Source organism: Pogoniulus pusillus, chromosome 5, assembly GCF_015220805.1.
Source record: "Pogoniulus pusillus isolate bPogPus1 chromosome 5, bPogPus1.pri, whole genome shotgun sequence".
In the NCBI taxonomy this organism is placed as follows: domain Eukaryota; kingdom Metazoa; phylum Chordata; class Aves; order Piciformes; family Lybiidae; genus Pogoniulus; species Pogoniulus pusillus.
In genome coordinates, this window is record NC_087268.1 from 19496870 (window position 1) to 19568786 (window position 71917).

Here is a 71917-nt window from a genome sequence, read left to right on the forward strand (position 1 = left end):
AAGCTGCGTGCATTGGTGTAGATGCACTTCAGCTGGGCTCTCAATTCCTCAATTGTCCCTAGTTTCCGTCCCACTCTCTCCTTCTCAGAGAGAGTAATTGCCTCACCCTCCCCCTTCAGATCTAGTTTAAAGCCTGGCTAATGAGCCCTGCCAACTCCAGTGCCAGGACTCTCCTGCCCCTCCTAGACAACTGCACCCCATCAGGATCAAGCAGGTCTAGCTCAGTAAAAGTTTCCCCATGGTCAAAGAACCCAAAGTGCCGCTGCTGGCACCATCCCTTGAGCCAGTTGTTGATGTCATAGGTTCTGTTGTTCCTCTCTGTGAACTCCTTTGCCACAGAGGGAACTGAGCAGAACACCACCTGTGCTCCCGCCCCATCTATCAATTTCACCAGGGCCTTAAATTCCTTTTTAATTGCCCTGGTGCCCTTCTTCTCGATCTCATCACTGCCAGCCTGTATTACCAGCAAAGGGTAATAATCAGAGGGCTGGGTTAGGTTTGGGAGTCTCCTGGTGATGTCCCTAACCTGGGCACCAGGAAGGGAGCAGACGTCCCTGTGGGATGGGTTGGGATGACAAATGGGTCCCTCAGTCCCTCTCAAGACAGAGTCCCCAGCAAGTATAACCCTTCTCTTTTTCTTTGTTTTTGGGGAGCTAGTAACTACAGTTGGTGGGGACTGCTCCACCTTAGGCATCATCCCAGATGGCTGCTCCTCAGCCCTCTCATCTTCCCTGCCCTCTGCATGCAGGGCCTCATACTTGTTGTGCAAGGGCAATGGAAGAGGAGGAGAGGGCTGGGATGGGTTTCCCTTGCTGCTTCTGACAGGGACCTGTACCCATCCCTCCCTGTTTCCAGGAACAGTTCCCTTAGCAGGGGCGATCTGCAGGGCCTGCTCCCACAGATCCAGCTCCCTTTCATTTTCCCTTATTGACCTCAGCCTGGATACTTCATCCTTCAGCTCAGCTACTTCATCTTTCAGTTCTGCCACCAAGGTGAGGAGAAAGTTCACTTGCTCACGCCTGACACAATTGTTCACCCCTTCTCCCTCTATGGCAAGTGACAGGCTCCAGCACTCCCTGCAGCCAGTAGCCTGGACTCCTGTGTGTTGTTGGGCCAAATCTGTCTGGGTGCACATGCTTTTTCTGCCCTTCATCGTGCGAGTGACAGACATGGTGCACAGTGTTACTGACAGTTATAAACAGACCAAAAAAAAAAAAAAAAATCCTAGCTGCGGGCAGGCTCTGCAGCCAAAATGGCATCGCACGCGCCGCCCCAGTGGGTTTTTAAACCTCCCGCGGCAGACGTCACAAGCCTGCGCTACAGCCCCGCTCAATCCCGCGAGATCACAACCCTGCTGACCCCCCCTGCCTACCTGTAGGTCCTCCCGGTCCGTGAAATAGCAAAGCCAGAGCAGAAAGTCAGAGTTTAAGCAAAGCAATGTCTGCTGCGCTCTCTATCGGCTCTGCAGCTTCCATCTGTTCCCTCTCTTCTTTTTGCTGTGCACCTCTCAGCAGGCTGTCTTCATCTCCCCTATAATACTGCTGCAGACTGTTGAAGAAAATGGCAAGGAGAAACATTTAATTCATACAGAGTCTGAGTTGTATTGCAAAATAAGGAATTTTAACTATTATAATTAATCAGCTTCATTTGGGAAGCTGCATTTTTAAAAACGCAAAACAGGATGGAAATCAGTAGTCCGATTAAAGGATCTACGGTCTGAAGCAGGATATTCTGTGCACATATAGCATGCACCACCTTCTCAACCTGAGACCACTTTCAATATCTCTGCCTCAGAGTTTGGTAGCTTTGGGTTTCACTGGTTTGCTCTTAGCTGTATCTTTGCTTTTTGGTCTGTCAGCTTTCATACCCTCTAAGCTCTTCATTGCTTTATTGGCCTTGGCAGCTGCCATGTAATGGCTTTCTGTAGAATTTCCTTCACAGCCACGGCTAATCTGGGCTTCTCATCGGTGCCAGTCAAGGCTCAAGTGGGTCTTGGCCCTTGCTGTCGTCTTGGCTTGTTACCGAATTTAAAGGAGCTGGAAGTACTGCTGAGCCCCCGTCTGATGCAGCTGTTGTCTTTCTGCACTGCATAGTCTTCAGTTTCGTCCCATAGTTGTGACAGAAAGATTTTCTGTGCTTCTTGGAGATAATAATTTTTCTTATAATCAGATCCCCTGGAGGCTAGAGACTTGGAGGATTTGGATCTTCTTGCCACCTTCTCTGGATTCTTAGCCAATGCTTTAGGGGTTAGAGCAGCACTGGCACATGCAGCAGCAGTTACACAGAGTCACAGAGTGGTAAGGGTTGAAAGGGATCTCTGAAGATCATCTACTCCAACCCACTTGTTTCAAACACAATAGCCAACACAACCTACCAACATGATGTCTTGATCAAAGTTTTGGGCTCACACATTAGCATCCTACCTCTTGCATTTGTTGCCTTGTACCTACAAAGCCTTTCCATGCTGAAGGCATGTAGGGCTTACTGCTCTGACGGTTCTCTTGTAGCACCAAATTCAGACAGTATTAGAAGACACACCCAACAGAAAATGCTTACACTTCACTGCTTCTTGTCTGGTACCCAAATAGCACAGACCAGCTGGAGCAAGCCGAGTTGGCCACTGTTATGGATTAACAAATGAAACCTGCTTTCTTCCATAGCCTTTGTCTTGGTCTTTCCTGTAGAGCAAGGGTTCAAAAACATTTCTGCCTGGTGTGGTGTGGTCAGAAGTAATTTTCTAATCACCTCTTGTTGAGCTCAGCACCATCATGTCTCTTGGCTTCCCTGTCCACCAGCTAGTACTTTTGTAGTTTCCCTTTGATCTACCTTTGGAAAAGCATCTGAACTCTTCATAGTTCTTGCAAGTTCTTTTGCCTTTTCTGTTCCCTGAGAGTCCCCAGGGGTACCACTTCAAGGTAAATTTTTGCCAATCCAACTCATGAGCAGTCACCAGTTGTCCAATTCAGGATGGGACCAAGTGAGCCACCTGAGAGTAAATGTGCCTGTTCGGCTCTAGGGTTCCTGTAACTGCACAGAACTTTTATAGAAGAGATGAGTGACCACAGTGTCCCCTTGTTGAGTACAGATTTGACAAAGGGAAATTAACTGGTTGCATGTGTAGATGCAAGAATTGAAATAGAATTGTTTTGGAACCACATCTGAGTGTAAAACAAAAGTAATGCTATAAGTATTGTCTAAAACCAGTGTGCATCAGTGAATTAAAATTTCTCAGAATAATAATTCATGCTCAATGTTTTCACAGGTTCTTTTTTCCTCCTTTCTTTTCTTCCTCTTCTTTCTCTCCTCTGCTTTCTATCAGCTTCTACCAGCCTTTTCATCCAAGCAGAATATACTTTTTGCTGGAACATTAAAAGACATTTTTAAATTCAATTAAATTAGCTGAGAAGTTCACAGCTGTCTCAAACATGTCACCACTTGCACCTCACTGCTTACAGCAGAAACTGGGGAGCAAACAAGGAAGGCAGCAGAAATATCATAGCAAAGAAAGAGGTTCAAATCATACAATTAGAAAACACTTTTCTCTCTCTTCTTTCTCCCTTCATCGGCCTCAGGATGGCTCTCCCACTAATACCCACATTGCCAAGAGCGCTGGGCCCCCTGAAAGACAATCAAGGTGTTGGGACAGACCTTAATTCTGCCAGCTTCTGCAGCAAAGGACTTTGCCAAAGACAGGGAAATTAAAATCAGAATTTCCCACCGAGGCCCCAGGTGCAAGCTTTTTGCAGGGAGTAGCATGAGTTGCAGCAACTGCACAAACAAGAGCTAATAACAGGCAACTTTGGTCTGTGAAACCGTAACCACAGCTGGAGGGTGAGTCTCATTGTGAAAAACTGTGGTGTAAAACTGAGTTTCTCCCCGTGATAGTTGTAGAGATATGGAGACATTGACTTCCATTATAAGAAGGGGGGAAGAGCTGATTTTGAGGTATCCAGATCAAGGGGCCGAGGTATAGGAGGACAGAGCAGCATTGCAACAGCCTGCAGCTCCCTGTGCAAAAAGAGGTTGTTCTCCAGTTTTGTGCAATGTGGAGTCAGAAGCCAAGTCAAATGAGCTGGGCATGCTGGAGTGTGGAGCTGCCTGTACTGTCATGGGAGCAGCAAGGTGAAAGCAGGTCTGGTGGATTCTTCCCCACTCTCAGCTCTCAGCATGAGGAAGATGTCTTCTGGTTTGATCATAGACTTTGTTTTTATTGGTGTCAGTGAGATAATCTGCCATACATGCTACAGCCTCAAGCTAGAGAAGACACTTGTAGACATTCAGTGCAAGTTGGTGACATTTTTTACATATGTTCATGATGAGGAACTCATTCACTAGGGCTCAAACTCCTCAAACAACTCATCCCCCTTCTCACTTCCTGCTGCTGATCCCAACAGCTATCAGTCACCAGTACACTGAGATGGAACTGCTGCTTGCCTAGAGACAAAGTGGGGGGAATTAATATAGGGAGAGAGAGGAGAATTGTAGGGTCACAGAGGCAGGATTAAGGTTCATTAGTTCTTCAAAGAAGTCTCAGTCTGGGCAAGCAGAGAGCTGTGGGGCAATACTGAGAGGCATTCACAAGATTGTGCTTGAAAAATATGTTCTCGATTCAATAGTTTCACCCCAATTTGTCTTATCATCCAGAACCAAAATAAGAAAAACAGCAGAACAAAAATAAACTGTTGAGTCAAATCTCTGAGTAAGTGCTTTGCACTGCAAGCATGGAAAGCCAAATTACTAGTAAAATGCACATCTTACAACCAGATACCTGCAATTCTCCATCAGTGGCACTATCTACAGTCCTGCAGCAGTACACAGCACAGTGGTCCAAGGTTTCATAACCCCCACACCCACATATCCTAAACTCCTATCTTCTCCCCTTCCCACTTCCCTTTCATAGCCTGAGACTCTGCTTTAATCTAACTTTGCTTCAATGACACTCACCACATAGAGCTTTAAATTGGCATTTGCAAGCTCCTATCACAGCCTCCCCTAGAGATGACTGCATCAGAAGTGTCCTCACAGCTTTCATTTATCTCTACGGTGCTGCATATTCCAAACCGTGAAAGACAGTGCTACATCCTGCATAGAATATTGCCCCTACATTTAGAGAAAACTTGTTTTCATACTATGAACTGGAGCAATGGGAGCAGTCTGCCTGGCAAAGGTGCATTACCTCTGTTTTGAGGCTATCATTCAAAATAGGATGATGAATCTACATGGAATGAGTATAGTGTAACATGGCTATAAGAAACAAATGCTTTAATATGCTTGTATTAAATAAGCATATTAGTCTATCTGTACTTAGAATCATAGAATAATTTCAGTTGGAAAAGATGTTTAAGATCTTTGAGTCCAACCATTACCTAATTCTACCAAGACTGGTGCTAAACCATGTCCTTCAGCACCACATCTCTGCATCTTTTAAATACTTCCAGGGATGGAGATTCAACCATCTCCCTGGGAAGCCTATTCCAGACTTTGAGAACCCTTTCAAGGAAGAAGTTTCTTCTAATATTGTGACGGTTTGGGTGTTCCCCACCCCCTCCCACTTTATAAATCACCCAGACTAGACTCTTCCGGCTCTGGAAATATGAATGAAGCTTATATTTACATCTGGCACAATATACGAGCAGATATTTACAGTATATACAGTTATATACAGAAATATACAAAGTAAAAGGTAATACAGAAACACAACTCCCCTCCCAGAAACCTGAGTCCCCAGGAGGGGCTCTCAACCACCCCTTCACCTTCCCCCTACCCCTCTCAACCTTACCGCAGTCCCAAGGAAGAATGGAGGTTCGGCCAAGAGGTTAAGAAGCAAAGTGGATTAGCCAAAATGGAGGGTGAGGTTAGAGATGCAGCCCAGCCAGTAGCCCCAGTGAGAGTGAAAATGGTGCCGAGTGTGTGTTATCAAATGTTTTTGTTTCTTGTTCCCATACTTCTCAGCAAGACTGTGAGCGAAGTAGACATCACCATTGTTTTCTTTTTACAGCCTGTAATCTAGTTCTTCTCACCAAAACATTCTAACTAGCTTCAAATTAGCACAAATATCCAACTCAAACTTCCACTGATGCAACTTGAGGCTGTTTACTCTTGTCCTGTCACTTGTTACTACAGAGAAGAGACCAGTACTCCACCACACTCCAACCTCCTTGAAGGTAATTGCAGGGACCAAGAAACTCTCCAGTCAGCCTTCTTTTCTCCAGACTAAGCAACCCCAGAGCTCTCAACTACTCCTCACAAGACCCTTCACCAGCTTTGCTGTCCTTCAGTGGACCCTCTCCAGCATCTGAATCTTTCTTGTTGTGAGGGGCCCAAAAGTGAATCCAGTATTCAAGGTGTGGCCTCACCAATGCTGAATACAGGAGGACAATGACTTCCCTGGTCCTGATAAGCACATCAGCTTATTTATTTGCTTGTGTCTAGCTGCAAGGAACTTGGCTTCAAGTTCCCCTGCTTGACATCTCTGCAAATCAGTGTCTTTGGTGTAGCAGCACTTGTTTAACATAGAAAGTTTTTCTGCTTGAGGTTTTCTCTTGAACTGAGGGGAAACAGGTGTCAGCGTTTCTGGTGTTGGCTATAAGAACCAACCAACTGGTGATGCTGCTGCTTTTTTTCAAAATGCAATTTCTGAGCAAAGTGTGAATGGAAAAAAAAAAATTATATATATATATATATATAAGCACACACCAACATACAGCTTCCTGTTGACTAAACAAGGAACATTTCCTCTGCTTTGGGACCCCATAATTACTCTGAATTATTCACCACAAGTTTGCTCTCTGATTTCTTGGCAGTTTGCTTTCTGAATCTTTAGTAACAACGGTAATGGTGATAGTCCTCTGCCCCCATATACTGCTCTTCAGCCTGGTGTTATTTGTGGTTCCCACTTCAAGACAGGGAACAGAGCCCCAAGCATAAGACTCCTGAAGGGATGCTAGAACATTCTTCTGTGATCCTCATAAGCTGGAGTGGTGTCCAAACACATCAGCACAGGACCCTTCCTAGCCTTTCCTACTAGCCTTTAACTGTAACTGACCCAGGCGTTAACCCGAAACAGAGATTGAGTGATTTTCAGCACTGTTTTTTTCCTCTCCCATGACCAGTTCATTCTCCAAAGAAGTGCACTGAGCAGAAAGGAAGAAAGTGGTCAGTATCTCTCCTCATAGCCAAAAGGATCCCACTGTACCTCAAGTATTTGGCAATTTACAGCCAGGGAGGAAGCAGGACTGGCAATTTTATCAGGCATCAGCAACCTTTCAATGGTTTTCCAAACTATTTTTTCTTTTTAACTAGAGCAGAGGTGAGATCTGCTAATGAGCAAGATCTTGGTTTGCCAGGTGACTGCAGCTCTTACTATTGGCAGAACTACATATGAGCTGAATGTCTCCCTAGACTTGCTATGAGGAATAAGAACACATCCATGCCAGTGCATTTCTGCTCTGGTGATTGGAGATAGAGGCAGGGAATTGCTGCCACTGACTTTGTGCATTCACATCTCTGGCGTGAGGAAAGTTACTGGTCAGAATGAAGGACATAAGAAAGCTTACATCAGTGTTTAGGCCTGAGAGCCCCACCAAAGAGTGATGTAAATAGGTTTCATCTGATCATTTGCTTGTTCTTTCCTTTTTATCTCTGTGGAGAGCAAAGAGGCTGTCATCATTTATGGAAGAGATCTGATGGAGGAATTAAGTCCACTTACGGGCAGAACCAGAGGAAGGAAGTAGTTAAACATTTTATGAGACCTGACATGTTAAACCTTTGAGAAAATCATTGTATTACACACAAATGTAATTTATGGAGAAGACCTGGCCATGAAAATAGTTCTTGATTCCTTTCAGAGCAGAAAATGTTATGTAAAAAAATCAGCAAGCTTTTAACTATGGAAATCAGGAGCCAGAACAAGAATGAAGCTGAAACTACCTTAATTTATCTGATGATTCATAAACAGTTGTGATCTCTAAGAAGCAGATCTCCTGGGGTGCATTGCTTTTATTTTTGCCTTCATTTATAAAAGGATGCTGTGCAACAAGCATCCTCCTAACTTGAGTAAAAGAAAAAAAATAGTATGAAAGAGTAACAAAATGACTCTTGGTCTGTCCTAGGAGTTTGGTCCCAAGGTGCTGCTAGGGCAAAAGAGGACAGGTGTTTCATTAGCAGGGGTGTCCCCTTTGACACTGATAGATAGGACAGGGATTTTCAATTATTGCGAGCTTTGGTCAAACACTAGGAGTCAGATTCTCAGAGGACAGTTGCCACAGCTCCTGAGATCAATACAGTTGCAAAAATGTGAATTTGTTGAGTGCATGCCCGAGCCAGATATTTCCCTAAGGAGCAGGACAGCCCAGCCCTGGACTTCCCTTTTTTCTGAAGGAAAAGCCACTCTCAAAGCCAAGCACTCTCAGTGTGCTGGGCTAGCAAGTCATCTGCTCTGCTCTGGTGACTCATATCTCCTTTTCATGTTTTTGCATATACCGGTTTCACACACAGCCCTAGCACACTGGAAGCCAGTAAAATTAATGATGAAAATAAATCAAGCAGAGAAAAAATTAAGAACTACCCAAGCATGAGGTAAACAACTGAGTTATTCTTCACTAGTCTTCCACATGCGGCTTTGCAGTTCAGGTTTACCACCACTACCTAGTGTATTGACACGCTTCAGGTACCCATGGTCATGTTCAGGTGTCAAAGCAGGACCAGAGGCTCCATATCAAGCCCCGGATCACTCTCACTCTTCACACACTTTCAGTGTTGTGCCGTGCTGCAAAGCAACTGCTGGGCCTTTTAGGGAGTACACAGAGGAAGAGAAGAGGGAAGTTGGGTATTCCCTGAGCTCCTTCCAGCTGAGTGGCTGCAGAGTGCTGCACAGAGGTTCCTGCACCGTGGGGCAGGGCAGAGTCACTGTCTTCACTGCACAGCTGTGTGACCTGAGGCCCGGAGGGATAGTGTGGTTTTGCCCACATTGACAGCGGTGAATGTGCTCCCAGGCCCCCTCTAACCACTAGACAATGCTTCCTGCCTTGTTGTGTTACTGCTATTAATTCAGAATAATTTTGCCTGATGGGGAGGACTTAACAGGGAGTGCTGCGGGCGAGGTGACCAATGGGTGCTGAGCATCTTTCAGAACTGATGCTCCTTTGCATTTCAGCTCTGCTCTTCACCTCCTGCAGATCCAGAGACCTGGCTAACTCCTCCCTCAGCCACACCCTGATGAAAGCCAGCAGGGGATAGGTAGGAGTAAATGGGGAGGGAACACAGGGCACAGTCACATCATTCTACATCAAGTCAGAGGGCTGCGCAGACAGAACCTGCAAGAAAACTTTGTAATCCCATCACCTGAGAGACACCCTGACAGTCATGGACAGGTAAAACGAGTCTCTTCAGTTTCTTGCTTATATAAGAAATTAAGATCTTTCCCTTAGAATTAACCATCTCTCTGTTTAGTGCCCCTTTCCCCATCTGACTCAGTGATCTAATGTTCTGCCCCATCCTGCTCTTGGACCTTACATCTCTGCCTCTGTCATTCTTTCACTTTGACTGGCCACCACTTTGTACTCTACTCTCTTTCTGTCATTTCTTTCTCATGACTGTTTTCCTTTGCATTCTTTCTTCTCTAGAAAAAAAAATTAACAAGTCACAGAAAGATAAACTTCTAGATGCTATCTGCTGCTTAAGCACCTGCCCACTTTCCTTATTAACCTCTTCATTCTCTTGCACCAGATTTGTCTTACTCTCTGTTCTGCTGCTCACACACTTGTGCTTGTAAACAGACTCTTCCAGCACTGTATTACTATACTTGCACTGCAATTACCCTGCCAGCTAATTATCACTAATATCTCTCCACAACCACATGTTATTCACATACTCAGGGGCTTTTGAGCCCCTGAGGGTTGGCTTCATTAATCTTTATTTGAGGAGAAGGTCTCTGCTGAGCCGCCTTCAGTGGTTAGGTATAACCACAGCTCCTGTGTCTTCTTTGCTGCTTTCCCTTGAGCTATGATCTAGCTCTTGGAGCTGCACATGTATCAAGCAGCTCATAACTAACCATTTGCTCAGTTGCTCCCCACATCTGAATGGTCATTCTTCTTCTCATACCAGACACATTCTGAAATCTTCCCTAGCAAAGAAAGCCCAGAGACAGTGAACGCCAGAGAGAAGGGAAAACAGGAGCTGATGTTAATGAACATTTCTATCTGAACGTATGGCTTCCATGCTTCAAAATTGTCTTCACTTTGTTCTGATACTGAAAAATACCCCAGGTGATTATCATTTTGTTCTTCTGGGTTTGCAGTCTTGTGCAGCTTTACAGGGACAAAACCGTTAAACAGAGCAAAATGGGAAGAAGTGAGAAAAATCAGAAGCATTTTGAAAGCGAATAGGTTTGCCCAAAACCTCACAAAAAAAAACTAAGAGAAAAAAGAAATAGGGAAAGTCTGTTTTCCCTGAAGCTTCTAATGTGTGGAAATGATCTTTCCTTGTCATTGTTTTTCACCTGGCTTATATGGTTAACCCCTGGTTAACAGTTTTGTGAGGGGGACAATATATATGTGTGTGTATGTTTGTGGATATTAGGGAATATACATAGGTGCTTGTAATGTTGGGACAAACACAGGGAAATCAGGTCAAGTCTAAGGTGGTAGGAAGTGGAACAGTTCTAAGTGTGAGAAATAAAGTGAAATTGATGTTGGGGAACACACAGTGGATATATGGAAAACACAGGCACACATGCCAGGGTGATGAAATGCAGTGGTAGCAGTTTGTCCTCTTCTCCTGACACAATCTGCAAGCCCAGCAGAGCATGGCTTTTGCTGTGTTTACAGGACAGACCTCAAAGAACCATCTGAGAGAAAAGGTTTAGTATCTTTATCCTCTGAGTGTTTGCAGGACTCTCTAAAGCCTTGCCTTATCTGTGGATTTCTTCTAGGAGACATGCCAAAAATCCATATGATCTGCTTCTGTAGGAGCATGTCCATATAATCACAGACTAGTAGGAGTTGGAAGGGACCTCCAGAGATCATCCAGTCCAACTCCCCTGCTAAAGCAGTCACCTAGATCAGATTGCACAGAAAGATGTGCAGGTGGGTTTTCAAAGCCTCCAGAGAAGGAGACTCCACAATGTCTCTGGGCAGCCTGCTCAGTGCTCCAGCACCCTCACAGGAAAGAAGCTTTTCCTTATGTTCAAGTGAAATATCCTGTGTTCTAGTTTGTGCCATTGACCCTTGTCCTGTCACAGGGCACCACGGAGAAGAGCCTGGCCCCATAAAGACTGACATAACTATGTGTGTGTGCTTGTTCTTTGTATATGAGCAGGACAGGCGTTTTTGCACTGCAGGCTGAGGGTGACATTGAAGGAAGAAGGTGGCTTGCCTATCTGTGGAACGAATGTGCCTCTCTTTGGAGAGATGCAGGGTGCAATGTGGTATGCTACAGGAGAATAAAGCCCATGTAGTCAATAACAAAATTCTGTCATACTGTGGCTGTGTGTGAGGGTGCACAATGGACAGGAGTTCCGATCATGCCACTGACAGCTAGAGATTAAGTGCTCAACAGTGCTCAGGCTTTTGGGTAACACTGGCCAATCAATAATGGCTGTTTGTATTGCTTAGACTCAGATTTATATCAGATTTAAAATCCTACCAAACCGAAATTACCTTTTCCTACACTCACTGGAGAATTCCCAGAAAACCCAGCTCAATATCACTTCAGCTTACCCACATCTCCCCGCTGAACATCAGGGCATCAAAGGGAAAAGGTGACAAAGGACATGGCTATTTTTAATGCGGTCGTTTCTGGTTTGCATCGCTGGGGGCGTGATTAGTATCTCACCTCAGTGAACACAGCTGTTCTCAGCTGCCTGTGTGGCAGCGAGGCTGTTAGATATGGCTTGTGCTACTTTATCCTCCCTGTGCTCCTCCTCCCTGGGCATGGGCGCAGCACCTCCCTCCCCCAAGTCTCAATATTTGTTTAATGTGGGAGTGGTGCTTATGTTTGGCAAGGTGTCAGTGTTCCTACCCCACTGCATATCCTGCCAGCACCTTACCCAAGCCATTAGCCTTGCTCACTTTCAACTGTGCTTTTCTTTTGGGCAATGTTGGAAAGGATCTCTTTCCAGCATTCTCTGAAGAGACTCTAATTTGATCCATTCCTTGCCCCAGTGGCTTTTCAGGCTTTCATGGAGGAAAAATAATGTTTTCCTATGACTGTACTCCAGATCCTCTCACTTCCCCGGGTCTTCTCAGCCACCTTCGTCCTTTTCCCTCGTTGGTGTCTATCTTTTGGATATTTGCAGTTGTTTTCACACTCTACCCAGCTAGCTGCTGTTTGACTGATAATTACTAATTCACTTGCTGTTCCCACTCACAAAGTCACCTGCTTTATCCCCACAGTCACATCTTTCCCCTTTATTGCGTGCAAATTACTGCTGGTCTTCTCGTAGTGAGATGCCTGGACATAAGGAGGATATTGTTGGTGCTGAGCTCTCAACAGAGACATGGCCAGCTGCTGGCTCCAGGGTGGAGCTGATGTCAGTTCTCTCTTACCTTCTCCTGCAGCCTCCTGATGAAAAGGAAACTCTTCCTCTACAACTTCAAGAACTTGCGCTGGGCCAAAGGCCGTCGTGAAACCTATCTCTGCTATGTTGTAAAGCGCCGTGACAGTGCCACCTCCTGCTCCCTGGACTTTGGATATCTGCGCAATAAGGTACAGGAAACACTTTGGCATCCTCTTCTTTTATCCATGCTGAGGCAGATGAAGCAGCAGGGAAAGGAGAGACACAGCAACAATGCAGGCAACTAACAGATACATCCACAAGCATGGACACTGCAGTAGAATGTATTATTTGAGAGATGCAGTCTCCAGGTAAACCTGTACTTTATGCTACCCCTAAGTATGTTACCAAGAAGATATCCATACTCTCTGCTGCGTTATGTTTGCCTCCTTTTCCGCTTGGCTCCCATCTATTCCTCTTGGATGCTCCCATGCATCAATGCATTCCATCCAGTCTTCCACATACCTCTGTGCCTCTTACCCTGGGACATACCTTCCACCTCATTTCTCCTCTTTCATGTGCCATCCAGTTCATATCTCCCTCCTCACCTCTCTTAACTCTCTGCCCCTCATTGCTTCTTTCCTTCTTTCATGAAGATGGGTTGTCATGTGGAGGTGCTCTTCCTGCGCTACATCTCGGCCTGGAACTTGGACCCGGGTCGTTGCTACCGTATCACCTGGTTTACCTCCTGGAGCCCTTGCTACGACTGTGCCCGGCATGTGGCTGACTTCCTGCGCACCTATCCCAACCTGACCCTGCGCATCTTCACTGCTCGCCTCTACTTCTGTGAGGACCGCAAGGCAGAGCCGGAGGGGCTGAGGCGCCTGCACAGGGCAGGGGCTCAGATTGCCATCATGACCTTCAAAGGTGAGATGTGCATGGAAGAAAGAGGTGGCAGAAATCTATCAGGGGTTAGGAAGACCCTGGAGGGTGGGAGGAGCAGGAACAAGGAACAGAAAAGATGATAGCAGGATGTGATGGTTTCATGATCCTAGAAGAGGCAGTCTTGAGCACTCTTAACTCCCTTGTGCCTTGTACAGACTACTTCTACTGCTGGAACACGTTTGTGGAGAACAGGGAAAAAACATTCAAAGCCTGGGAAGGACTGCATGAAAACTCTGTCCATCTGTCTAGGAAACTTAGACGGATCCTCCTGGTGAGACCCTTCTCCTTTCAGTGCCTCTTCCCCTCAGCTTCTTCCTTACTTTAGTTCCTTTCTGCTCTTGCTAACCCTTCTCTGCCAACTGCCATTTCATTCATTTTTGTGTCTTCACCTTCCATGTCCCTCATTAATATTTCACCCAGCTTTCTTTGTATCTCCTAATTTTCTCCCCCTTCTTCCACCTCTCATCCCATCTCCCTCCATTCTTTCCTCCTTTCCCATCTTCATAGGTCCCTGCTCACTTGACAACTTACCTCTCATTCATATTTTGTCCTGCAGCCACTGTATGAAGTAGATGATTTGCGAGATGCCTTTAAAACTCTGGGACTTTGAAGTGAAAGTTATGAGTGAAGACCTCGCAGACACATGTTCTCTCTCTCTTACAACAGATCTTTCTCTTCTTTCCTCTTTACATCTTATGTCCTTCTAGCATCTTACTTCTAGTCTAGAAATAAGTCTATCTTGACTTTTCAATTTACAAGAAGAACTAGGGTGATCTCCTGAAGAACATTCTCCAGCCTAACATCTCATCTATTGCTAGCTGGGAATCACCAGGACTGCAGTGACATCATCAGAGAGCAATTTGCCCTCCCTCAGTCCCTGCAGAGCTAATTCAGGTGGTCCATAAAATGGAGTTCTGATTTTAGCCTTGCTCGGGTGGGACTACACAGCTTGCAAAGCTTTTTGTGTGACCATGTTCTCATTGGCACCATATTGATCTGCACATTTCATGAGGGCTTCAGAGAGCATATCTCTTGGCTCTTAGAGCTGCGCTACACTGAGCTGCTCTGTGTCCTCCCTTGGAAGCAATTTATTTGTCCTTCTGGATATAGGTGGCAAGTTGAAAACCATCACCACTCAAGTGGTGTAGGCCTATGTCCTAACAGCAGAACTGACCAGTTACTGGAAAGCTTCACTGAGAGTGCTGAAGTCAATTCTGGACAGCCCAGGTAGCTTAGCTTGAAAAACCTCACTGGAAGCCTGCAGGCCTTGTAAGTGGGTTGTTTGCAGGCCCATGCACTGTGGTACCTCTTACCAAAAAAGGAGGGAATTTTAGTAGCTATATGTCCAAGTTTTATGTCCTAGCAGAGGTTGAAACTAGACTACAAAAGCCTAAAATGAAAGCAGAAGACTCATAGCTGCTCTAGGGTGTCCCTGCCCATGGCAGAGGGGTTGGAACTAGATGATCCTTGTGGTCCCTTCCAACCCTGACTGATTTTATGATTCCATGATTTCCAAGCATGAGCTGCAATTCTCGGTGTCAAACAAGACATATCCTATGCAGAAATAGGAAGTACACTCAACTCTTGTGATATAATATGTTTAAAGCCATGGCAGCTCAGGGTCAGTACTAAACAGTGTGTGTGTACCTCTCACCCAGCCAAGAAAGGAGCCTCACTTCACCTCTGCAATGATTTTTCCAGCATAGTTCTACTAGAAAACACATTTCATGACAACATTGTGTTGTCCCTCAGACTTATTTTCTCATTCATGTAGGTTAAGGCTGTGTGGATACATTTCTATTTGCGTCACCATGTTTCATCACATACCTCAGGAAGGAGAACCACAGACCTCACTACTGACATAGCAGCATGAACTGAAGTAGTTCAGACCTGCAATATGCTTTCTCCCCAGCCTTGTCCTCTGACAGAGGCGTCTTACCAGTCCCACAGTCTTCTGGTTTTATCTCAGGCCTTTTACTGCCCATAATATGACCAAATACGGCTAGGTGGTGACTGGATAAAGAGCTGGCCAGGAAAAAAACATCTGATGTGAGCAAAGCTATACTACCTATAGGGCACAAAATCAAAGCACCCCCCTGCCTGGCACTCACTGTGAACACCTGATCTCTGGGCACAGCCTTTACCAGGCTAAAGACATGGGTTTGCTAACTATGGTCTTCCCACTACCTAAATTACAGATGGATTGTCCTTTGCAGTCAAACTTCCTGAGGCTTTGCCAAGGCTACACATGTCCCACATTCTGAGTTTTCTTATTTTCTTCATGTTGTCTATGAGTTCTCTGCTCTATCCTCTTCCTTTTTGTGGGTAAGGCCAGAGGCTCCTGCGTTACTCCTCAAAATATCTCCTCTGGTGATTGGGCAGCCACAGGAGAACAGCAGAGTGTCCTGCTCCGGCATGCCTCCACCTGCTGGGAGACATCACAACTGCGTGCACGACAAGCTTCCTACAGCTTCAGATTCCTAATGGACACTCATATTGAGGAATTTTGACCAGCAATAGTAGAGAGAGCTCTTTGCAAAACATTAATTTGCGAGCATAGTGCTGTATATTTGTTTAATATGGTGGATATTAGTCATGTAAATAAAGGTTTCTCAAATGAGGCATTGTTCTGTTATTATTTTGATACCATGTGGGTGAGGGAAGTGAAAGCTGAGGCAAAGGATTGACATGTCATCTATCCTTCCTGATTTCTTGAGAAACAACCTGGCATTATTATATTCAACCACCTTTTAATTTTGCAGTTGTAGCTTTGAAGTTGTTGGCAGTAGATGTGGTGGTGAGGGACATGGTTTAGTGGTAGTAGCTTAGTGGTAGTGGTGAGCTCTAGGTGAATGATTGGACTTTATCATCTCAAAGGTCTCTACCAACCTCAACATCTGTAAAGCAGAATAAAAACAGAGCAGACTGTTTGATTTAGCTACAGGAATGTATCTCTTCTACTGTAGGCACAGCAAATCTGGTACAAATGTGAGCTTTTGTCATGCATGTCCCAGTGACTGAGGTTTGGATGCTTCTTGCATGCTCAATCTTTATAAATCCTTACTGGACACACATCTTCATGATGCTAAGGGGGCTGCTGAAAACCACTGTGCCCATGGGCACATGGATTTGCTCTTTCATCCTCATTGAACATCATCTTGGGTGTCTCTGCTACTTTTTATCAGTCATAACCTCTCAATGCTCAGGTGGCCAAGAAGGCCAACAGCATCCTGGTCTGTATCAGGAACAGAGTGACCACCAGGTCCAGCGAGGTGACTGTTGCCCTGCACTCAGCACTGGTGGGGACACACCTTGAGTACTGGCTTCAGTTTTGGAGCCCTCACTACAAGGAAAACACTGAGGTGCTGGAGAAGAACCAGAAAGGGGCGGTGAAACTGGTGAAGGGTCTGGAGAACAGGTCTTGTGAGGAACAGCTGAAAAGAACTGGGGTTGTTTAGCCTGGAGAAAAGGAGGCTGAAGTAAGAGCTTCTCTGTCTTGGGTTCAAATGCAGGTTCCCAGAGACTCTTATAAATTTATTAGACCCAATGACAATTTATAGAATATATTTATAGAGTGCCCTCCCCTCTTCCCCCTCCTTTCCCCAAAAGACAGGGAGAGAGATAAAGGTAGGGACACCCAAATAAATCAATCTCACTCGATTTGGAAGTTAAAAGGAAAAGTTTAACAATAACTTAGAAAAAAAGGTATTGGAGGTAGGGGAGTTTACAAAGGATAAGGAAGGGAAAACAGCAAAATACAAACAGGGATGGATACAACCCGAGTAGTGTGATGGTGTCTCTGCCTCGTGGCTGCCACGTGTTGTGCTGGTATGCAGTATGGGTGTGTGGTCATGAGTGAACGCAGGAAAAAGAGGATGAGGAGCAGGAAGTGCTCCTCTTTTATACCACAGGAAGTGGGGGGAGTGGGCTAACCATCACCTGGAGTGTGGCCCATCCCTGGGGAGGGGCCAAGACCCCTAGGGTCAGGTTCAGGGTCACTCCCCCAGGAGTGTTAACCCTATACATTCCACCCCTTGGTTAGACCACTTTGTGATGGTTTGGGGGTTACCCCGCCCCCTCACACTTTTGAATTTGCCCCAGCTAACTCAGACGGACCCTGGGAATATAGATGAAGCAATTTATTTACAGCTAGCAGAATTTACAAGCAGCTATTTACAATATATACAGTTATATACAATTATATACAGAAATATACAAAGGATAAACAATACAAAAGCACAATTCCCCTCCCAGAAACCTGAGTCCCCAGGAGGGGCTCTCAAACCACCCCAACACCTCCCCCGGCCCTCTCAACCTTACCCCAGTTCTCAGGAAGAAGAGAGGTGCAGCCAAGAGGTTAGGGAGCAGGGTTAGTAGGAGCAGGGTTAATGAGATGTGACCAGGTCTAAGGCAAAAAGCAAGAGAAGAAAAACAAAATGGAGAAAAAGTCTTTCTTCTTCCCAGAGTTCTCAGCGAGACTGTGAGAGAAGTTGACATCAATTGTTTTCATTTCACTGCCCGTTATCTAGTTCTTTTACCAAAACATTCTAGCTTGCTTCAAACTAGCACACACTTCCACCTTCCTACGAACAGTCTTCTTCTCCAAAGATGGGAAAAAAAAAGTGTCCATGGGTTAAGAGTTCTTGAAGTCCTTCTCTGACCCCGGCTGTATCCCAAGGTGATGTGCTCCTCTGGTCCGGTGCAGGTTGGTGAGGTGTGAGCAGGACAGGAACGGAAGAAAAGTCAGTGAAACAGGAACAGTTCTTGTTGGAACTCAGGAAAAAGTCTTTTCCCTCTGTGAAGAAAACATCAGGAACAGTCTCTTGGTGTCTAGCATCAGGGGAACAGGTGTGGATGAGATGGCTGTAGACATCCTCTGGAGGGAAATCAGGAACAGTCTCTCACTGCAGGGCATCAGTGACGAATCAGATGCAGGGTTCTGGTTGGACGCCGTGGTGTGATGTTCTGCTGTAGGACTCTGGATAGCTGCTGCTGTGATGTAGGTTCTGTTGGACGCCGTGTAGTGGTGAGGGTATAACTACAAAAACAACTTGTAACCCCTTATGAACTATAATACAAGTATTGCACAACTATGATACAACTATTATACAACTATAATACACGATAACCTGAAATATCTGGAACACATGGAATCAACTCTGAGATTTCAAAACCTTTTCAGCTAAAGAGAGATTTCTCTGAGGGACACACTCGATAGTACCAGTTTCCATCATTACCCAGTATGTATGACCAGGACCCTCTGCAGATACCACCCCTTTGATAGGTTTTCCCCCACCAGAGGCAGGAGCAACCCACACAGTCTTTCCCAGTAGATTCCTTTCACAGACTACAGGAACTCCATCTCCCTCAGCTATGGGCATTAGGGCAGACTGAGCAGGACCAGCTCTGTTAACTGATCCCCTGCTGTTCACCAGCCAAGTGGCTTCTGCAAGGTGCTTCTCCCAGTTTCTGAGAGTTCCACCTCCCATAGCCTTCAGGGTGGTTTTCAGCAGGCCATTGTGTCGCTCAATCTTTCCTGCAGCTTGTGGGTAGTATGGGATGTGATAAACCCATTCTATCGCATGCTCTTTTGCCCAGTTGCTTACAAGGTGGTTCTTGAAATGGGTCCCATTGTCTGACTCTATTCTCTCTGGGGTACCGTGTTTCCACAGGATGTGGCTCTGCAGGCCCAGAATGGTGTTATGGGCAGTAGCATGAGGTACTGGGTAGGTTTCCAGCCACCCCGTGCTTCCCTCCACCATGGTTAACACATACTGCTTGCCACTGCGAGACCGAGGCAGAGTGATGTAATCAATCTGCCAGGCCTCCCCATACCTGTACTTTGACCACCGTCCCCCATACCACAAAGGCTTCATGCGCTTGGCTTGCTTTATGGTGGCACAGATGTCACATTCATGGATAACCTGAGTTATGGCCTCCATGGATATGTCCACGGACCTGTCTCGGGCCCATTGGTATGTGGCATCTCTTCCTTGGTGGCCAGAAGAGTCATGTGCCCACCGAGCTAAGAACAGTTCACCTTTGTGCTTCCAGTCCAGGTCAATCTGGCAGATGTGGGCAGCCAGGTCAGCTTGGTGGTTATGCTGCTGTTCTTCAGTGGCTCTGCTCTTTGGGATGTGAGCACTGATGTGTCGGATTTTAACTGGTCGTTTGTCCAGGCATGCAGAAATGTCTTGCCAGAGGTCAGCAGCCCAAATAGGCTTCCCTTTTCTCTGCCAATCATTTCTCTTCCACTCCTTCAGCCACCCCCATAAGGCATTTGCTACCATCCATGAGTCGGTGTAGATGTATAGCATTGGCCACTGCTCTCGTTCTGCAATGTCCAGGGCCAGCTGGATGGCTTTCACCTCAGCATACTCGCTGGATTCACCTTCTCCATCTCTTGCCTCTGCAACCCTGCGTGTGGGGTTCCAGACGGCAGCCTTCCATCTCCGCTTGCTGCCTACCAGGCGGCAGGATCCATCTGTGAAAAGAGCATATGCCTTTTCCTCCTCAGGAAGGTCACTGTATGGGGGGGCTTCCTCGGCACGGGTCACTGCCTTCTCTTCTGCTGGCTTTCCGAAGTCAGTGCCCTCTGGCCAGTTGGTGATGACCTCTACAATGCCTGGACGCTCGAGTGTCCCCATCCTAGCCCTCTGAGTTATCAGAGCCATCCACTTACTCCAAGTGGCATCTGTGGCATGGTGCGGAGTTGAACCCTTCCCTTTAAACATCCAAGTCAGGACTGGAAGCCTTGGAGCTAAAAGGAGTGGTGACTCCGTCCCAATCACCTCAGAGGCAGCTCTGACTCCCTCATAGGCAGCTAGGATTTCTTTCTCTGTGGGGGTATACTTGGTCTCTGAGCCTTTGTACGCCTTGCTCCAGAACCCGAGTGGGCGGCCTCTTGTTTCATCAGGAGCTTTCTGCCATAGGCTCCAGCTAGGACCATTCTCACCAGCTGCTGTGTAGAGAATGTTCTTAATCTCTGGGCCGGTTCGAACTTGTCCCAAGGCCATGGCATGGACCACCTCTCGCTTGATCTGGTCAAATGCCACCTGCTGCTCAGGTCCCCACCCAAAGTTATTCCTCTTTCTTGTAACGTCAAAAAGGGGTTTCACAATTTGACTGTACCCGGGAATGTGCATCTTCCAAAAGCCCACAAACCCCAGAAAGGATTGTGTCTCCTTCCGATTAGTGGGTTCCACCATAGTGGCCACTTTATTCACCACATCCATAGGGATGTGGCGTCGGCCATCCTGCCATCGAACTCCCAGGAACTGGATCTCTCTGGCAGGCCCTTTCACTTTGCTTCTCTTAATGGCAAAACCTGCATCCAACAGGATATTAATGATCTTCTCACCCTTCTCGAAGACCTCCTCTGCTGTCTCACCCCATACAATGATGTCATCGATGTACTGCAGGTGTTCCGGAGCTCCACCCTTCTCCAGTGCGTTCTGGGTGATGCTATGGCAGATTGTAGGGCTGTGCTTCCACCCTTGAGGCAGTCTGTTCCAGTGGTACTGGACTCCTCTCCAGGTGAAGGCAAACTGTGGCCTACATTCTTCTGCAATGGGGATGGAGAAGAAAGCATTAGCAATGTCGATTGTGGCATACCATTTGGCCTCCTTCGTTTCCAGTTCATACTGCAGCTCCAACATATCAGGCACGGCTGCGCTGATTGGAGGAGTCACTTCGTTCAGGCCTCAGAAATCCACCATAAGTCTCCACTCCCCCGTCTCCTTTCGCACTGGCCATATCGGGCTGTTGAAGGGCGAGTGGCTCTTGCTGATGACAAGCTGCTGCTCCAGGTGGCAAATCAGCTGCTGTATGGGTAGCAGGGAGTCTCTGTTGGTGCGGTATTGCCTGCAATGAACTACATGAGAAGCAATGGGTAACTTAACATCTTCCACCTTGTGGGTACCAACCACGGAAGGGTCATCTGACAGGCCAGGCATGATAGACAGCTGCTCTTTGTCTGCAGTCTCTACAGCTGCTATGCCAAAAGCCCACTTGTTCCCCTTCGGATCTTTAAAGTACCCTTCCCGGAGAAAGTCGATCCCCAGGATGCAAGGTGCATCAGGGCCAGTTACTATGGAGTGCTTCTCCCACACATTCCCGGTGAGACTTATCTCAGCCTGCAGCACAGTCAACTCCTGAGACCCCCCTGTGACTCCTGCAATTGTAACAGTTTCTGTCCCCCTGTGGCTGGAGGGGATCAGAGTGCATTGGGCACCGGTGTCTACCAACGCTCTGTACTTCTCGGCTTCAGAAGTGCCAGGCCATTTCACAAACACATCCCAATATACTCTGTTATCCCTGGCCTCCGCCTGGCTGGAGACAGGGCACCTCTAATTCTGAGCAGTGTGACCGCATGAGGCACATGGACCTGAGTTACTGGCTTCACCACCCCTTGAGCGAGAGGGCTGCCTGCGGGACACTGGGGCAACCCCTCTTCTGGAGGAGTTATCCCCTGTGTTTGTCCCCTGCAGTTCCCTTACCCTGGCCGATAGAGCTGAGGTGGGCTGGCCATGCCATCTGTCCATGTTTTCCCCATGCTCACACAGTATTCTCCAGAGTGAACCCCTGTGTGTACCCTGTCTGCTCTGGGCTGGTCTCCTGCGTGTAGGAGGAGGAGCACGGCGTGTGTTCCTTACAGCTGAGACTTGCACCCATTCTGAAGGTGAAGAGCAGTCATCCTCTGCCTTCTGCATTTCAGAGAAAGAGGCTTTTAGCTCGTTCATTTCTTGGGTGAGGGTCTCTACAGTGGCAATTAAGGTTTTCCTCGACAAACTGTCTTCAAACTGTCTTAGGTCATTCACAAACTCCCTGAGTGTGGGAAGGTTGTTGGGGTCTCTGCCCAGCAGCAGTGCTCCCAGTGTAGGGGCATATGTGGAAGGAGCACACTGGGTCAGTTTCTTTAAGAGGGCTGGCTTCATGCGGACATCATCAGGGTCCGAGGGCATCTGGTCGGCCCCATAAATTATCTCTTGAACTGTCATTTGCCTCAGGTATGAAATGCCCTGTTCCATATCTGTCCATTTAAGGGGATGGAAAATCATGTCATCCTTAGTCGGGTACCTGTACCGCACAGCTATCAGAAGCCTGGCCCAAAGTGAGTGGGTACCATCGAGCCTCCCCAGCTCTTTATCCACCACGGTTTCTGCTCCTGCATCCCAACATTTCAAAAGCCAGGCTAAAAGGGACTGTCCGTTTGCCCTTGCATACTCCTGCCTTGTGTGCCTGATTTCCTTTCTGGGTGTGGAGCTGATAAGGATAACTCCATTATCAGGTCCATTTCCAGCTGGTTGCTGTTGCTGGGGGGTGCTGGTTCCCGAAGAGGTCCCTTGCCCTGGATCTGTGTCTGTGGGAGTGTTCGGGTTTGATCGGGCTGGCCGCGAAGAGGTCCCTTGCCCTGGATCTGTGTCTGTGGGAGGGTTCGGGTTTGATCTGGCTGGCCGCGTGGTAATTGGAGCCAGATGGAGGGGGCTGGGCTGTGGGGGCAGGGTCCGGGGGGCTACCCTGGGCGGGACCGGGGACGGAGTTCGGGGCGGAGCCACGCTAGGGGCGGTGCCTGCGCTCGGGGCTGCTGGACCGGCCTGACCTGTCGCCCACCCCCCGCAGCTGCAGCTCGGGCAGTGAGGGCCACCCCTCCCCCTAAGCATCCTAATGGCGGCGCCCACCCGATACTTCCACGTGTCCAAGTTCAGAGCTACCTTGTCAATTCCCAAACCCACATTTACACACAGTGAAATAACAGCTATCCAGTACCATTTCTCCCCCAAAATATCTGGAGCTTCTGTGTTCCAATGCATATACTCAGATTGATTCCATGTTCCAGAAACATTTCTAAACACCATGATATTACTAACAGAATTCAGGAAATAGGCATAGACTCGGACAGGCAAATGCTTAGAATATTCCCAGACCATATCAATGACAATCCAGAAGACATGGTAACTTATAAACTTTAACAGGCAGCCCCAAAACAGCCATGCAAAAGCGTGAATGATTAAGACTCTCAGAATATCCATTTTTTAACTTCCAAATATTCTCTGAAAGAATTCTTTCTACCTAGCCCCACGTTGAGATGCCAAATAAATTGTCTTGGGTTCAAATGCAGGTTCCCAGAGACTCTTATAAATTTAATAGACCCAATGACAATTTATAGAATTTATAGAGTGCCCTCCCCTCTTCCCCCTCCTTTCCCCAAAAGACAGGGAGAGAGGTAAAGGTAGGGACACCCAAATAAATCAATCTCACTCGATTTGGAAGTTAAAAGGAAAAGTTTAACAATAACTTAGAAAAAAAAGGTATTGGAGGTAGGGGAGTTTACAAAGGATAAGGAAGGGAAAACAGCAAAATACAAACAGGGATGGATACAACCCGAGTAGTGTGATGGTGTCTCTGCCTCGTGGCTGCCACGTGTTGTGCTGGTATGCAGTATGGGTGTGTGGTCATGAGTGAACGCAGGAAAAAGAGGATGAGGAGCAGGAAGTGCTCCTCTTTTACACCACAGGAAGTGGGGGAGTGGGCTAACCATCACCTGGAGTGTGGCCCATCCCTGGGGAGGGGCCAAGACCCCTAGGGTCAGGTTCAGGGTCACTCCCCCAGGAGTGTTAACCCTATACATTCTCGCTCTCTACAACTCACCAAAAGTGGAGTGAGGTGAGAATTGGTCCTGTCTCTGCAGTAACAAGTGGTAGGAGGAGAGGAAATGGCCTTGAGTTGCACCAGGGAAAGTTTAGGTTGGATATTAGAAGAAATTTATTGATTCAAAGGGTTCTCAAAGACTGGAACAGGCTGCCCAGGGAGGTGGCTGAATCCCCATCCCTGAAGGTGTTTAAAAGCTGCAGAAATGTGATGCTGAGGGACATGGAGTTTGGCAGCATGCTTGGTCTAATTAGGTAATGTTTGGACTTGATTGTTTTAAAGGTCTTTTCTAACCAAAATAACTCTGTGATTCTAAGTCTTATGAAAACTAACATATGCTTTCCCACCTTGGTGCTGACGTACAGAAACCACCTGCTCTCTGAAAGCTCAAACGCTGCAGCAGAGCAAGGTATAACATAGGTCTTTGATAAGAGGAAACAGGATAAACGGGATGGGACAGCTATGGGTGGTGAGGAAAACTGGGCATGGCTGCCATCTCCTGGTGCAGGAAGATATCTGGCACCCTTTCCAAGGGTGTTGGCTGAATGGATGTTTTTCCTCACTGCAATCCACTCCAAGAGTCTGGCTCTTGACAGCCCCCAGAACATGCCCCGTTGAAGAGCAGGACACTGACATCATTCCCACAGCTGCACAGAGCTTTACTCCAGGTCAGTACATAGTGTCCTTGGACATCACGTTGCAGTAATAAGAAACAGATTACCATTAAACAATGCAAAGACACCCTCCAAGCCCTCACAAATAAAAGTGGGATTTGCAGAACATGTCACTCCTCCCTCTGCCCAACTTGGTCTCTCTTCTTCTCCTGCATACTGGGACTTGAAAGCCAGGACAGAAAGGGGCTTCAAGGTGACAGAGTCCAGTCTCCTGCTACTTACCCCTTTAGAGGTTTTTAGCCTAGGTGTGCTCATGTCTGGCTCTGTTCTCTACTGTGGAAGAATTTCTCACCAGTCGAGGACATAAAGTCATAAACATGGGTAACTGGTGCTGAGAACGTCCTTGGTTCCCAGCGAGGCTAGGAAATCGAGCTGTAAACAACTGAGCACCCCACACACAGCTGCAGTGGGCAGAGACTAGATAACCAAGGGGGCTGGAGTGGGTGGTCTGGAAGGCTGACCCTTAGAATGTTGTGATAAGTTAACCTATGCACACCTTACATGTAACTCTGGACCCTCTGACTGTAACCAATCTTCAGCTGAGCACGCCTCTTGCTAGAATGCATATAAGTCACTGTATCACGGAAATAAAGGGGATTTGACCATCTAACCATATTGGTGAACAAAGAGTCATCTTCCCATAGCGCTCCACCGAACGTGATTCCCAACACTCTACCACAACTAGCTTTTTCTGCCTTCCCTGGTGCTGACCCTTTTGTGTTTCTATGAACAGAAACTTCATTATTAAATCACAGATATATTAAATACTTGGTTTGTTGAGGAAATGTGAAGGGGTTTGGCATGGCTGGAGTTGGGGAGTGTGCCAAGTGAGAAGACTTGGACTGCCAGGAACAAAGCTGGAGGATTCACAGTAGGGTCTGTACCTGCCCTCAGATGATCCTGCAGGTAGAAAAACACTTTCATTTGGAGCAGATCACCGTATGGCTGTTATACAATGAAGATTAACTTTGGGCTGGTATACTCCTTACTGGACTGCCTGTCCTTTTTCATGTCAAACAATGTGCTTGACACAGCCCCACCTTTTGGACTGTCTAATCCCCTTCACCTATTGCTACTTACAGGAGGCTCCTGTTCTCTTTCACGGGGCTCCTCAAAGGAATTCTCTCCCTCTTCTAATTCAAATTCGCATCTTGTTTAATCTCAAAGCAATATCAACACCCTACTCCAAAGACCTGGACCATCCAACCTGCTGTCTTCTTTCAGAGAGATGGGAGATTTTGGTATACTGAGCTCCAGCTTTTACAAGGTCTAACTTGATGAAATTACAAGGGATGGAATGACAAGGGAAGGATGTGCACCCAAGAACTGAGCAACAAAAGCAAAGTTTCCACGGAGATGACATTGTTTCCACAGTCATAACAATAGGGAGGGTAAAACCCTAAAATGAAACAATACAATCCTTACTAATATAATTGTACTATATTGTAATAAAAACAGTAATGGAGTAATAACATTACATGGATATTGTAACAGCATGAAGTATTTTCTGAAACTGCACACATCACTGCGAAAGTAATCTTCATAAGGAATGCTCAGAAACAGAATGTGTTGCTTTGATTACTTCTTTGGAAGAGATCAGAGCATAAAATGTTGCTCGCTGTCTTTTCCAGAGCATATCCACAGAATTGGATTGCAGAATCAGCAGACATGAAAGGCCTGAGCCTGAGGCATGGACTCTCAGGAAGCTTTATAAATCCTAGAATGGCTTGAATGGAAAAGTACCTTAAAGATTATCTAGTTCCAACCCCTCCTGCCATTAGAAGGGATGCTCCCACTAGACCAGGCTGCTCAAAGGCTCATCCAGCCTGGCATTAAACTCTTCCAGGGATCTGGTGTCCACAACTTCCCATGGCAACACATTTCAAGGGTTTTCTGGGGTGAAACCCTTTTTGTTTGCTCATCTAACTCCTGAACCCACAAAAGGAGGAGGAAGAGAGCCAGGGTTGAACCTGTCTGGCAGGATTTATACCCTACCAGGACAGTCCTATCACCACATGCCCTTATAAACAATTCCACTCCAGCTTTCCTGTATGCTCCCTTCAGGTACTGGTAGGATGCTGTAAGGTCTCCCCAGAGCCTTCTCTTCTCCAGGCTGAACAGATCCAGCTTCCTCAGTCTGTCCACACAGGAGAGGTGCTCCAGCCCTCTGATCATATTTGGTCCCTCTGGATGCTCTCCAACAGAACATTGTCTTTCTTGTGCTGGGTGGTCCAGAGCTAGATGCAGTACTCCAAATGGGGTCTCACCAGAGCAGAGTAGAATGGCAGAAACACCTTCCTTGACCTGATGGCCATTCATCTTTTGATGCAGCCCAGCATACAGTTGGCTTTTGGGGGCTGACAGTGCATATTGCTGGCTCACGTCAAGCAGCTCATCAACCAACACCCCCAAGTCCTTCTCTGTAAGGGCTGCTCTCAATCTACGTGTCACCCAGCCTGTATTTGAACTGGGGATTGCATTGACCAAGGTGCAGGACCTTGCACTTTGTCTTGTTTAACTTCATGAGTTTGGCATAGTCCCACCTCTCAAGACTATCAAGGCCATTCTGGATGGCATCCCTTCCCTCCAGCATATCAACCTCACCACACACCTTGGTGTCATTGGCCAACTTGCTGAAGGTGCACTCAATTCCACTATCCATGTCACCAACAAAGATGTTAAACAACACTGGTCCCCATATCAATCCCGGAGGAAGTCCACTTGTCACACACCTCAGTTTGGACATCAATTGCAACTCTTTTGAGAGTGGCCATCTAGCCTATTCCTTATCTGCCTGGCAGTCCATCCATATAATCCATGTCCTTTCTATTTAGAGACCAGGATGTTGTGCAGTACAGCACTGAACAATTTGTGTAAGCGCAGGAAGATGACATCAGTTGTTCTTCCCTTATCCAGCAACGCTGTGTCCCCATCATAAAAAAACACCAAATTTGTCAGGAATGATTTGCCCTTGAGGAAGCCATGTTGGTTGCCACCAACCACCTCCTCGTTTTCATGTGCTCTAACAGAACCATCAGGAGGATCTGCTCCATTATCTTGCTGTGCACTGAGTCGAGACTCATTGGCCTGTAGTTCACCTTTCTTCCTTATGTCCCTATTATAGAATCACAGAATCAACTAGTTTGGAACAGACCTCCAAGATCATCCAGTCCAACCTAGCACCCAGTCCTGTCCGATCAACCAGACCATGGCACTAGGTGCCCCATGCAGGCTTTGCTTGAACACCTCCAGGGATGGCAACTCCACCACCTCCCTGGGCAGCCCATTCCAATGCCAATCACTCTCTCTGTCAACAACTTCCTCCTAACACCCAGCCTAGATCTCCCCTGGCACAACTTGAGACTGTGTCCCCTTGCTCTGTTGCTGATTGCCTGGTAGGAGAGACCAACCCTACTTGGCTACAGCCTCCCTTCAGGTAGTTGTAGACAGTAATGAGGTCTGCTATGAGCCTCCTCTTCTCCAGGCTGCACACCTCCAGCTCCCTCAGCCTCTCCTCAGAGGGCTGTGCTCCAGGCCCCTCATCAGCCTTGCTGCCCTTCTCTGGATGTGTTTCAGTACCTCAACATCCCTCTTGAATTGAGGAGCCCAGAACTGGACACAGGACTCAAGGTGTGGCCTGACCAGTGCTGAGTACAGGGGAAGAATAACCTCCCTTGTCCTACTGGCCACACTGTTCCTGATAGAGGCCAGGATGCCATTGGCTCTCTTGGCCACCTGGGCACACTGCTGGCTTATGTTCAGCTACCCTCTACCAGCACCCCCAGGTACCTCTCTGCCTGGCTTCTCTCCAGCCACTCTGTCCCCAGCCTGGCTTCTCTCCAGCCACTCTTGATGAAAGGCACACCCAGTTATTTCTTCATGTATCTGTCAGTAAACCCTTTCTGAGTAGGACAATGGTAAAGGGCAGGAGAAAGAGATCAGTCTGACAGTACTCCTGCAAGGGGCTAACAATGCCTTGCAGTTACACAAATAAGTTGGTAGAATGTGGAACCAAACCTCTACAAAGAGCATATGTCTAAAAAGGGGAATTGCCAGAGAGAGCTCACTACAGTGGCTTAGGCAATGCCCGTCACACACAGCACATCAGCCAGGCTATGCTGACCAAGGAAGAGGAAATCAGTGATTGGCAGACTGCTTCTCTGTGAGGAACTGCAGAGGGAAAGGGAGTCTCCATTTCTGGAGGCATTTCAAACCTGCCTGGATGAGTTCCTGTGTTATTTACTTTAGGTGACCCTGCTCTAGCAGGGGGGTTGGACTAGATATTCAGAGGTCCCTTTCAACCAGTACCATTCTGTGGTTCTGTACCATGCAATTACAACTCAGGCATACCTTTTGGCAGCCTTGCGTTTGATCACAGCATCTTTGAGTAAGACAAAAACTTGCTTCAGTCTGGATGATCAGAGTATGCCTGGGGTGAACATTGTAACATTTAGCAGTTTCATATTGATCTCAGTGTTGATAGGATGTTCTGGTGGTAAAACCCCAGAGACAGGTTCCCAGATAAACAATGTCCTGTAAGTTTGCATTTGACCTGGTAGGTTTCATAGCTGCACACTCCTGCAGTAAGTATCCAGACAGGTATGTGGGATTTTCCTCTTCAAATAGGCACACATATTCCTGTGTAATTTACTCAGGTACCCTGTTCTAGCAGTGGGGTTGGACATTTACCTATCACTTACCTGATATACACTGGGTTATAGAGAGGTGAACAGAGCAACAAGGACCTAGCTCTCTGTAGTGGTCTTTCAGGAAACAGTCTTGCAGCATGATGGTATTGTGGTAGAAGTGTCTTCTGAATGTGCCACTCCCCTCAGGTATCTCACTGATCCAGCTGTGACTTGAGAGAACATGTATGTAGTTTGCATTTCTTCTCAAATGTCTTTTGGCTTCTCTGGCACTTGAAACCCAAGGATATACATTCGGTAGCATCAACTCCAGTATTGCCCTGAACAATTTGATTCAGTGCAAACCACAAATATGGACTAGGGTAGAAGTTGTAGAAATGGAGACGTGTGGAAGACATCAGGAAAGACAGGCAAGTTAAAAAAGAGGAGCAGAGAAGAAAGTTTGATCAGACATCATAGAAGACAAAAGGGAGCAAGGTTATATACAATAATGCATATAAAACCAAGCTTGTGGAGATACAAATAAAAAACCTTAGCAACATATGAAGTTACAACTCAACTCGGCTATCACACCCACATTTTTCTCTCCTTCCAACACTTTTGCTTTTCTCAGCACACAGCACCATCACAGATTCACAGATTGCATTGGATCAGAAGGGACTCTCAAAGTTAATCTTGCCCAACCCTCCTGTAGAGAGCTGGCAAACCTTACTGAGACTCCGCTTCAATTTCCATGAATGGAAACTGAAAGATAAGACATTAAGATCATAGAATCAACCAGGTTGGAACAGACCGCCAAGATCATCCAGTCTAACCTATCACCCAGCCCTAGCCAGTCAACTAGACCATGGCACTAAGTGCCTCATCCAGACTTTTCTTGAACACCTCCAGGGACAACGACTCCACCACCTCCCTGGGCAGCCCTTTCCAATGGCAAATCACTCTCTCTGTGAAGAACTTCCTCCTAATATCCAGCCTGTACTTCCCCCAGCACAACTTGAGACTGTGTCCCCTTGTTCTGTTGCTGGTTGTCTGGGAGAAAAGACCAACCCCCACTTGTCTGCAACCTCCCTTCAGGTAGTTGTAGACAGCAGTGGGGTCCCCCCTGAGCCTTCTCTTCTCCAGGCTAAACAGACCCAGCTCTCTCATACAGTTTGTGTTCCAGGCCCTTCACCAGCCTTGTTGCCCTTCTCTGGATGTGTTCCAGCACTTCAACATTTCTCTTGAATTGAGTAGGCCAGAACTGGACACAGGACTCAAGGTGTGGCCTGACTAGTGCTGAGTACAGGGGAAGAATAACTTCCCTCATTCTACTGACCACACTGTTCCTGATGCAGGCCAGGATGCCATTGGCTCTCTTGGCCGCCTGGGCACACTGTTGGCTCATCTTTAGACTACTATCTATCAGTACCCCCAGGTCCCTTTCTTCCTGGCTGCTTTCCAGCCACTCTATCCCCAGCCTGTAGTGCTGCTTGGGGTTGTTGTGGCCAAAGTGCAGAACCCTACACTTGGCCTTGTTAAATCTCATCCCATTGGCCTCTGCCCACCCATCCAGCCTGTCTAGGTCCCTCTGCAGGGCTCTCCTACACTCCAGCAGATCACCACCTGCTTCTAGCTTGGTGTCATCTGCAAACTGACTGATGCTGGACTCAATCCTCTCATCCAGATCATCAGTAAAGATGTTGAACAGGACTGGGCCCAGCACTGATCCTTGGGGAACACCACTAGTGACAGTTGCCAACTGGATGTGGCACCATTCACCACCACTCTCTGGGCTTGGCCATCCAGCCAGTTCTTGACCCAGCACAGAGTCAATCTGTCCAAGACATGAGCTGACAGCTTGGCTAGGAGCTTCTTGTGGCAGACAGTGTCAAAGGCTTTGCTGAAGTCCAGGTAGACTACATCCACAGCCTGCCCCACATTCACCAGGCTGGTAACCTGATCATGAAAGGAGATCAGGTTGGTGAGACAGGACCTGCCCTTCCTAAACCCATGCTGGCTGGGCCTGATCCCTTGGCCATGCTGTAGGTGCTTTGTGATGGCACTCAAGATGACCCGTTCCATGACCTTGCCTGGCACTGAGGTCAGGCTGACAGGTCTGTCATTTTCTGGTTCCTCCTTTCAACCCTTCTTGTGGATGGGCATCACATTGGTCCAGTCTTCGGGGACCTCTCCAGTGAGGCAGGACTGTTGATAAATGATGGAGAGTGGCTTTGCCAGATCATCTGCCAGTTCTCTCAGCATCCTAGGATGGATCCCATCTGGTCCCATGGACTTGTGAGGATACAAGTGTCTCAGCAGGTCCCTTGCTTCTTCCTCATGGATTAGAGGGGGACTATATGCTGGACCCTGACTCCATTTGCCACTTCAGGAGTCCAGTTGTCCTGGAGACAACCTGTCCCACTATTGAAGATTGAGGCAAAGATGGTGTTAAGCACCTCTGCCTTTTCCTCATCCTTTGTCACTATATTCCCCTCTCTATATAATAAGGACTGGAGGTTGTCCTTGCCCCTTCTCTTGCCATTAATATATTTGTAGAAACATTTTTTATTTTCCTTAACAGCCGTGGCCAGCCTAAGCTCCAAATGGGCTTTTGCCTCTCTAATTTTTTTTCTACAAGACCTAGCAACATCCTTGAACTTTTCCTGGGAAACCTCCCTTTTTTTCCAAAGGCAACATACTCTCTTTTTTAATTCCTTCAGCAGCTCCTTGCCAATCCAGTCTGGCTACCTCCCTTGTTGGCTTGTCTTCCGGTACAATGGCACTGCTGCTCCTGTGCCTTCAGGAGTTCTTTCTTGAAGCAGGTCCAACCTTCCTGGACCCTTTTGTTATTAAGGGCTCTTTCCCAAGGAACTTTCTGAGTTAGTTCCTTAAATAGGCTGAAGTCCGCCCTTCAAAAGTCCAGTGTGGAGGTTCTGTTGATGCCCCTCCTGGTTTCTCCATATATTGAAAACTCTATAATTTCGTGGTCACTGGACCCCAGGCAGCCTCCAACCACCACATCCCCTACCAACCCCTCTCTATTTGTGAGCAGCAGGTCAGTCAGAGCTGCTCCCCTGGCAGGCTGCTGTAACAGCTGGGATAAGAAGTTGTGACGGTTTGGGCTCTTACCCACCCCCCCACACTTTGTATTTGCCCCAGCTAACTCAGATGGACCCTGGGAATATAGATGAAGCAATTTATTTACAGCTAGCAGAATTTACAAGCAGTTATTTACAATATATACAGTTATATACAATTATATACAGAAATATACAAAGGATAAACAATACAGAAGCACAACTCCCCTCCCAGAAACCTGAGTCCCCAGGAGGGGCTCTCAAACCACCCCAACACCTCCCCCGGCCCTCTCAACCTTACCCCAGTTCTCAGGAAGAAGAGAGGTGCGGCCAAGAGGTTAGGGAGCAAGGTTAGTAGGAACAAGGTTAATGAGATGTGACTAGGTCTGAAGGCAAAGGCAGAAGAAAAAGACAAAATGGAGAAAGTTTACTTCTTCTTCCCAGAGTTCTCAGCGTAACTGTGAGAGAAGGAGACACCATGTTTTCCATTCCACTGCCTGTTATCAAGTTCTTTTACCAAAACATTCCAGCTTGCTTCTAACTAGCACAGAAGTTGTCTTCCATACACTCTAGAAACCTTCTAGACTGCCTCTTCTCTGCAGTATTTAAGTCCCAGCAGATGTCTGGTAGGTTAACGTCACCCACAAGAACAAGGGCAGGTGATCTTGAGGCAGCCTCCAGTTCTTTAAAGAGTAATAAATCAATCTTTTCTTCCTGGTTGGGTGGTCTATAACAGACTCCAACCAGGATATTGGTCTTGTTGGCCTTCCTCTTAATTCTCACCCATAAAGGCTCAAGATAATTAGTGATGCCTTGGTGTGGCTGGGTGAGCTTTATGAGTCTGACTGACCAAAGAAGTGGAATAGTGACCAGCCCAAAGTGTGTGGGAGCAGAGCCCTGATCCAGGCAAGGTGGAGATCAGGTCATTAAGACTGACCTGTGCACTCATTTCATTATGTTTTTTTTATTATTATTCTTAGTTAAACAAAACATCTCAATATCCTTATAATATAATTCTTCCACATTGGCTAGTGTGTTTTCATCATGACTTTCTACTCTAAGCAGTCCTTCTACGGATTCAACATGGCCACGTGCCAAGTCCTGCACTTGGGTCACAGCAACCCCATGAACACTCCAGACTCGAGAAAGAGTGGCTGGAAAGCTGCCAAGCAGAGAAAAACCTGGGGGTGTTAATCGACAGCCAGATGAACGTGAGACAGCAGTGTATCCAGGTGGTCAAGAAGGCAAATAGCTTCCTGGCCTGTATCAGGGATAGTATGACCAGCAGGACCAGTGAAGTGATTGCCCCCTGTACTCAGCTGTGACAGTTTGGGAGTTTCCCACCCCACCACACTTAAGAAAATCACCCAGACTAGACTCGGATGGCTGGAAATTAAGGAATGAAGCTATATTTACAGCTTAGCACAACATACAAGCAGATATACACAAATATATAAAGTCACATACAAATTAAAAGTAACACAGAAACACAATACCCCTCCCAAAAACCCCTCCCCAGGAGGGCTCCCGACCCAAGCCCCCTTCCCCTTCCCTCTCTTTCCCTCCCTTCAGAAATAACCAGATCAACCCACATATATCTCACATAATAAATCTGGAGAGCTGAGGTGAGATGTGAAAAAAAGAGATGACAAGGGGGTTAGAGGAGAAAGGGGTTAGGTGGATTAGAGAGTTAAAGGCAGAGTCAGCCACAGAGCAGACTGACAGAAAGAAGGCACAGCCTGAAGTGAAGAGCTGAGCAGTGTGTGTGAGAAGTGTCTATCTTAGCTATATTTTGACTAGTTGTGTTTCTCAGCAGAAGAATGGTGATATAGAGTACGTTTTTTTCTTCTTTCTTCTCACAGAAAAGGATTTTCACAGTATCACAGTATCACAGTATCACCAAGGTTGGAAGAGACCTCACAGATCATCAAGTCCAACCCTTTACCACAGTGCCCAAGGCTAGACCATGGCACCAAGTGCCACATCCAACCTTGCCTTGAACTGCCCCAGGGACGACGACTCCACCACCCCCCCAGGCAGCCCATTCCAGTGCCCAATGACTCTCTCAGTGAAGAACTTTCTCCTCACCTCGAGCCGAAATTTCCCCTGGCGCAGCCTGAGGCTGTGTCCTCTTGTTCTGGCGCTGGCCACCTGAGAGAAGAGAGCAACCTCCCCCTGGCCACAACCACCCTTCAGGTAGTTGTAGACAGCAATAAGGTCACCCCTGAGCCTCCTCCTCTCCAGGCCAAACAACCCCAGCTCCCTCAGCCTCTCCTCGTAGGGCCTGTGCTCGAGGCCTCCCACCAGCCTCGGCGCCCTTCTCTGGACACGCTCGAGCATCTCAGTGTCCTTCCTAAACTGGGGGGCCCAGAACTAAATGCAGTACTCGAGGTGTGGTCTGACCAGTGCAGAGTACAGGGGCAGAATGACCTCCCTGCTCCTGCTGACCACACCATTCCTGATGCAGGCCAGGATGCCACTGGCTCTCTTGGCCACCTGGGCACACTGCTGGCTCATGTTCAGGCGGGTATCAATCAGTACCCCCAGATCCCTCTCTGTCTGGCTGCTCTCCAGCCACTCTGACCCCAGCCTGTATCTCTGCATGGGGTTGTTGTGGCCAAAGTGCAGCACCCTGCACTTCGAGCTATTGAATGCCATCCCACTGGCCTCTGCCCATCTGTGCAGGCGGTCAAGGTCCCGCTGCAGAGCCCTTCTGCCCTCCAACTCAGTCACATCTGCCCCCAGCTTAGTGTCATCTGCAAACTTGCTGATGACTGACTCCATGCCCTCATCCAGATCATCTATGAAGATGTTAAAGAGGATGGGGCCCAGCACAGATCCCTGAGGGACACCACTAGTGACTGGCCGCCAGCTGGATGTGGCACCATTCACCACCACTCTCTGGGTCCAGCCCTCCAGCCAGTTCCTAACCCAGCACAGAGTGTTACCATCCAAGCCGCGGGCTGACAGCTTAGCCAGCAGTTTGCTGTGGGGGACAGTGTCAAAGGCCTTGCTGAAGTCCAGATAGACCACATCCACAGGCCTCCCCACATCCACCAAGCGGGTCACCTGATCATAGAAGGAGATCAGGTTAGAAAGGCAGGATCTGCTCTTCCTAAACCCATGCTGGCTGGACCTGAGCCCTTTGCCATCCCTCAGGTGCGCAGTTATTGGCCCCAAGAGAACCTGCTCCATCAGTTTCCCTGGCACTGAGGTCAGGCTGACGGGTCTGTAGTTCCCAGGTTCCTCCATCCGACCCTTCTTGTGGATGGGGACCACGTTGGCTATTTTCCAGTCTCCTGGGACCTCTCCGGTGAGCCAGGACTGCTGGAAAATGATGGAGAGTGGCTTGGCCAGCTCAGCTGCCAGCTCTCTCAGCACCCTGGGATGGATCCCATCTGGTCCCATGGACTTGTGGGTGTCCAGATGGCTCAGCAGGTCCTGAACTAATTCTTCATGAATTTCCAGGGGAACACACCGCTCCCCGACCCCATCCCCCAGTTCAAGAGGCCACTTGCCCTGAACTCCTCCCTCCTTACTGTTGAAAACTGAGGCGAAGAAAGCATTCAGGACCTCTGCCTTTGCTTCATCATCAGTTATAGTGTTCCCCTCCTGGTCCAGTAAGGAGTGGAGGCTCTTCTTGCCCTTCCTTTTAGCGTTGATAAATTTATAAAAGTGCTTTTTGTTAACTTTCACGGAAGTGGCCAGCCTAAGTTCTAGCTGGGCCTTAGCCTCTCTAATTTTTCTCCTACATAGTCTGGCTACCTCCTTAAACATGTCAGGAGAAGCCTTCCCCTCCTTCCAGAGGCGATACACCCTCTTTTTCTCCCCCATTTCCTTCAGGAGCTGTTTGCTCATCCAGGCTGGTCGCCTCCCCCTGCGGCTCATCTTTCGGCATGTGGGAACTGCCAGTTCCTGTGCCTTCAAGAGCTCCTGTTTAAAGTAGGTCCAACCATCCTGGACCCCTTTGTTCTCAAGGACTGCTGCCCAGGGGACATTGGAAATAAGTTCCTTGAGCAAATTGAAGTTTGCCCTCCTAAAGTCCAAGGTGTAGGTTTTGTTGTAGTGCCTCCCTACCTCCCTGTATATGGAAAACTCCACTAACTCGTGATCACTACACCCCAGGCAGCCTCCCACTATCACATCTCCTACCAGCCCTTCTCTGTTGGAGAGCAGCAGGTCAAGCTGAGCTTGACCCCTAGTAGGCTCGCTTAACAGTTGGGTCATGAAGCTATCCTCCATGCACTCCAGAAATCTCCTGGACTGCCTCCTCTCTGCTGAATTAAGTTCCCAGCAGATATCTGGCAGGTTAAAGTCACCCACAAGGACAAGATCTGAAGACAGCCTCCAACTGTTTGTAAAATATCTCATCTGTTTCCTCATCCTGGTTGGGTGGTCTGTAACAGACTCCAACCAGGATGTCAGATTTATTAGTCCTCCCTCTGATTTTAATCCACAAGGTCTCTACCCCTTCATCCCTCACTTCAAGCTCAATGGCATGGAGTGACTCCCTAATATACAGGGCCACCCCTCCTCCTCTTCTCCCTTGCCTATCTCTCCTGAAAAGGTTATATCCCTCCAGTATAACAGCCCAGTCATGCCTGTCGTCCCACCAAGTTTCTGAAATGGCAACTACATCGTAGTCCCCCTGGTGGACCAGGAATTCCAATTCCTCCTGTTTGTTACCCAAGCTGCATGCATTGGTGTAGATACACTTCAGCTGGGCTCTCGATTCAATTGTCCTTAGTTTCCTTCCATCTCTCTCCTTCTCAGAGAGAGTAATTTCCTCACCCACCTCCTTCAGACCTAGTTTAAAGCCCGCCTAATGAGCCCTGCCAACTCCATTGCCAGGACTCTCCTGCCCTTCCTAGATAACTGCACCCCATCACAAGCCAGCAGGTCCAGCGCAGTAAAAGTTCCCCTATGGTCAAAGAACCCAAAACGCCGCCGCTCGCACCATCCCTTCAGCCATTTGTTGATATCGTAGGTTCTGCTATTCCTCTCTGTGAACTCCCTTGCCACAGAGGGAACTGAGCAGAACACCACCTGCACTCCCGCCCCATCTATCAATTTCCCCAGGGCTTTAAATTCCTTTTTAATTGCCCTGGTCCCCTTCTTTTCAATTTCGTCGCTGCCAGCCTGTATTACCAACAAGGGGTAATAATCAGAGGACTGGATTAGATTAGGGATTCTCCTGGTGATGTCCCTAACCCGGGCACCAGGAAGGGAGCAGACCTCCCTGTGAGGCGGGTCGGGACGACAAATGGGTCCCTCTGTCCCCCTCAAAATGGAGTCCCCGACAACTACAACTCTTCTCTTTTTCTTGTTTTTTGTGGAGCTAGTCACCACAGTTGGTGGTGACTGCTCCACCCTAGGCAATGTCTCAGTTGGATGCTCCTCATTGCTCTCACCCTCTGTACCCTCTGCATGCAGCGCCTCATACTTGTTGCCCAAGGGCAGAGGAGGAGAAGGAGAGGGCCGGGGTGGATTTCCCTTACTACCCCTGACAGGGATCTGCACCTATCCCTCACTGTTTCCAGGGGCAGATTCCTTAGCAGGGGGGATCTGCAGAGCCTGCACCCACAGATCCAGCTCCCTTTCATTCTCCCTTATTGACCTGAGCCTGGACACTTCGTCCTTCAGCTCGGCCACTTCATCTTTCAATTCCGCCACCAAGGTGAGAAGGAAGTTCACCTGCTCACACCTGGTGCAATTGTTCTCCCCTTCCCCTTCAGCAGCGAGAGGCTGTAGTACTCCCTGCATCCAGTGGCCTGGACTCCTGTGCTTTCCCAGGTCACGTCAGTCTGTGTGCACACGCTCCTCCTGCCCTTTGTAGCACGAGTGACAGGCATAGTGCAAGTGATACTGACAGTTGGAAAGAGAAGGAAAAAAAAAATTTTAAAAAAATCTCCCAGCCGCAGCTAGGCCTGCAGAGCTTTTCACTCTCTCGGCTCGGCAGCCAAAATGGCGGCCAGCGCAGCATGTGGCGGGATTTTAAATCTCCCGCGGCTGACGTCACCAGCCCCGTCACAGTCTCACGCTGTATCACGAGACCACAGCCCAGCCGCCCCCTCTGCTTACCTTATCGTGTCTCAGAACCACGGAGTGGTTTTGTGACGGTTTGGGTGTTCCCCGCCCCCCCACACTTTAGAAATCACCCAGACTAGACTCTTCTGGCTCTGGAAATATGAATGAAGCTTATATTTACAGCTGGCACAATATACAAGCAGCTATTTATAGTATATACAGTTATATACAGAAATATACAAGTTAAAAGTAATACAGAAACACAACTCCCCTCCCAGAAACCTGAGTCCCCAGGAGGGGCTCTCAACCACCCCTTCACCTTCGCCCTGCCCCTCTCAACCTTACCACAGTCCCAAGGAAGAATAGAGGTTTGGCCAGAGGTTAAGAAGCAAAGTGGGTTAGCCCAAAATGGAGAGTGTGTTAGAGAGATGCAGCTCAGCCAGCAGCCCAAGTGAGAGTGATGGTGAGAGTGTTATCAAATGTTTTTATGTCTTGTTCCTATACTTCACAGCAAGGCTGTGAGTGAAGTAGACATCACCATTGTTTTCTTTTTACAGCCTGTAATCTAGTTCTTCTCAACAAAACATTCTAGCCTGCTTCAAACTAGCACAGATTTCATTTCTCTCAGCAATATATTTCAGTTAGTCTAAAAACAGCACATCAGCACTGCTGAGGATGCAACTTGAGTCCCAGAGTCAGTTTTGGGGCCCGCATTACAAAAAATACATTGAGGTGCTGAAGTAGTCTGCATTTAGCAGAGCAGTAAGTACTCCAAAACCAGTGGACATCAGAGTGTCCATACTCCCTCGAGAGGCTGAGTCTGCCATATAGTCATCACACAACAGGATTTTAAACAAGCAGAAGAACAAAGCCAGGTGGACTTCACTTGAGAGAAAGCAATGAACTAACTGTTCTTTTTTTATCAGTCATATCACGACTCTTCAGAGCAGCTCTAGGCACTTTCAGCACTGTTGCCTTTTGAGTACTCAGGGGCTGCTCAATGGTGACTACATGGTTAAACTTTCCCCAGAACGTACCTGGAGGCTGTAGCTGCCTTGGGAAGTAAAACCTCCACCAGAAGCAGAGAATATCCATCAGAAATGGGTATTGCAACTATTGGGCACCATCAAGAATGGAGTTAATTTGGGTTTGGGTGTTACCCCCACACACACACTTTAGAAATACCCCACTAGACTCAGCCGGGCTCTGGGAATATAAATGAAGCTACTTATTTACAGCTAGCACATTGTACAAGCAGCTATTTACAATACATACAGAAATATACAAAAATATACAAGGTAAAAGTAATACAGAAACACAACTCCCCTCCCAGAAACCTGAGTCCCCAGGAGGGGCTCTCAACCACCCCTGCACCTTCCCCCTGGCCCTCTCAACCTTACCCCAGTCCTAAGGAAGAACAGAGGTTCAGCCAAGAGGTTAAGAAGCAAAGGTGAGTGGCAGGTGAGGTTAGGGAGATGCAGCTCAGCCAGAGCCCAGCCAGAGAGTGCAGAAAATGGCAAGAGTGTTATCTAATGTTTACATTCTTCTTCAGCAAGACTCTGAGGGAAAGTAGACATCACCATTGTTTTTCTTTTTCACAGCCTATGATCTAGTTTTTCTCACCAAAACATTCTACCCTGCTTCAAAGTAGCACAATCATAAACCATATAGTACTGTGGTTTAGCCTGGTGACCAATGCAGTATTTATAACAGACCAACATTTTAACTACTACTTGAAAAGCACTTACACAGCATCAAGCCCTTCTCTGTTTCTGACTTTGCCTGATCAACAGTCTGCTGAATATGATCCATGTGCCCAGGTGACCAAGAAGGCAAACAGCATCCTGGATGAAAGAAAGACTTTGAGGTCATAGAATCATAGAATCATAGAATCAACCAGGTTGGAAGAGAGCTCCAAGATCATCCAGGCAAACCTATCACCCAGCCCCAACCAATCAACTAGACCATGGCACTAAGTGCCTCATCCAGTCTTTTCTTGAAGACCCCCAGGGATGGTGCCTCCACCACCTCCCTGGGCAGCCCATTCCAATGGGAAATCACTCTCCCTGTGAAGAACTTCTTCCTAATATCCAGCCTATACCTACCCTGGCACAACAGGGCAAAGGATCCGGTGAAGGGTCTAGGGAATAGGAGCAGCTGAGGAAAGTGGAGTTGTTAAGTTTGGAGAAAAGGTGGCTGCTCTCTCCTCCTGAAAGGACATTGGAGCCAGGTCTCTTCTCCCTAGTAGCAGAGGAAATGGCCTCAAGATGGACCAGAGGAGGTTTAGTTTGGATAGTAGACGAAGCTCCTTCACTGAAAGGGTGAGGGTTCTCAAACACTGAAATAGGCTCTCCAGGGAGGTGGTTGAATTCCCATCCTTGGTAACATAGGAGCTCTGATCTCCCAAAAGAAAACCTTGTCAGTGTCTGACAGATATGAGCCTCAACAGGGATTTTGCAGGGAGAGAGAAAACAGCTAGTAACACCTTTGTCCAGTAAGGAAACAAACTGTGAGGAGAGCAGTCTTCATGCCATGTGGCAGGACTTGGGCTGGAGATGGAGAGGATGTGAACAGAATGGAGTGCTCTGCTTATCATCCCTAACCTCTAAGTGTCTAAGTACCAATTTCATTCCCGATGGCAGGATAAGCAGCAATGGTGGAAGCTGAGGGATAGGAAGTTCCATGGAAACATGAAAGAAAATTTTCTCACTGGGAGGGTGACAGAGCACTGGAACAGGCTGCCTAGGGGTGTTGTGGGGTCTCCCTCTCTAGAGATGTTGAAAATGCATTCCTGTGTGATCTACTCTAGGTGATTCTGCTCTGGCAAGGGAGTTGGACTAGATGATCTTTCAAGGTCCCTTCCAGCCCGTAACATTCTGTGACTCTGTGATTCAGTGCATAAAGACTAAAATATCACATGCCTCAAGCAGAGAACAGAGTGGTCACAGTGCATAAGGGATTAGCACTGACCATAGTGATGCTGCTTGGGAGTGGATCCAGGCCTTTCTATTTCACTGTACATGAGAACTGCAGGACATTCAAGCACAGAACATCACCTCTTAGCTCCCAGGTATTTATCCCAGTCTCATATGTATGTACCATATAGTTAAATGGCAGTGCTTCAGCCAGCACTGGAAGAGACCTCACAGGACTTGATGATCTGTGAGGTCTCTTCCAACCCTGATGATACTGTGATACTGTGATACTGTGAAGAAGAGTGTTTCCCCATTTCATGACTTCGCTTTTGCCTCTGCCAGTTCAGAAGAGACAACTTATGATTTGGAGAGTAAATGGCGTGAAACTGCATCAAGGGAGGTTTAGGTCAGATATTAAGAAAAACTTCTTTACTAGAAGAGTGGTCAAGCATTGGAACAGGCTATGCAGTGAGGTGGTGTAGTCGCCATCCCTAGAGGTGTTCAACATGTAGACATGGCATTCAGGACTGATTCTAAGTCATTGTTGAGAAACATTGCTTACTTTCATCAGTGATATTTTGCCTACCAAGTGTCATTTGGTTTGTTTACTTTTATATTAGGTACAACGTTCTGTATTTTGTTTCCTTGTTCTCACACAAGCTGAACTCAGCTGAATGTGAAGTCTCTTCTGACAGATTTGCCAGGCAACTGTGACTCCAAAAGAATGGCTTGGAATTCAAATTTTGTCTATGACCAGTTGACAGCAGCTCTTGCCAGACACTGCCATGACATGAGGAGTTCAGTCAAACAGACAGCAAGGAAGGAGTCTTGTTAGCCAGGACCCACCCCAGTGTACTCAGGACAGGAGAGCAGGGCAGGCACAGGGATAGCAGCTAGGATTAACCAAGAGCCCATATTTTCAGGCATCTGCTGATGAAGCAGATTCTAGGTCAAGCCAGAAAGTCAATCCTCAGGTCAGGATCAGGTCCTGTGATGGCAATCAAGATCACGTATAGACACAGTGATCATTGTGGTGATCCATAAAAATGGTCTGAGATCAACTCCAAAATCCATTCAAATGTCAGGAAACAGATCAACAGGATCCATGGCTGTTCACAGGCATGGCCATAAGCATGGGTATGAGAGGCACATCTATGTCATAGCTCAGGCAGAGATTGAGCTTCAGTGGAACTGATGGGCCATCTATGGGCACTGTGTCAGTGGAAGCCTCAAGGGAGGGTGGACAAGGCAGCCAAGGTGTTTTTTTAATGTTTTCAGGTACCTGAAAGACACAGACCATAGAACTTGTCTTCAGTTTTGTGGAAACAATCAGATTGTGGAAACAATCTGGGGTTCTTGGTTACTTGTGATACAGGAATGTCACAGCCTTGATTTGGTCAAGAGTGGTTAACAGTGCTGTTGTGGAGGGCCTGTAGGCTCGAAAGCAGGCTTATTTATGCCTGCTCTGCCTGGACATGTCTCTCTGCCTGCACCAGGGGTAAATGAGCACAAAGGGGCACAACAGACCGGGGCCATGAAGTCAGTTGCCCAAGACACCTGACTGTGTAAGTCCCCACATGCCCATCTCGTGCCTGCCTGGTGATGGGCCCATGTGATTCCCATATTTGGAGTCCAGGCCTGTGGGTTTTACCTAGTATGGTAAGGTTTGGCTGACTGCCAACCTGATTGGTCATTCTAGTGGCCAATGAGACCATTAACTCTCATCCCACATTTAATAAATAGGGGTGCACAGGCTCACGTGCAGCCTTCCCCACATGCAACTCCGACATATTGCTTGCTTGCCTGCCTGCATACTTCCTTGCAGCTGTATGCCTGCCTTTGTATGATTGCCTGGGCTGCTCCATTGCTGCAGGTTGCCAGGAGCAGAGCCACTTGCCTGCATTCAGTCGGCCTGAGTAGTCAGCATTAGACCCGTGCTCAGACTGCACAGAATCCTGCCTCTGCACCTGAAGATCCTGCCTGCGTACCCCTGGAGAGAGCAGCCAGCAGAATCCAGCCGCATAAGGCCAGAGACTGCCGTTTCCCCTGAAACCAGAGGATTCCAGCCTCAGTCCACAGGCAAAGACACTGAAGAATTGGACAACTGCAATAGGCTGTGGTGTAGCTCTGGAGGGTGATTTATTATTAATCTGAATTGTGAGTAAATACTTGAAATGCCTCTGTAATTTCTATTACCTCTGCCATAAAGCAGAGAGCAGCTTTCAGCTCAGCTTTGCTGGGTAAATAGTATAAGACCCCAAACGGCATTAAGCCACGGGGAAAACTCTCTCTGTATATAGTTTGGAATGTTTGATAGTTATTAATAAGTTTCTTTAGATATATATTCCCTTAATGTCTTCACAATCGTGTAAAGAACAATTTAATATTAAAGTTCAGTGGTTGGGGGTGGCGAGAGTTGAAAATATTGGAGTTTAATAAATATATATATTTTTATAAATATCCTCTTGCATTAATTAATTTCTCCCCTCTGCCTAATCGGCATAGGTCGCAGAACACCCCTCTGCGACAAATGCAAACAGGCCGAGTCTCGTAAATCAAGGCCTAGTCGTCAATCTAAACAAGAAATAAGCATAATGAGCCTTGATGTGGAGAGCGGATCAACAGACTACAGAACCATCCCCAAAGCTGCTGGAAGGTATAATATGATGCCATTTGATTGGCAGCCTGTGCCAACAACTAGCTACCGTTACCCTCAGCAGTAGAGACTGAGGTGGGACACTTGGTCCACTTCATAAACTAACAGTTTCATCTGTGTAGGTTTCTCTGCCTTCTTAAGAACAATTTGAAAGCATCACCTCCTGAAATTGTATTATGTACATACCCATATCTAAACAAGAGGACACATCTACCAAAGGGGAAGATACTTAATTGAGGAGTGCTGCTATTGGGTGAGTTAGAGGCTGTCATCTCTTAGTTTCCATAAGATAAACTTATGGAAGTCTAGACTGGTCTAAAAAGGACTGTTATGATTAACCTCAGTAATCAACCACACAACCATTCATTCCCTTTCTTCCAGTGGGATGGGGAGAGAATTGGAAGAGTAGAAGTGAGAAAACTCATGGGTTGAGATAAAGATAGTTTAATAAGCCAAGTGAAAACTAAGTGAACAAGCAAAGCAAACCAAGGACAGCGTTCAACCCTTCTCATCAGCAGGCAGGTGTTTATCCATCTCCAGGAGAGCAGGACTTTGTCACATGTAATCAACTTGGGAAGGCAAATGCCACAACGCTGAATGTTTCCTCCTGACTGTGTCCCCTCCCAACTTTTTGTGCACACCAAGCCTACTCACTGGTAGGATCGGATGAGGAGCAGTAAAGGCCTTGACTGTGTAAGCACCACTCAGCAGTAACTAAAACATTCCTATATTAGCGTGCTGGAATAGAGTTAATTTCTAGTACAAATACAATCATAGTCCCATGCCAGCCACTATGAAGAAAATTAACTCTACTGCTCTACAAGCACAAAACCTCAGACTAATTCTACTGAATATATCATACATTTAGAGTTTAATAAGTAAAATGGATATAAGTCAATTAATATTTATTCTAGTCTTACAAAAATAACCTAGCATCAGGAATAGGGAATGAAGAGAGGCTCTTCTTCCAAACACTTGGCGTGGACAGCAGGAGTCATACCTCTGCATAGTGCAGCCTGACAACTGCAAGAGATACAGATGCATTACTATAGTTCTTTGTGAAGCCTACCCTGTCTTGCTTTTCAACGAGTTGCCAGCAGATATACTTAGTGGCACAGTTCCAGGATGGACTTTTGAATAAAAACACTTCCATACTTCTTTTAGCCAGCTGAGTGGAGCTGCTGAAATGCAATGACCATCAACACTGTAACTGTCATTCGAGAGTCACTCCATTTGGTGGAAGGAGAATTTGCCATCTGTTGAGTGGACCATATGTTAGGTTCTTAAGTTGCTCTTTTAAGATCAAGTGCTGCTGTCAGTTCCATAGTTTAGCTCTCACAGACTAGCGGAGTCTTTCAATTGCAGAAAAGGGTTTCAGTGATTAATGGTGAGTCATTACTATAGCAAGAATTGACACTGTGATAAATTGATCACTTTAAAACAGAGACTTATTTACTTGGTACTTATTTACATGGTAAGCTGTGAACCTCTGGAATCTGCTGCCTCGGTAAACTGTGGACACAGATGGCAGGACAGGATCAAGAGAGATCTGAGAAGTTCATGGCAACAAGTCAGACACTAAACAGACACTAAAGGGAAGACACATTTTGACTGGATTGTGATGAACCACAGATAGTGTCCAGGCTTCTCTTCACCCTCTGAAAAGCATCTCCTCCTGTCACTACTAGATACAGTGTCTGGACTATGTTCTCTCTCTTGGCAAGACATTTTCTGTGGTTTTAGGTTCACTTTTGTTAAACACGCAGCATAAGGTAGGTGACAAGGCTAGATCAGAGGATAGCAAATCACCCAAGATGTTCATTTTGCCAGAGATTTATTTTTCAAGGAAATAGATTACTTTCATCAAAGTGCCTAAGCTGCAACAAGATGAAGTGAATGCACTGGTCAGGTGCTAATTCAGCAATTCCCTTATGTATCCTTTGCCCCATCAGCCCTGTGCACCACTGGGCCACATCAGAAGAGAACAATGTTAGCAAAATACTAAACTGGGAGACTGTTCTGGCTGCTACCTGCCTCTGTTTCCACATACAGAAGTTTCTCATCAGAGATATTTAGCACTATCCAGTGTATCCAAGTATCTCAGTGGCAAGATGTCTGATATTATCATGGGACCTCTCTCCATTATTTTTCAATAGTCTCAGGAGTCTGGAGAGGTCTCAGTCAACAGGAAGCTGGCAAATCTTGTCCCAGTTTTCAGGAAGGGTAAGAAGCAAGACCCTGGTAGTTACAGGCCTGTTAATTTCACCTCAGCATCTGGTGAAATTATGGAGAAGTTTATTCTTACTGAAAAACATTTGAGAGACAACAGAGTTATTGGTCATAGCCAGAAGAGGTTCACAATTTGAAAGTCTTTCTTAATTAACTAAACTCCCTTTTATGACAAGGTCGCCTATTTAGTTCACAGGATCACAGGATGTCAGGGGTTGGAAGGGACCCAAGGAGATCATCGACTCCAACCCCCACCCCAACAGAGCAGGAACATACAATCTAGCTCAGGTCACAGAGACATGCATCCAGACAGGCCTTGAAAGTCCCCAGGGAGGGAGACTCCAAAGCCTCTCTGGGGAGCCTGTGACAGTGCTCTGGGACACTTACAGTAAAGAAGTTCCCCCTTGTGTTGAGGTGGAACCTCTTGTGCTGCAACTTACACCTACTGCTCCTTGTCCAATCCCAGGGAGCAATTGAGCAGAGTCTGTCCCCCCTCTCCTGACCAGCCCTCAGATATTTACAAACATTTATTAAATCCCCTCTCAGTCTTCTCTTTTCCAGACTAAACAGCCCCAGGTCCCTCAGCTTCTCCTCATCAAGCAGTACTCCAGTCCCCTCATCATCCTTGTAACCCTCTGCTGGACTCTCTCCCTGTGTTGTGGAGGCAGGGAATTAACGCGGCCAAGTCAGGAATTTATAGAAAAATAGAATTATTTTATTTTCCAAAAAACCCGCCCCCAAAACTATATACAGAAATTAATTAATTTTTAATTAGCAGATTCAGTTAGGTTGAGAAGATCTGTAAGGATACCAGAGGTAGATTTGACTATTTTGGAAGTCAGAAGTTAGAAAAAAATGAGCTACTAAATATAGCATTCCCCACTATTAATCAGGCTGAGCCATTAATATTTACTCACAGGTGAGTCAGGCTGGCTAAAAGAAAGGGCGGTCCAGATGCTTGTCCCTTCACTCTCTGTCAGAAGCCGTCCAAGGATCGTTAAGGACTATTGAGCCTGCATAAAGGGTGCTAATGGTGGAAACCGTCCAAAGCAGAGACGGCCCTGTCCCTCAGGAGTTTGTCCTTTGGAGCACCAGGGGACTCTTCCTTGCAGAATCTATCCTGGCAGGGGTGTGCTACTTTGAAGCAGGCTAGAATGTTTTGGTGAAAAGAACTAGATCATAGGCTATGAAAAGGAAAACAATGGTTATGTCTACTCCCCTCATAGTCTCACTGAAAGGTATGGGAACAAGAAAATAAACATTAGATAACACTTTCGCCATTTTTTACTCACTCTGCTTCTGGCTTCGGACTGAGCTACATCTCCCTAACCTCACTGCCACTAACCTTTTTTCTTAACCTCTTGGCTGAACCTCTATTCTTCCACCACCTCTCTCCCAGTCAGGGGCACAGCCAGGGATAGTCCCTGTACCTCCTTCTCCAGATTCTGGGAAAACTGCCAATGTTCCTAACAACAATGACAACAAACAACAATTGGCAGGCATCCCAGGAGTACAGGCTCAAAATCAGAATGCTCCTAATAACACTGATAACACCAGCTCAGCCAGTTCGAATCCCCAGCCAGCAGACCAGAACCCTGTTAGTTCTAAGTCAGATCTGAATTCACAGACCCCAGGCCAGACCCCCAATTATTCAAACCCTCCGGTAGACATGTCCAAGTCTGTTGCTGTGCAGGCCTTTTTGGCACCTGTTAAGGTGAAAGCCAAGACACAGTTTTTGACAAAATGTGACTCAAAGGAGGATGTAAGAGAGGGGACCTCTGGTGAGCAAGAGGAGGAAGAGGAGGCATTTAGTCTTCAGGACCTAGCAAACATGCTAAGATTGCAGTACTCAAATGAGAAGAGCGCTGTGAGGTTGGCTGCCAAGAAAGAGGATGGTTCCAATGAGTTTAAGAGTGCTATGAGGAAGGTTCTGTTTCTAGGCCAGGGACAACCAGATGAACAAGAGGAAGAGGAGGAGGATGACATCCAGGACTCCAATGATCCTCTCAGAGAGGTCAGGGAAGTTAGGAAGGAATACTCAAGGGAATCAGGTGAGCCAATCCTAAGCTGGCTAGTGAGATGCCGTAGCATTGGTGCCAACGCCCTGCAGGTAGGAGACAAGTCTGCCAAGCATCTAGGACCACTCACCAAGGAGAGTGGAGTGGACAAATACCTAGCAAGTCCTCTTGGCAAGGTTAGCTTATGGACACGCCTTTGGTTGGCTGTGGCTACGAGATATCCTTCCCGAGATGATCTGCCATGGGCTGCCAAGAAGTGGAACACCATTGAGCAGGGAATTAAGCTTCTGAAGGAGTTTGCTGTGAAGGAAGTGCTTTATGGAGATCAAGGCACACATGAGCCTGATGACATTCCTCTTGGAACAGGTCTCATGAAGAAGCTTATTAAGCTTGCTCCTTCATCCTATGCTAACTTCCTGGCCAGCAAGTTTCTATCAAGGGGTGATAATGGAAGGTCTGTTACTGTTGGTGAATTCACTGACCAGCTCAGGCAGGTAGAGGACAGCTTGTCACATTCTGGTATAATCTGTGCCATAAAAACTCTGGGTACAGAGATGAAAGAAGGCATTGAGAACGGCATTAAGAACAGCATGAAAGAACTGAAGGAGGACCTTAAAACCTCAATTTCCAATCTGGTAAAAGATACCATTCCTGCATCATCTGAATGGGTGCATGTTTCTGCCATCAGGAACAGACACCCACCTCCTGCAAGGCAATTCCAGCCCAGGAGGAGACAAATTGCACCTAGACATCAGCAATCACGTGCTGTTGGGAATCACGTTCGGTGGAGCGCTATGGGAAGATGACTCTTTATTCACCAATATGGTTAGATGGTCAAATCCCCTTTATTTCCGTGATACAGTGACTTATATGCATTCTAACAAGAGGCGTGCTCAGCTTAAGATTGGTTACAGGTGATAATTGAAAGGTTACATGTAATGTGCACATAGGTTAACTTATCACAACATTCCAAGGGTCAACCTCCCAGACCACCCACTCCAGCCCCCTTGGTTATCTAGTCTCTGCCCACTGCAGCTGTGTGTGGGGTGCTCAGTTGTTTACATCTCGATTTCCTAGCCTCGCTGGGAACCAAGGACGTTCTCAGCGCAGTTACCCATGTTTATGACTTTATGTCCTCGACTGGCGAGAAATTCTTCCACAATTCCCTCTTTTTCTTTTTGAGCAACCCACACCTGGCTAACTACCTTAGTTAAGCTCTTCTTAATGCAAGCAAAGACAATACAAGCGCATAGCAGAATTATTATGAAAATGACAAATAGCCGTAAGCCTTCTCCTAATAAGCTGCTTAACCACCCCGGGATTGTCCCAAACAGGTTCTGCCACCAGTCATCAAAAATCGATGTTTCCTTCTTGATCTTATCAATATGGCCTTTCAAGCAGGTTATACTCTTGTGAATGGACTCACCATGATCTGATAAATTCAAACAACACATCCCTTCGAAGTCCTGGCAGCCGTGTCCTTGGGCTAGCAAAAGAAAATCAACGGTTGCTCGATTTTGCAATAGGGCATGACAAAGGGAATTTTGATCAACCAACAGTTGTCCTAAAACCTTTGTGGTGACATTGGCTTGTTTTGCTGACCAACACGCGAGTCTCTCTAGCTGTACTAATGCTTTTCCAGCTGCTCCTCCTGGTAGAAATACAGCTAAGGCAACACGAGCAGCTGTGGATAACAATTGAACGTTGTCATTGCAATTAGGACTCAATTTTAGAGATCGCTTAGGCCGGCGTCGGGCTAGGTCCCTGAGCTGACTAAGATGAGGGGCAAACATTGTCAGTTTACCCAGATAACGTGGACCTCCATAAACGTTCTTTGGTATGCCTTGCCAGGCTCTATCACCACAAATAAGGAACACACCAGTGGGAAGTGCCTTGGCGGTTCTGTTGTTCCACAACAGATGACCTCGGCCCCTTCTTGATGCTTTAACACCATAACACCAGTTGTTTACTCCAGAAGCACCTAAAGGTCTAACACGGGCCTTGTCAGTGTTGTTTGAACCGCAGTGTCCGCCCTCATTGCTAAGGAAGTTATCATAGGCTGTTTAGCACAGGGGTGAATGGTGCAGCTACAAATCAACAGTGCTACAATCAAAAGAATAAACCTGTTAGAGCTTTCATCAGTAGCATTAGTCTGGCAAGCTAACAACCCAAGCTTAGCTAACAATCCCAAAAGCTATTTCTGCAAGCGACAGTAAGTCATTCGTTCAGAAACCCAAAAGTGCAGACGAACATCACAGTCACAGGAGAGTGCAGGTGTGCCACGTCTGCGCTGGCTCTGTGTGGCAGTCGACGCTGCAGACTCGCAGATCACTCAGCTGTCGAGTATTCTTCTCAGACTCCCATAGTTCTGGATTCACTTGATGTTCTCATTACACTCCTTAGCTATGAGCTGTGTCTGACTATTGTGCTTAAGAACTACTAACCTCTAAATACAATACAAAGATATGCCCTAGATGTTACTATCAGTCTATTCTACTTAGGCCTTTTCCCACAGTTCTTCATCTGCTTTCAGAATTTAGGGCAGTGTCTTTTTATCTCTTGCAGGGCCCTTGCAAGAGAAAAAAGTCACATTGCCATCTTATGCCAATTTGAGTGGGCCTTGGCCTTTACAAAGCTGTTAAACTGAACCTATTCCATTAAACCACAATCACTGAAAACTCGTAAAAATACCCAAATTCATTAGCCATGGTCCAAACCTTAAAGATCCATACAAATACAATCATCATGTCAGTGCTTCTTTCAAGTCCTTTCACAGTTCTGCCATCTGAGCAAGACTTCTGCTCACTTTAGGGAAAAAACAGGTTGGTCATAATCAGGTTGGTCTTCATCAAGGCCTGTGAAAATAAATCGTCAAACACAAGCAGATACAAGAACAAATGCAGACACATCCATTGCCTAGGCTAGCAGATCCACTGGCCTAGTCTGTATGCTGTGATTAGAAAAATCTCGAGAAGGAAAAGATTTCTTCTGCTAACCTACTGTCCTCTAACCCATTTTCCCCTTTTCAATAATGCCTAAATATACCCAAGAAAAACATCCCATAACATCCTTATGTCCTAAATTCCCAAAACTACAAACCCTTAGTCTTAACTTATCTTACCCTAAGAATCTATCAGCTATAGGAACTTCAAGAAAAGCAAAGAAAATCCAAGAAGATAACAATACCATGGTATTCTCAGAAAAGGGAAAAGTCAGAATTGTCACAAGGCTCATTTCATTGCAATTAGCAGCTGTTCCAGTAAACTTCTATACTAGTCCTGTCTTTATCTGTTATTGGGGGAAGGAGCTGACTGGCATTAGCCTACAAGCTCTATCATTCCCTGTTCCTAGTCCAGAATCTGGTTAGTGACTTGCAATGTGGATCTCAGTGCCTACACCCTCACTGTGAGAGGCAATGCATCTGAGTTCTAGTCTGTCCTGCTTGGTGCCTTCTGTGTCTGTATAAGTTTCCACCCATGGTCAGTGGCACTGGCATCTCTGCTATGTCCTAGCAATCTCCCTCTTTTTCTTTTTGCCACTGAGCAGGGGGTGCAAAAGTCATTGCTGCCTAATCTGTAGAAGGAATTAACCAGTAAGGTGACGGTAAATACCCCAGCCAGGAACTATCAGCTATCATTTCGAATGCAAACTGTTATCATCAGGTGACTAAAAAATACACCTGTGCGTGTCCATGCCTGTAACAGGGGCAAAAATGGTCCTAAGTCATCCTCGTCATTCTTGCTATCATTTCCATAAACCTTCTGACATCTGTCTTCAGTAGCATAGTATCACAGTACCATCAGGGTTGGAAGAGACCTCATAGGTCATCAAGTCCAACCCTTCACCACGGGGCTCAAGGTCAGACCATGGCACCAAGCGCCACGTCCAACCTTGCCTTGAACAGCTCCAGGGCACCAGGGACGGCGACTCTACCACCTCCCCGGGGAGCCCATTCCAGTATCCAATCAGTCCCTCAGTGAAGAGCTCTCTCCTCGCATCTGGTGTTATCTAAACAGCTTCGAGGCTTCGCTGCCTCCTAGCAAGGAAAAAAAAAAAATCCGTAAAAGAAACAACGGGCGGGGGGGGGGGGGGGGGGGGGGGAACGGGGCCCCGCGGGCCCTCCACAGGTGGGTAGAGGGGGGGGGGAGGAGGAGGGGGAGGAGGCCAGCAGCCGCAGCGCCGCTTTTGTCCTCGGCCCTCCAGCTTGCCCAACCCCCAGCTGTTGGTCAGCCACCACTTGCTGTTTCCGTCCTTCTTTCCCCCTATTACCTATCCTTAGTACATAATACGAAATCTACTCTGAAAACTTCCAAACTGCCGTCCTCCCTCTCAGGCTCTTCAAGACAGACAGAGAAAAAAGGCAGAGGTGAAGCTGTGAGCTATCGAACTGCTAATCTCCCTGTAGCCATACAAACGCAAATTGACTAAACTCCGAAACGACCCAAGGAAACCCACAAATCCTTCCCACCCCACCGACCCCTCAGCATCCCCCTCAGTCCCCCAGCTGTTGAAGACTCGCGGGAGACCCCTCGGCTTTGGGATGCGGTCCGTCGGAGATGGGCGGGCGTGCGGCGGTGAAGGGGGCGGATCTGAAGACTGTTCCGCCGAGCCGCGGGAAAGGGAGGGTCCCGAGCCGTCCGGTGCGGTCGCGTCTGCCGTCGGTCCATTCTCTTTACCGTCCGTTCCTCTGTACCTTCAGTAACGTCTTTTACCGGCTGAAAACTAAAAGTCTGTGTCCCGTATCGCATGCAGTCATCCGCGGGGACGCACGGGCTACAGCGGCAGATTCGACACAGTACACACAGCGGCAGGCAGCCGCCCTCCGCGCGGCAGGTCCAAAAACTTTTCCAAGCTGAGAAGCGATTGTAACTGGCTGCCGGCGGGTCGCTGCGGGCAGCCGCCATTATGGGTGTGTCAGTGAGTCGCTACGGGCAGCCGCCATCATGGGTGTGTCAGTGAGTCGCTACGGGCAGCCGCCATCATGGGTGTGTCAGTGAGTCGCTACGGGCAGCCGCCATCATGGGTGCGTCAGCCGCAACTCAGTCCCAAGCGCATCTCTCCCAGCGCTCCAGTTAGACCGATCAAAAAGTCCTTAGCTTTCTACGTGCAGCCCACAGAGCTGAAGCAAGACGAGATGTCTCTCGGAGACTAAGACTCGTCAGCGGGGACAGAAAACAAAGTCATTCACATAGTGATAAACAATTGCACACGCCCAGTTCTTCTCGGGGGCTTGCAAATGCTTTGCAACGAACAATCAGCAGAGAGTTGGTGTGGTCTGCATGCCTCGCGGCAAAGTTGTGAACTCAGAGCGGCTCGCAGGCTCTGCTTCAGTCACAGATGGTACTATAAAGGCAAATCGCCGGCAACCTTGTTGCGAACCGCGTATTGCTCCCTGCCGTGGATACGTTCTAACATGTCTCTTGCCGATGTCCCTGTGGTCAACGTGGCTACAATCGGGTTACCGGACACGGCTCCAGTAGGGAAGGAGGGCGGAGGCGGGCGCGCGGGGCGGGCGACACGGGTGCCCGCCGGGATCGTACGGCACGCTCATTTTCAACTCCGCCACAGAGCTGGCAACCTTCCCAGCCACGCCTTTAACAGAAGCAGCTCTGCCGAGACCGAAAAACCGAACCACGGAGCCTTCTATCGGGACGCTCGGGGCGGGAGTGGAGGAGAAACCTGGCGCCGCGCACGCGTCAGAGCTGTTCGTAGCGGCCGGCAGGAGAAGTAACAGGACCACCGCCGCCGTGTTTCTTTCGGCTGTCATCTTTAGTAACGCGCGGAGCACCTCCCGCCGGGCGGGACTTAGCTGGCGGGGCGACTCAAAGTCAGTGCCGTTGCTAAGAACCGCGTCCCACAGTGCGTCTCCGACCTCCCGCTGCACTTTCGATCTTAAAATCATGGGAGGCTCATTACTCGCATGACCCTGCGCACACGCCCGGGCCAGCAGCTCTCAGAGCTCAGTGTCCGGCGAACTTCTCTCACGAGACAAATACGCCAGCAAACGCAGTGCCCCAGCAAATCCACTGTGGGCCTTACCTGCCTTACACACGGGCTGTTCACTCCGGAAATGAACGTCCAGACTACTGCCACCTCGGGGCAGCGCTACCCGGCCCAGCGGCACCGAATGACGCTTACTCTCTCCGATACGGAGAACGTCCCACAAGTTGATCGGACCCCTCTGTCTTCGGGCCAACCCTCCGGCCCCCAACGCAGTCTCACCTGCGGCCGGCTTGTGTCCTGACTCCTCTGTTCGAGCGCCAGATGTTGGGAATCACGTTCGGTGGAGCGCTATGGGAAGATGACTCTTTATTCACCAATATGGTTAGATGGTCAAATCCCCTTTATTTCCGTGATACAGTGACTTATATGCATTCTAACAAGAGGCGTGCTCAGCTTAAGATTGGTTACAGGTGATAATTGAAAGGTTACATGTAATGTGCACATAGGTTAACTTATCACAACATTCCAAGGGTCAACCTCCCAGACCACCCACTCCAGCCCCCTTGGTTATCTAGTCTCTGCCCACTGCAGCTGTGTGTGGGGTGCTCAGTTGTTTACATCTCGATTTCCTAGCCTCGCTGGGAACCAAGGACGTTCTCAGCGCAGTTACCCATGTTTATGACTTTATGTCCTCGACTGGCGAGAAATTCTTCCACAACGTGCGTCACTGTGGATAATTCTGCATGACACATACGGGGAGAACATGAACAAGTGGGATGGTAAACTTACTTCAGCTCTTTCAAAGAGAGTCAGGGAACTGCAGAGTGGCAGAAACAGGCAGCAATGCCAGGAAAGTAGCTGTCACTTCTTCAGCTCCCGAGAGCAACTGCAATTATTCCAACAATTGCAATTTCTCTCACAATAACACCAATCACTGTGTACACCCCACATGCAATGTTCAGCATTAGGGGTGCCCTGCCTCCATCCAGGAGGAGGAAAGGGATAGTGGAGAGAACCAAATCTATTGGAATGTATTCATTAGGTGGCCTGGCAGTTCAAGAGTTCGGAAATACAGGGCTTTAGTTGACACAGGTGCTCAGTGTACTTTATTGCCATCAAATTGCAAAGGGACAGAGTCCATTTCTACTTTTGGAATCACTGGTGGATCTCAAGAGATAACCAAGATACAGGCTGAGATCAGTTTAACTGGTAAAGGTGGAAGAAACATACTATTGTAACTGGTCCTGATGCTCCTTGCATTTTGGGAATTGACTTTCTGAGACAAGGTTGTTTCAAAGATCCTAAGGGTCACAAATGGGCTTTTGGAATAGCATCTGTAGAGATTGAGTATGGTAAATTGAAATTGTCCATTAGACCTGAACTTTCTGATGAATGTGCAGTTGTGGGACATCATGACATAGAGGATCTGGAGGTGCCAATTGCTACTCAAACTGTGCACCACAGGCAGTACAGAACTAACCGTGACTCTTTGTTGCCCATTCATCAGCTGATTCGTCAACTGGAGAGTCAGGCTGTCATGGAGAAAGCTCATTCACCTTTCAACAGTCCCATCTGGCCTGTGTGTAAACTTAATGGCGATTGGAGACTCACAGCTGATTTTCATGCCCTCAACGAGGTGACTCCACCCATGAGCGCAGCTGTGCCGGACATGCTGGAACTCCAGTATGAGCTGGAATCGAAGGAGGCTAAATGGTATGCAACCATAGACATTGCTAATGCTTTCTTCTCTATTCCCATAGCAAAGGAGTGCAGGCTTCAGTTTGCATTCACCTGGAGAGGAATCCAGTACCAGTTCAATGTTTTGCCCCATGGGTGGAAACACAGCTCAACGATCTGTCACTCAGTCATCCACAATGCACTGCAGAAAGGTAAAGCTCCAGAGCACATACAGTCCATCGACGACATCATTGTGTGGGTCCAAACTGCTGAGGAAGTCTTCGAGAAAGGTAACAAAATCATTGACATTCTGTTGCAAGCAGGTTTTGCCATTAAGAGAGACAAGGTCAAAGGATCTGCCAGAGAAATTCAGTTCCTGGGACTGTGGTGGCAGGATGGTCGCCGTCACATTGAACAGGATATGATCAACAAAGTCTCCACCATGGCAGTTCCCACCAACAAGAAGGATACCCTCTCTTTTCTGGGTGTAGTGGGATTTTGGAGACTACACATTCCTGGATTCAGTCAAATTGTCAAACCTCTGCATGATGTGACTCGTAAGAGAAACAATTTTGAGTGGGGACCTAAACAACAAGCAGCCTTTGATCAGATCAAACGAGAAGTAGTCCATGCAGTGGGCTTGGGACCTGTGCAATCTGGTCCGGACATTAAGAACATTCTGTACACGGCTGCCAGTGACAATGGTCCAACTTGGAGCCTTTGGCAGAGAGCTCCAAACGAGACACATGGTCGTCCACTTGGTTTCTGGGGTCATGGCTACAGGGGTTCAGAGGCAAATTACACAGCAACAGAGAAAGAGATACTAGCAGCCTGTGAAAGAGTGAAAGCAGCTTCTGAAGTGATTGGAACTGAGTCACAATTGCTTTTAGCTCCTAGACTGCCAGTTCTAAACTGGATGTTCAAAGACAAAGGTTCAGTACCGCATCACGCCACAGATTCAACCTGGCCTAAATGGATGGCTTTGATAACCTAACGAGCACAAATGGGTAATCTTGATTGACCTGGTCTGGTGGAGGTGATCACCAACTGGCCGGAAGGCACAGACTGTTCCAAACCTCCAGAGGAGAAAATAACTCATGCTGAGGAAGCTCCTCCCTATGGTGATCTCTCTGATCAGGAAAAGAGCTATGCTTTGTTCACAGATGGTTCCTGTCGTCTTGTTAGGAACAAGGGAAGATGGAAGTCAGCAGTCTGGAGTCCTACCAGGAGAGTTACCGAAGCGAGAGATGGAGAAGGAGAATACAGTCAGTTTGCTGAGGTAAAAGCTGTCCAACTTGCTCTTGATGTGGCTGAACGTAAAAATTGGCCTATCCTTTACCTCTACACCGACTCATGGATGGTAGCCAATGCTCTATGGGGTTGGCTAAAGGACTGGAAGAAGAATGGTTGGCAGAGGAAAGGAAAGCCTATTTGGTGTGCTGATCTATGGCAGGACATTGATGCATGGCTGGAGAGAATTCCACTGAAGGTGCAGCATGTAGATGCACACATGCCTAAGAATAGAGCCACTGAGGAACACCAACACAACCAGCAGGCAGACCAAGCTACTAGAATTTCTCAAGTTGATACCAACTCTGATCTTGACCTTGATTGGAAACACCGAGGTGAACTGTTCTTAGCTCGGTGGGCCCATGACTCATCTGGACATCAAGGCAGAGATGCAACGTACTGATGGGCACGCAATAGGTCAATTGACTTGTCCATGGACGCTATCACCCAAGTCATCCATGACTGTGACATTTGTGCTGCAATTAAGCAGGCTAAGCAAATCAAGCCCTTATGGTATGGTGAGAGATGGTCAAAGTACAAGTATGGTGAAGCCAGGCAGATTGACTACATCACTTTACCTCGATCTCTTTCTGGCAAGCAGTATGTGCTAACGATGGTATAGGCCAGCACCTGATGGCTGGAAACCTATCCAGTTCCACATGCTACTGCACGTAACACCACTCATGGCTTGGAGAGACAGATCATGTGGAGACATGGAACTCCAGAGAGAATCAAGTCAGACAATGGCACTCATTTCAAGAACAATCTTGTGAAAAACTGGGCCAAAAAGCATGGTATTGAGTGGATCTATCACATACCCTACTATGCACCAGCTTCAGGGAAGATTGAGCGCTACAACGGTTTGCTGAAAACCACCCTAAAAGCCATGGGGGGGTGGAACTCCGAAAAACTGGGACAAACATTTAGCACAAGCTATCTGGTTGGTAAATAGTAGAGGTTCAGTAAACAGAGCAGGACCTGCACAATCAGACTTGGTCCAAACAGTAGAGGGTGATAAAGTTCCTGTTGTACATGAAAAGAATCTGTTAGGGAAAACTGTTTGGGTATTTTCTGCTTCGGGCAAAGGGAAACCTGTCCGAGGGGTGGTGTCTGCTGAAGGTCCTGGTCACACCTACTGGGTAATGCAGGAGAATGGTGAAATCCAGTGTATTCCACAGAGAAATCTAACCTTAGCTGAGAGAGTTTAAATTCAGAGTGTATAATATAAGCTGTTAGGAGTTTTCTGTTCTAGGTACCATCGGCGTCCAACACTGAAAGCATCTACGAGAGAATCTACAGTACATGAGCACGAACCTAGTGTCACCTGGGAGTCCCTGTTCTCATCTCATCTGTGAGGAGACAAACTGTTCTGAGCTTTTGAATCACCTACATCTGAGATGGCTGGAATGAAGTGTGAACTGAACTTATGATACTCATTAGTGTAAATATTGGTTTATATTTGATCAGATAATTCTCAGCGATACTCTGAGCGAAGTAGACAGGGGTGGATTGTGCTAGTTTAAAGCAGGCTAGAATGTTTTGGTGAAAAGAACTAGATCATAGGCTATGAAAAGGAAAACAATGGTTATGTCTACTCCCCTCATAGTCTCGCTGAGAGGTATGGGAACAAGAAAGTAAACATTAGATAATACTTTTGCCATTTTTTACTCACTCTGCTTCTGGCTTCGGACTGAGCTACATCTCCCTAACCTCACTGCCACTAACCTTGCCTCTTAACCTATTGGCTGAACCTCTATTCTTCCTTAGGACTGGGGTAAGGTTGAGAGGGTCAGGGGGAAGGTGCAGGGGTGGTTGAGAGCCCCTCCTGGGGACTCAGGTTTCTGGGAGGGGAGTTGTGTTTCTGTATTACTTTTAACTTGTATATTTCTGTATATAACTGTATATACTGTAAATAGCTGCTTGTATATTGTGCTAGCTGTAAATAAACAGCTTCATTTATATTCCCAGAGTCCGGCTGAGCCTAGCTAGGGGTTTCCTAAAGTGTGGGGGGGCGGGTAATAGCCAAACCACCACACAGCGGGGAGAACTCTAAGGCAGGAACCCCAAGGCGGAAAGTCCCCCAATATTTATACTCTTTTTAGACAAAGAGCAGAGTTACCACTTCCTAGGCATGAAGACCACAGCCAATCCCCAGCCCGATTCCAGCACGGGCACTGCACGGGGCACCCCTCATGCCAGAAGGGCCTCTTTCTCCCCCCCACTCCACGCCTGCAGAGCAGGGGGGGGAAACAGGTCTTTTTGCGCCTTTTCCTCCCCCATTCAAACCACAGAGGAAGAGGAATTTGGGGTATACAGGACTCCAGGACACCCTGTCTCTCTGAAACTGAACACAGTACTTAAGATGAGGTCTCACCATACCAGAGCAGAGGAGAAAGAGAACCTCCCTTGATCTGCTGGGCACACTATTCTTAATACACCCCAGGATCTCATTGGCCTTCTTGGCCACCAGAGCACATTGCTGTGCCATGGTTAACTTGTTTCCCACCAGCACTCCCAGGTCCCTCTCCACAAGGCTGCTCTCCAGCAGATCACTTCCCAGCTTGTACTGGTGCACTTTATTACTCCTGCCAAGGTACACTTGTCCTTGTTGAACCTCTTTTGGTTCCTCTGTGGCAAACTCTGTCTGTCCAGGTTTCACTGGATGGCAGCACAGCCTGCAGCTGTCTCAGCCAAGCATCCCAGTTTGGGGTCATCAGTAAACTTGCTAAGTGGACTCCGTCTATCTGTCTGTGCCCTCATCAATATCATTGATGAAGATGTTGAACAGGACTGGACCCAGCACTGATCCCTGGAGGACTCCACTGGTTACAGCTCTCCAGATGGAGCTGGCACCATTGATCAACTCTTTCAACTCTATCCTGTAACCAGTTGCTAATCTACCTCACTGTCTGCTCTTCCATCCCACATTTCCTGAGTTTGCTCACTAGGATGTCATGAGAGATGGTGTTAAAGGCCTTGCTAACATCAAGGTAGACTACATCCACTGGTCTCCCTGAATCTACCCATTCAGTTATGGCATCACACAGTGCTATCAGGTTAGTCAAGCATGACTTCACCTTGCTAAATCCATGCTGATTACTCCTGATAACCTTCTTCTTTTCCAAGTGTCTTGAGTTGACCAAGGGAAGCCAATAGATGTGGTGGACTTCAATTTTAGCAAAGCTTTTGACACCGTCTCTTGCAGAATCCATCTGAATAAAATGTCCAGCACACAGCTAGACAAAGTCTGTAATGCATTGGGTGAGCAACTGATTGATAGACTGGGCTCAAAGGATTGTAGGACATGGGGTTACATTACACCAGGCTGGTGACCAGTGGCTGAGGGGTCCCCAAGGTGCAATTTTATGACCAGTGCTCCTTAATATTTTCATAAATGATCTGGACAAGGAATCATATGTATATTAACTATGTTTGGTGGTGACACTGAACTAGAAGATCTAGGAACTCCTTTGAGAGTCCCTAGAAAAGAGAGATCTGGATAGATTTGAGAGCTGAGCAGTCACCAACAACAGTATGAAATGTAACAAGAGCTACTGCCTGATTCTTCAGCTGGGACAGGATAGTCCTGGTGCTGATCTCCTCTCTCTGATGACCAGGAACAGGATGTGAGGAAACAGAATGGAGCTGCAAGAGGGGAAGTGCAGCTTGAATGTTATGAAAAGGTTCTTGGAACAGGCTCCTCAGGGAAATAGCCATAGCACCAAGTCTGTTCAAAGAGCATCTCAACAATGCTTTTTGGACACATGGTTTAGTTTTAAGTAGTTCTGAGAGGAGCAGGAAATTGATCTCGGTGATCCTTCCAGCTTGAGAAATTCTAAAATTCTGTGATTTCATGAATGGAAAGTTCTGAAATGAAAATTAAAATATTTACAGCTTTTAAACATTGCACTTTGGACCTGCTGTGATTTGAAATAGACATAGCAGAAATGTATAAAAGCCCAGAGTATTTCTTTTCTAGAGATGCTATCTAAAATGGCTTTACCAGATATTCAGTGACTGTGCTAGTTTGAAGCTAGCTAGAATGTTTTGGTGAGAAGAACTAGATTATAGTCTGTGAAAGGAAAACAATGGTGATGTTTACTTCCCTCATAGGCTCGCTGAGATGTATAAAAACAAAAAGCGAAACATAGATAAGGGAGTCTCGCTTCTGCTGCTGGTGAGCTCTGAGCTGCATTGTACTCTCTAACCTCACCCTGCATTTTTTTTTTTACTAATCCACTTTGCTTCCTAACCTCCCCTGGCCGAACCTCTGTTCTTCCTTGAGACTGGGGTAAGGTTAAGAGGGGTAGGGGTGTATAGGGTTAACACTCCAGGAGGAGTAACCCTGAACCTGACCCTAGGGGTCTTGACCCCTCCCCAGGGGTGGGTCACACTCCAGGTGATGGTTAACCCACTCCCCCCCCACTTCCTGTCCTATTGCTTCTCATGTAGTTCATTGTAGGCAATACTGCACCAACAGACACTCCCTGCTACCCATGCAGCAGCTGATTCACCGCCTGGAGCAGCAGCTTGTCATCAGCAAGAGCCACTCGCCCTTCAACAGTCTGATATGGCCAGTGCAGAAGGAGAATGGGGAATGGAGGCTGACTGTGCACTTCAGAGGCCTGAATGAAGTGACTCCTCCAATCAGTGCAGCCGTGCCTGATATGTTGGAGCTCTAGTATGAACTGTAAATGAAGGAGGCCACAACTGACATTGCTAATGCTTCCTTCTCCATCCCCATTGCAGAAGAATGTAGGCTGCAGTTTGCCTTCACCTGGAGAGGAGACCAGTACCACTGGAACAGACTGCCTCAAGGGTGGAAGCACAGCCCTACAATCTGCCATAGCATCATCCAGAACGCACTGGAGAAGGGTGGAGCTCCGGAACACCTGCAATTCATCGATGACATCATTGTATGGGGTGAGACAGCAGAGGAGGTCTTCCAGAAGGGTGAGAAGATCATTAATATCCTGTTGGATGCAGGTTTTGCCATTAAGAGAAGCAAAGTGAAAGGGCCTGCCAGAGAGATCCAGTTCCTGGGAGTTCGATGGCAGGATGGCCGACACCACATCCCTATGGATGTGGTGAATAAAGTGGCCACTATGGTGGAACTCACTAACCAGAAGGAGACACAATCCTTCCTGGGGTTTGTGGGCTTTTGGAACATGCACATTCCCGGGTACAGTCAAATTGTGAAACCCCTCTTTGACGTTACAAGAAAGAGAAATAACTTTGGGTGGGGACCTGAGCAGCAGGTGGCATTTGACCAGATCAAACGAGAGGTGGTCCATGCCATGGCCTTGGGACCAGTTCGAACCGGCCCAGAGATTAAGAACATTCTCTACACAGCAGCCGGTGAGAATGGTCCTAGCTGGAGCTTATGGCAGAAAGCTCCTGACGAGACACAAGGCCGCCCACTTGGGTTCTGGAGCAAGGTGCACAAAGGCTCAGAGGCCAATTATACCCCCACAGAGAAGGAAGTCCTAGCTGCCTGTGAGGGAGTTAGACCTGCCTCAGAGGTGATTGGGATGGAGTCACCACTCCTTTTAGCTCCAAGGCTTCCAGTCCTGACTTGGATGTTTAAAGGGAAAGGTTCAACTGCACCATGCCGCAGATGCCACTTGGAGTAAGTGGATGGCTCTGATAACTCACAGAGCTAGGATGGGGACTCTTGAGTGACCAGGCATTGCAGAGGTCATCACCAACTGGCCAGAGGGCACTGACTTCAGAAAGCCAGCAGAAGAGAAGGCAGTGACCCATGCCGAGGAAGCCCCCCCATACAGTGACCTTCCTGAGGAGGAAAAGGCATACGCTCTGTTCACAGATGGATCCTGCCGCCTGGTAGGCAGCAAGCAGAGATGGAAGGCTGCCGTCTGGAACCCTACATGCAGGGTTGCAGAGGCAAAAGATGGAGAAGGCGAATCCAGCCAGTATGCTGAGGTGAAAGCCATCCAGCTGGCCCTGGACATCACAGAGAGAGAACAGTGGCCAATGCTATACATCTACACTGACTCATGGATGGTAGCAAATGCCTTATGGGGGTGGCTGAAGGAGTGGAAGAGAAATGACTGGCAGAGAGAAGGGAAGCTATTTGGGCTGCTGACCTCTGGCAAGACATTTCTGCATGCCTGGACAGACTACCAGTTAAAATCAGACAGATCAGTGCTCACATCCCCAAGAGCAGAGCCACTGAAGAACAACAACACAACCACCAAGCTGACTTGGCTGCCCACATCTGCCAGATAGATCTGGACTGGAAGCACAAAGGTGAACTGTTCTTAGCTCAGTGGGCACATGACTTTTCTGGCCACCAAGGAAGAGCTGCCACACACCAGTGGGCCCAAGACAGGTCTGTGAACATACCCATGGATGCCATAGCTCAGGTTATCCATGACTGTGACATCTGTGCCGCCATGAAGCAAGCAAAGCACATGAAGCCTTTGTGGTCAAAGTACAAGTATGGGGAGGCCTGGCAGATCGATTACAGCACTCTGCCTCGGTCTCTCAGTGGCAAGCAGTATGTGTTAACCATGGTGGAGGGAAGCATGGGGTGGCTGGAAACCTACCCAGTACCTCGTGCTACTGCCTGTAACACCATTCTGGGTCTGCAGAGCCACATCCTGTGGAGACATGGTACCCCAGAGAGAATAGAGTCAGACAACGGGACCCATTTCAAGAACAACCCTGTAAGCAACTGGGCAAAAGAGCATGCGATAGAGTGGGTTTACCACATCCCATACTACCCACAAGCTGCAGGAAAGATTGAGCGTCACAATGGCCTGCTGAAAACCACCCTGAAGGCTATGGGAGGTGGAACTCTCAAAACCTGGGAGAAGCACCTTGCAGAAGCCACTTGGCTGGTGAACAGCAGGGGATCAGTCAACAGAGCTGGTCCTGCTCAGTCTTCCCTACTGCCCATAGTTGAGGGAGATGGAGTTCCTGTAGTCTGTGAAAGGAATCTACTGGGAAAGACTGTGTGGGTTGCTCCTGCCTCTGGTGGGGGAAAACCTATCAAAGGGGTGGTATCTGCAGAGGGTCCTGGTCACACATATTGGGTAATGCTTGAAACTGGTACTATCGAGTGTGTGCCCCAGAGAAATCTCTCTTTAGCTGAAAAGTGTTGGGAATCACGTTCGGTGGAGCGCTATGGGAAGATGACTCTTTGTTCACCAATATGGTTAGATGGTCAAATCCCCTTTATTTCCGTGATACAGTGACTTATATGCGTTCTAGCAAGAGGCGTGCTCAGCTTAAGATTGGTTACAGTCAGAGGGTCCAGGGTTACATGTAAGGTGTGCATAGGTTAACTTATCACAACATTCTAAGGGTCAGCCTCCCAGACCACCCACTCCAGCCCCCTTAGTTATCTAGTCTCTGCCCACTGCAGCTGTGTGTGGGGTGCTCAGTTGTTTACATCTCGATTTCCTAGCCTCGCTGGGAACCAAGGACGTTCTCAGCGCCAGTTACCCATGTTTATGACTTTATGTCCTCGACTGGTGAGAAATTCTTCCACAGAAAAGGTTTAAAATCTCAGAGTTGATTCCATGTATTCCAGGCATTACATGTTATCTTGTATTATAGTTGTATAATATTTGTATCATAGTTGTGTAATACTTGTATTATAGTTCATAAGGGGTTACAAGTTGTTTTTCTAGTTACACCATCACATCACAATGAGGCGTCCAACAGAACCTACACACCAGCAGCTATCCAGAGAAAGTCCTACAGAATCACATCACAATGAGGCGTTCGACAGAACCCTGCACCTGATTCTTCACTGATGCCCTGCAGTGAGACTGCTCCCGATTTTCCTCCAGCAGAGGTCTACAGCCATCTCATCTACACCTCTTCCCCTGATGCCATATACCAAGAGACTGTTCCTGATGTTTTCTTCACAGAGGGAAAAGACTCTTTCCTGAGTCGAGGCGGTTAACATCCAAACCATCACAACTCTCCTCATGGAAAGACTGCCAGAGCTGTGAGCTTGCCTGAAGCCTGGGGCTGTCCATGTGGGTTCGTGGATGTTAGCAATGCTGAGCTTGCAGTGGATGTGCCTGCTGGGTGAAGGAGGTATTGTTTGCACACCCCAGAGCTGATCCAGCTGTTGCTCAGCACTGCTGCACCTTCTGGAGATGTGAGGGGTTGCTTTTTATTGCTATTGCTCTAGTTTCTAGAGTATCTTTATTTCCATTGATACAGCTTTGAAAGTAGCTAGGAAGAAGCAGCAGCTGAGAGCTTTGTTGCTAGTGCAAAGCAGACCTTTACTAAACTCTTTTCCCTCCCAAAGGCCAGACAGGGATGCAGTGCTGGATGGTCCAGAGCTGAGGTATCTGCAGCATTCCCAGCCCCTACAGATGAGGAGCTGCTGTCTACAGCTACCTGAAGGGAGGCTGTAGCCGGGGGGGGTTGGGACAGAACAAGGGCACACAGCCCCAAGCTGTGCCAGGGCAGGTTCAGGCTGGATGTTAGGAGGAAGTTGTTGGCAGGGAGAGTGATTTGCACTGGAATGGGCTGCCCAGGGAGGTGGTGGAGTGGCCTGTGCCTGGAAGTGCTGAAGCCAAGCCTGGCCGAGGCACTTAGTGCCATGGACAGGGCTGGGTGCTAGGTTGGTCTGGATGAGCTTGGAGCTCACTTCCAACCTGCTTGAGCCTATGATTCTATGATTCAGGTTGCTGTAGCTTCTCTGCTGAAGTGTGAAGAGCCAAGGGAGACAGTAGATGAAACCTGTGCAGTTTGAGCCAGAGCTGTGGTGTCTGTGGCACAGCTAAAGGAGATTTCTCAGCTCCTGCTGTCACAGAAGGGAAATTCTGTGGGTAGGAAGCAGCCCAAAGCAGTTTGCTCTCTCAAGGGCTTGGGTTTTTTTCCCCCACCTGGAAAATGTGCCCTAAAGCTGAAAGCAGCTAGTATCAATGTCTATAAATAGCTGAGCAAATCACCTTTCACAAACAAACACCCACCCACCCAGGGGTACACGCTGAAAAAGATCCAGCTTAAGTGGACGTCTTCAGGTGGGCAGGGCCCTAGGAATCCCTCAGCTTGTAGCAATCCAACCCCTGATGCAGTTTTCTTTGGAAGCTGTAGCAAACGGGAGAAGCCCTTCAAGAAATGAAGGACAAACATTAGGTTTGCCTTCAGAAAGAAGGCAGCCAAGAAACGATTGGTCCCCTTGGCCAACTTTCCTCCTAGGGCAATTGTGGGACAGAGGAGCAGTAGTTACCTTTTGTATCCCTTCTCCACGCTGTTTCGCAGCCATCAAAGAACAGTTGCCAAAGCAATCCTTTAGAACAAGCCAAACACAAGAGGCAACATACTCCTAATGGCTGGAGACAATAAAACAGTTAATCACTGAGCTGCTTCTGCAGCCAGCTGAAGAAAGCCTCCTAAAGAGCCCTTGGCTGCCCTGCAGGACAGCGAATGCTGCTGCTCTGCAGGACCCATGCTGCTGAGCAGCTTCGTTCAACAGCCTGGTCCTGGGACAGAGTCAGAGAAGCAGAGAATGGGTTGGGTCGGAAGAGACCTTCAAGATCATCCAGTTGCAACCACTTGCCATGGGCAGCGACACCTCCCACCGGCACAACTTACTCAGACGTTGAGCAACTCCAGGTAGGAGGCAGCCACAACCTCCCTTGGCAACCTGTGGCAGTCTCTCCCCACCCTCACTCACAAAAATTCCTTCCTTACTCTTACTCTCCCCCCTCCCAGCTCAGAGCCATTGTCCCTCATCCTGGCGCTCCCAGTCCTTGTCACAAGTCCCTCCCCAGCTCTTCTAGAGCCCCTTCAGATACCGCAGTCTTATCTTCTCCAGGCTGAACAGCCTGTCCCCACAGAGGAGGTTTTGCAGCCCTCTGAGCATCTTTCTGGCCTCCTCTGTCCCCTCTGCAGCAGGTCCAGGTCCTTCTTGTGCTGTGTTCCCCAGCACTGGAGGCAGTGCTGCAGGTGAGGTCCGAGCAGAGCAGACTGGAGGGGCAGAATCCCCTCCTGTGCTGCTGCTCTCCCTGCTCTGGCTGCAGACAGCACACAGCTGGCTCTGGGCTGCCAGCAACCAGTGCTGGCTGCTGGGCACCTTGGCACCAGATGACACCCCCAGGCCTTCTCCTCCAAGCTGTGTTTGAGAGTTTGTTTGGTCAAGGAAGAAGAGTAAAAAAGGAGTAAGGTAGCACCAAAAAAGTCAGGGAAGAATAGCAATAACTAACAGCTAAGAGTGAAAAAGTGGAAAGTACCTCTGCCGTCTCCCAGAGACCTCCTCCCCCAAGACCCTCTCTCATTCCCAAATCCCAGATGAAGAGGAGAGAGCATCTAACCATGTTGTCTGACCCACAGCTTATGAGCTGCAATCTTCTCAGAGCCAACACGATGCCAGCAAGCATTTTCCCTGAGGTGCTGCTCAAACACCCAGAGTGGTGGGGTTTGCACTCGCACACACTCACCAGGGAAAATGCTTCCCACTTCCATCCGACTGCAAGAGCACAGCCACAGAGCACAGAATAGGCACCCCCTGCACTTTCAGGTGTGGGGCTTTAAAACGTTCTCTAAGGGATGGGTGATGCATGCGCAGGGTTGGAAAGGATGAGTGTGCGGGGATGGAAGAAAAGAAGCCAGCAAAGTGTTTAAGAGTGTGAGAAATATATGTTTGATCCAATCAATTCATGGCAAGAGGTCACAGACAGGGAGGAAGGGGGATTTTGAATGGAATTACATTCCTCCTTGCACCACCATTGCAAAGGTATGCAATAGGCTTAAGATAACAATAACTAGAAACTAGAAAGGTTGGTGGAGAAGGGAGGCACGTGGAAGAGACAGCCTTTTTGCATGAGCAAAGGGAGGAAGGGGGGATTTGAATGGAGCTGCATTCCTCCTTGCACCACCTTTTTGCATGAGCAAACAGAGGAACACAAAGGAGTTCAGAGTTCATGGAAAGGACACTTGAAGAAGACCCCTTACTTCATCACTGAAGACCACCAGAGAGACCACCGGATAAAAAGAGACATGTGTGGAAGAGACACCTCCCATTCCTAAAACTGATAAGGAAAACCCAACCTTTTCTTAGAATTAGTAATGAATATGTAATAGAATAGGATATAAAAAGAGAAAACTGAAGACAAAGTGTGTGCGTTAGGGTAGAGCAGAGTCTCCCTGCACACCCAGGCCTGTACATTGCTTGATTCCTGCAACGCTATTAAAAGCCTTATTTTTGCATGAATGCAAGTTTGTTCCTGTTATTTATGACAAATTGAGACCTCGTCCGGGATATCACTAGACCCCGAAGGTTCACCTATGGGAGGGGCGCCCCACCTCTTGATGGCTCCCTGGGAAGGGCCAGTTGGGGCTGGTGATATCCTGAACTCTGCCAGAATCAACCAATACATTTTTTTGAGCTCCCTGATGAGGCTGCTGCCATTTTTATAGACCCTTAATTCTGTGCGCACGGACCTGAGCGAAGACGATGGAGTTGTGAGTATTGTGGAAGCCGTTTGGTTGGGTGGGATTCGAATGCCTGGTATGAAAGAGCGTGTTTGAGACAGAGTCTGACTCCGAATTGAGTGCAGAGGTCTGATAACCGTGGTTCCAAACTCCCACGAGGGACTTGGCCGGTGAAGGACTCGTGGGTGGGTTAAAGGAGGGTCGTTTAACTCCCTGTAAGATGCTCTTTTAGGCAGTCATGAAAGATGGGTCAAAGTAAGTTGAGGACCCAAGACCCTAACAGAGGGAATGAATCAAAGTTACCAGACTAAATAGTGGAATGATAAGGGCCCCAGAAAAGCGAAAACAAAGATTAAATTAGTCCATTATTGTATAATATGGCCAAAGGAACCAATACGTCCACATGTTCATTGGTCTATGTTTGGGTTTTCAGAGGACTGGGTTTGTCAAGCCCTGGTAGAATATGTGAGCAACAGGAAAACGTTTAGCCCGGAGGAGGGTGAATATGCTGCGCTCTGGGAACTATCAGCAGAAAGAAAAGTTACAGCGCTGTATGCTCTAACAGCAGAAAGAGAAAAAAGGGAGAAGAGGGATGAATGGGAACCCTTAGATAACTCACCACCTGTTCCAGCCCCCCTCCCTCCATTGCTGCTGCCACTGCTTCAGCCCTCCTCCCACCCCCCCCCTTACTGCTGCTGCTTCAGCCTCTCTTTCTTCGGCTTCCCCTTTTGCGGCGGCTCCAGTCCCAGTGCCGGCTACTAGAATGAGGAATAGTACAAGGGAGAATGTAAGGGCTGACTTGTATCCACTAAGGGAAGTCCCTTCAGGGGGCAATCAAGGAGAGATAGGTTTCATGGCCATACCATTGAATACGACTGATGTAAGAAATTTTAAGAAGGAAATGGGAATGCTATTGGATGATCCCTTAGGAGTGGCTGAGAGACTAGATGGAAAGGCTGAGAAAGAGTTTACAAATGCATTCAGGAATAGGATCCTCATTCAGTGGCAGGGGTTGCCCTCCTAAGGACATAGCTTGTGGCCAAAGCTTAGGAAGACATTAGAAGGAAACTTGAAAAATTGGAAAATCAGCAGGAGAAAGGATTAGAGGAGTTAGAGAAACCCAGAAAGTATCTGTCTGAAGTGACACAGAAAAACAGCAAGCAAGAGCTAAGATCCTTGTAGCAGCAGTGAGGGAGGGTTGGAAAGTACAAGCTACAACTAAAGAATTAAAAAGGATGGGGCCCAAGGGGCCTCTGGAGAATCAGAGTTCAAGAGAAAGAACCTCCTGTGTGTTATTGTTGCAATAAGAAAGGACATATCCAGAAATACTGCCGCAAAAGGACACAGAATGAGAAAGTATTGAAGGAACACTAGGGGAGTCAGGGGCTGTATCTTTTGGGGACCCCATCACCTACTGAACCCTTGATAAAATTATTAATAGGTCCCCATAAGGAGGAAGAGGAGTTTTTAGTGGACACAGGAGCTGAGAATACCACCATTAAATTAAAAAAATCCCAACAGGGGTACAAAAAGGGAAGAATCACTTAATGGTCATAGGAGCTAAAGGAGAACCATTTAAAGTACCTGGTTTAAAGGAAGTAGAAATGGAAGCAGAAAATAAAATTTGTCTAAATTATTTGTTATTATTACTGGAGGCAGAGCATAGCTGTGTCGTGGATGGGGTTTCTCAGTGCCTACGCTGATATGCCAGAGAAGAGAAATTAATTAAGAGAGAATACCTATAAAAAAAATATAAATTTATTAACTTCCAATATTTCAACTCTCGCCACCCCCAACCACTGAACTTTAATATTACAGGGTTCTTTACACCATTATGAAGACATTCTAGGATATAAATCTACAGAAAACTTATTGATAACTACCAAACATTCAAACTTAACAGAGAGAGAGTGTTTCCCCGTGGCTCAATGGCACCTGAGGTCTTGTACTGTTTGCCCAGCAAAGCTGAGCTGAAAACTGCTCTCTGCTTTATGGCAGAGGTAACAGAAATTACAGAGGCATCTACTCACAATTCTTACCAATTATTAATCACCCTCCGCGGCTGCATCAGCCTACTGCAAGTGTCCAATTCTTCAGGATCTCTGCCTGTGGACTTCTAGGCTGGAATCCTCCAGCATCAGGGGAAATGGCAGGCTCTGCTCCTTACTGCTTCTGGATTCTGCTGGCTGCTCTCTCCAGGGATACGCAGACAGGATCTCCAGGTGCACAGGCAGGATTTCGTGCAGTCTGAGCATGGGTCCAGGCTTGCTTCTCAGGCTGATCGAACGCAGACAAGTGGGTCTGCTCCCGGCTTCCCACGGCAATGTGCACATCAGGCACTCATACAAAGGCAGGCAGGCAGGTAAGCACGTGGCAGAGCTGCAAGTTAATGTGGGGAAGGCCTTTCATGTGGCCTGTGCATCCCTATTTATCAAATGTGGGCCAAGAGTTGATGGTCTCATTGGCCACTCGAATGAACCAATTGGGTTGGCAGTCAGCCGAACCCTACCACACCAGGTAAAACCCACAGGCCTGGACTTCAGGTATGGGAATCACGTGGGCCCAGCACCAGGCAGGCCCAAGCTGGGTGTGTGGGGACTTACACAATCAGGTGTCCCTTTGTTCTCGTTTACTCCTGGTTCAGGCAGAGACATGTCCAGGCAGAGCACGCATAAATAAGCCTGCTCTCGGGCCTACAGGCCCTCCACAACAATAGTCTACAAAGAAACAATTCACCTCCAGAATTTCAGTGGTACAGTGTAGCAGACCTAAAGGATGCCTTCTGGGTTTGTCCACTAAAGGAGGAATCAAGGGATCACTTTGCTTTTGAATGGGAAAATCCAGAGATAGGGAGAAGAAAACAGTTAAGGTGGATGGTATTACTTCAGGGATTTACAGAGTCCCCCAGCTTATTTGGTCAAACTTATTTGGTCAAACATTGGAGAAGTTATTAGAACAGCTGGTGTTTCCAGAGGGGACAAAATTGTTGTAGTGTGTGGATGACTTATTGATAGCAGGAAAAATTGAAGAGGCAGTCCGAGAAGCCACCATACAGACTCTAATTTCTTTTTTTTTTTTTTTTTGAGCAAAAGGACTTAAGGTATCAAACAGAAGCTACAATTTGTGGAACAAGAAGTAAAGTATTTAGGACATTGGTTGAGCAAAGGGGAAAAGAAACTAGACCCTGAAAGAATATCTGGGATCTTGGGGATTAAGACTCCAGAAAACAAGACGGAAGTCAGGCAGTTATTGGGACTTCTTGGATATTGTA

At 47.5% G+C, this 71917-nt stretch overlaps 1 protein-coding gene across 1 annotated transcript; it reads left to right on the forward strand.

The window, feature by feature from the left end:
- Window positions 1-1252: 1252 nt before the first annotated feature.
- AICDA (activation induced cytidine deaminase) lies at window positions 1253-14048 on the forward strand. The gene is made up of 5 exons (XM_064143944.1): window positions 1253-1374; window positions 12558-12705; window positions 13150-13420; window positions 13594-13709; window positions 13995-14048. Exons 1-5 carry the CDS (start codon window positions 1253-1255, stop codon window positions 14046-14048), a joined length of 711 nt encoding a protein of 236 aa, XP_064000014.1.
- Window positions 14049-71917: the final 57869 nt, after the last annotated feature.

Bases quoted from the DNA above. Each gene is read 5' to 3' on its own strand.
- AICDA (XM_064143944.1), top strand. From the start codon at position 1,253: ATGGCATCGCACGCGCCGCCCCAGTGGGTTTTTAAACCTCCCGCGGCA. The intron at 1,375-12,557 runs GTAGGTCCTCCC...CTTCTCCTGCAG, and splicing joins CTGACCCCCCCTGCCTACCT to CCTCCTGATGAAAAGGAAAC. The intron at 13,421-13,593 runs GTGAGATGTGCA...TGCCTTGTACAG, and splicing joins TGCCATCATGACCTTCAAAG to ACTACTTCTACTGCTGGAAC.